The sequence below is a fragment of the Zingiber officinale genome, chromosome 7B, assembly GCF_018446385.1.
Source record: "Zingiber officinale cultivar Zhangliang chromosome 7B, Zo_v1.1, whole genome shotgun sequence".
Lineage (NCBI taxonomy): Eukaryota > Viridiplantae > Streptophyta > Magnoliopsida > Zingiberales > Zingiberaceae > Zingiber > Zingiber officinale.
In genome coordinates this window covers 58,107,746-58,179,834 of record NC_055999.1, presented here as the reverse complement: position 1 = coordinate 58,179,834, position 72,089 = coordinate 58,107,746, and the positions used below count along the sequence as shown (strand labels likewise).

General features: G+C 38.3%; 3 protein-coding genes across 5 annotated transcripts; all 3 read left to right on the top strand.

The window, feature by feature from the left end:
- The first annotated feature begins 58,611 nt into the window (after positions 1–58,611).
- LOC122005786 (magnesium transporter MRS2-3-like) lies at positions 58,612–61,973 on the top strand. Of its 2 annotated transcripts, XM_042560990.1 has the most exons (6): positions 58,612–59,064; positions 59,360–59,608; positions 59,962–60,090; positions 60,862–61,007; positions 61,085–61,322; positions 61,428–61,973. In XM_042560990.1, the coding sequence occupies exons 1-6, from the start codon at positions 58,660–58,662 to the stop codon at positions 61,713–61,715; spliced, it is 1,455 nt and encodes a 484-aa protein (XP_042416924.1). In that variant the 5' UTR covers positions 58,612–58,659; the 3' UTR covers positions 61,716–61,973. The 2 variants fall into 2 exon arrangements, with proteins under 2 accessions (XP_042416924.1, XP_042416925.1); XM_042560991.1 differs by lacking the exon at positions 59,360–59,608.
- A 3,128-nt stretch (positions 61,974–65,101) lies between these two features.
- On the top strand, positions 65,102–69,594 carry LOC122005784 (G-box-binding factor 1-like). 2 transcript variants are annotated; one of them, XM_042560987.1, is made up of 9 exons: positions 65,108–65,477; positions 65,609–65,695; positions 65,821–65,978; positions 66,056–66,110; positions 66,241–66,289; positions 66,370–66,551; positions 66,796–66,873; positions 68,580–68,705; positions 68,904–69,594. In XM_042560987.1, the coding sequence occupies exons 1-9, from the start codon at positions 65,217–65,219 to the stop codon at positions 68,988–68,990; spliced, it is 1,083 nt and encodes a 360-aa protein (XP_042416921.1). In that variant the 5' UTR covers positions 65,108–65,216; the 3' UTR covers positions 68,991–69,594. The 2 variants fall into 2 exon arrangements, with proteins under 2 accessions (XP_042416922.1, XP_042416921.1); XM_042560988.1 differs by lacking the exon at positions 66,796–66,873 and having other exon boundaries at positions 65,102–65,477.
- A 47-nt stretch (positions 69,595–69,641) lies between these two features.
- LOC122005785 lies at positions 69,642–71,857 on the top strand. The gene is made up of 4 exons (XM_042560989.1): positions 69,642–70,037; positions 70,752–70,880; positions 71,069–71,253; positions 71,325–71,857. Exons 1-4 carry the CDS (start codon positions 69,642–69,644, stop codon positions 71,674–71,676), a joined length of 1,062 nt encoding a protein of 353 aa, XP_042416923.1. The 3' UTR covers positions 71,677–71,857.
- Positions 71,858–72,089: the final 232 nt, after the last annotated feature.

Genomic DNA, 72,089 nt, shown 5'->3' with positions numbered 1-72,089 from the left:
CCCAGGCATAGTACCATCTTATGCGCGTTCCCTAATAGGTTGGGGTAGCGAGCCACCAATCCTAAAAGAGCAGACCTCGGTCTACCAGGGCCAAGACCTCGGAATTGGACACCTGGATTTGTTTAACGACAAGCTCTTGGATGTCGGGTACTAGCCTCTTCTTAAAAGTAAAATACTTTTTAGCTTATTTACTTCTTCTTTAAATGCCTTGACATTTTAATAGACACCTTGTGTGCCAAAAATCCCTAAAGTCTCGACTTTGGGATCTACTTAAGGCCTCGGCCTTTTCTTTTCTTTTCTTTATCTTTCTTATACTTTTCTTATAAAAGAATACTTCTTAAAAAGACACTGAGATGTTTAAAACAATTCCTAACATTGAAGTACTAAACTGCACAACCAAGAGATCTAAACTGCACTAAAGTTCTGTATACTACGCTACAAAATTCTACATATTATAAGCTTTAACAGAACCTGCCTTGAAACTTAAATAGAAATCTGCATATATACTAACTAGAAGCAAAGCTGCATGCTCATAATACATGTACAGAAACTATGTAAAGCTTATGTTCATGATCTATGGACTGTTCTTGTAATAACACGCCTCTAACTGCATACTAATAGCTACGGCTGTTCATGCTTATCAATGCCAGGGAACTGAATTTAAATCTGCATATTTAGCTAACAGAAATCTGCATATTGTGCTAACAAAGAAACTTAAATTTGTACTGCTATAATATGCAAAGCTTTGTACTGCTATAATATGCAAAAATCTGCACTTAATAGGTCTACATTTCTAAACTGTTTCCAATCAAAGCAAAGCATGAGGAAACTGATAAATTGCAACTAAAACTTGCTATACTAGACCTAGTGCTTCAAGGATTATACTAAAACATGCATTCAGTAGGTCTACAGGTTCTGAATCGTTTCCAGCAAAGCAAGGCATAAGGTAAAAATGCTATTACTATGACAGAAATTGCTACATAAAGATGATGGAATGCTAGAATCTGCTGGAATTTAAAACTTAGGTAAAGCTTGATACCTATGTAAAGATTATACTTCTATAGGGCTTCAATTCTGTCCAGAACATCTCAACCATAGAAAGGAACAAAACCATATCAAATCAAACTTCAATCCATCCCTACCCTTCTGCTATTCCGGAGGACAGGAAACCACCAATGAAAACACACTATGATCCATAGAATCAGAAAAATAGGATCGAAATCCAAACAAGAAGCTAACTTAAATCCGAAAATAGAGAAAGCAAGGAAACTCATGCAAAGCTTCGGGAACAAGGAGAGAATCAAAGATTAAACCTCGGAGCTATCCTACTGCAGGTGAGTAAGCGACTTACCTCGGTTCCTTGGACTTACAACCGGCGAGAACCATTCTAGGGCTTCGGAGAACTCGAGCTTTCGATCCCTCCTTGTGCTCACAGCTCCTCCTCGACGAGAGGAACGCAAGGAGATGAAGAAGCCTTTGAATGAGCCTTTGGCCGACCACCGGAGACGCCCTAAAGCTCGGCTGCGTTTTTCGCCCGAGAGGAGTCGCCGACGCGAGAGAGGAGAAGAGGAAAAGAGAGAAAAGAAAATAACTTAACCCCTCTCTTACCTATCCTTTTATAACCTAGGGTTATGGCTTAAGACCAAGTCATTGTAAATTTGTTTACAAAACATCCGCAGCACACCTGGTTAGCCACGACTTGGCTCGTGATTGAAGTCACGGGTTCGAATCCTGCCGCAACCTTTTTATTCCCCTTTTATTTTAAAGGTTTCTAACTACTGCTTAAGAATATTTCGCACCATATATTTAACAAAACTTGCTTAGCTCAGTTGGTTGGCTGACTTCGGTTAAGACTCGGTCAAGCCCGAGGTCTTGGGTTCAAAACCCCAGTTTTAACACTTTTATTTCTTTTTTTTTTTAAAACTTCTTCCTCTTGGTAAAAATACCAACCGAACTCCAAAAATTGCATAAAAATACTCTATAAATTCCTAAAAATCTCTAGAATTTTTCCAAAGCATTTCTAGATTTTAATAAGATCTTTTAGGACTCCAAATCATGAAATTTGGGGTGTTACACAGTGGTTTCCTTTTGCTGCAATCAATTAATGGTGAATGCATTGAGAACTTAGAGGTGATAGCTAGAGTTTCTATAGAACAGATGCAGATAAATCAACCAGGTTTGAAACGTTCTTGGCAGTAAGCAATTTGTAAGCTTCAGTAACCCAAGGGCCAGTAAAGTTGTTCCCCAGACCACTGCTCTGAAGCTTCTATTATGTTTTCCCACTTGATTGGTGACAAATAAAGCTCCTTGTCTCCTTGAGCATTCTCTTTGTGCTGTTTTAGTTTGAATTAAAGCATAAGATTCATGAATCGGAACTTGAGAGGTTGGGAACAACTTTACTTTTGATTATTCTTTCCTGCAACTCCAGACAATTAGCTTCAATTATGTGGTGGTCCTCTCTTTATGGGTTTGTGTAGTGAAAATTTATTAAAATTTTGTCATTTTATTAAACTTGTAGTCAATTGCTCAATCAAATATGTGCCTTTTTTAGAACTGTGCAGAAGTAAATATATGATTGAATGCCAAAAAAGGAAAAAATATTTCAAAGTCAACTTCATATTTGTTCAATATGACTTACTAAGCACTTGACTTGAGCTATCACGGGAAGAACCGGCCTGGACATCAATATTTTTTAAACCAATATTGCATATCCTTGGTAATTATCCTTGGTAAAGTACTGATAATTCTTTTTAATGTTGCATTACAGGATGAATATATACAGCAAAAGAGGGAGGGTAAGCTGCAATGCGAAGGAGCAAAAGAGGATATTCTTACCAAGGCACTTGAAACTCAGGAATATTCTAGGCGTGTCCTGGTATCGGAGGTCATATCAACCCAACAATCTATTTCAATGTTGGTAGAACAAGGAAGAAATATGATGTTACCCTAGATATAATCGCTGAGCATAAAAGGGAGTTGAAGGAGGCGAAGATGCAAATTTTAGAACAAGATGTACGCATCCAAAAACTTGAAGCATTAATGCATAAAAGGGGTGCATGGGACAATTCAATTGATGACAAAGGCAGTTGCTCGGTGAAGTTTCATCGGAAGAATATTGAAGAAGATGACGTATAGATTGTGGGTAAAGACGAAGTTTTACAGGTAAAATACAAGTTATAGTGATATTCATTATTATTATAGCATTATAAACTAAATATAATCAACATGTTTTTTTTTTAATATTTTAGGGTCAATCAGTTGCATTGACATTGGAATCTTGCTCAAATATTGTTGCATATGGTACAATTGTTTGTTTCAATGGCATGGAAAAAATGCTTCATGGTATTCCATTTCCCAAGAATTGCATTCGAGTCTCCATTGATCAAGCAGTGGACAAATCCGCTCCTTTGCCATATCCAATTCCAAGTGAATGTGAAGTAATTGGTGATGCCATAGGAACTGTTGTGGCTTGGCCTGAACAGCAGATTGTGAAGCAAGATGAGGTATATGAGATATTATATTTCTAATTATATTGTCACTTTATTATTATATTTCTAATTATATTGCCACTTTATTATTATTCAACCTAGCTATCTAACTTGTTTATATTTGAAATTATTAGAAGCCTAGAAGGAAGAAGTTTGAACGAAAAAAATCAAAACCTACTTTGTCAACAAGTGTCCCAAGAGCATTACATATGTTATATTGTTACAGTAAGCATGCTCTAGATGGAGGAAAATGTATATCAATGTGCTTAGATAATGAAGTGTTTGATGAAGATTGTGAACTTTTTCTTGACCTTGAGGACATCAATTCTTTGTATCATTTGGAGTCAATTTCAGAAAATTTGATCGTTGCCTACATATGGTAAGTAAGTTTATTTAAGCAATTTCAGCAACTTTTTCATCACATGTTTGCTTCCCAATTTTAGCAACTTATTATGGTTTATTGTTACAATTTCACCAACTTATTATGAGTGATCATTATTTTTTAATCCACATGATTGTTTTGTATCTAAATTTTATTATTTAGTATCTAAATATTATTTTCTCGGTTGCAACTGCATTGCTTTACTTATGCTGGGAAATTACTGCATTGCTTTATGTTTGCTGGGAAATTCTAATATCTAGCAAGACAGAAAATCCCTGATTTGAACTGCAAGAAGTTTACTAATATTGTTGTGTGAACAAGTTTACTCTTGAAAAATTCAACTTCTAGTAATTTTCTCATACCATGTTATTCTCATTAAGTTAATAGTTCATCATTTCTATTGAGAGGTTTACTAATATCAATTGATGTGGTACACTTTACATAAATATAGCTCATTCATTTTCAACCCTTAATGTTTGCCTTCCGCCATTTGTTCTTCTAGACAGGAAGTACTTTGCTCATATCTTTTTTCTTGTATATTTTTAAGTATCTTAAATGTGCTTGTCCTCAAGAAATAAAAGAATTTGCATGTATACATTTCTGGTATGTTTAATATGCAAGACTGTTCATAGTAAGTTCTCATGTATGGATGTTACTATCATCAGCCATAACTTAGTGTTATGAGTGATCATTATTTTTTCCAACTTATTATGAGTGTTTTGTATCTAAATTTTATTATTTAGTATCTAAATATTTTTTTTCTTTGCAATGATAGGTGTCTGTATAAAAAGATGGTGAAAGATACCAAGACAAAGAAATTCAGATTTATGAATCCTCACAAACTCCCATATCTGACAAAAACGGCACAAGACAAATCAGTTAAGCTTGAAACCCTGAATCAAAGGGCAACTCTTTTAGCAGATAAGCTGACAAGTGCATCAACAGATCAACTAGTGTTAGTGCCATGTAATGTCGGGTAAGCAAGAAGTAAAACATCACTTTCAATTGCTTCCTTTCGATAATTTATTCAATTTTATGATCTAATCCTATGTATTTGCCTAGTTTCCATTGGAATCTTAGTGTTATTGAACCTTACAAGGATGCTATTTACTTGTTGGATTCCCTAAGTTGCCGCATTCGCGATGATGATTCAAAATACGTAATGGAAATGTGAGTTCAGATTTCTTTTAGTAAATATTTATTATAATAAAAATCTTATTTAACAAATATTCTTAACGTATGAAGGGCCTTAAAATTGTTTAATTCAACCAAGGGAAGGAAAGGTAGGAAAAATGTTAAGTGGGAAGTAGTTAAGGTATGTGTACTTTTGTTTAACATATATTGTAATGTGTATAATTTTCATTAACAATTTGACTCTAATTACTATATATAGGCTCCTCAACAACCGGATGCGAAACAATGTGGTTTTTTTGTGATGCGATTTATGAGAGAAATTATTGAAGAAGTTGAGACTATTGAGAGAGATTCACTGCAATCAATAGTAACATTATTTAGCTTATCTCAAATTATTTGACATAAACTATTTAAAATTGCAAAGTGATCGGTGTTGATTATTTTTCCATTAACATAAATTGTGTATGCTCACAGTTCACAAAAATAGGGTACTCTCGTGAACAAATTGATGAGGTTCGGTCCGAGTTGGTGGAGTGCATACAAGATCATATTTATGAATAGGTATGGAATGATAGTTGCCATAATTCTATTTAGATTTAAGTTCATGGAATGGTGGTTTTTGGTGGAATCATAGTTAATGCCAATTTTTTGATGCAGTGCATAGTTACCAGATCGACCTTGAGCAATTGACCCCAAAGAAAAGTTGTTACTGAAGTTTAAAAACTTGTGAAAATTTTTAGTGAATGATGATGTTTTGTGAATGATGATGTTTTGGAAAAATTGTCACTTAGGTGAAAGGATGTTTTCTGGATTAATATGCAAGTACAAAGCACTGTATTATATGTTATTCTGTAAAGTTCTGTCAGTGTAAATTATCTAGTTTCTTTATCTAGCTTTTGTTCCACTATTGGGTTTGTTTTTCTAATAATTACTCATGCAGCAAAATACTGAGCAAGAAGCTGTAGATCTTATAATCAGGTAAAGTAGAAAAAGTTAACTACTTCATTATGCTTTCATCTTAGTATTTGTATATTTGATTTGTCTTCTTTGAACCAGCTTCAAGTCAAAAAGCCAGATCCTCTAGATAGCTGTTAAAAATAAGATATTATTTGGTTTGTCAGTGATCTTAATATTTGGTAATATTTGGTCTTTGATGCTCACGACAGAGTTCCAACGCTGCATGATTACCTTGTTCAAGCATATTGCTCGCTGCCTCAGTAGCTCGCATTTTCAGGTTTGTTTCATCATTGATATTCCTTCTTTTTAGTGTTCTATATTAAAAGGAAATACTAACTGTCGATGAGATTGTTATCCTCTTGCTTGAACATGAACCAAAGTATATAAATTTGACCTTTTGATCTGAAAGTATAAAAAGTTAATTGGATACTAGTTTTTTTTTTTTTGCAGTTGCATTTGTTGTATTTTCATATGTTTCTCGGTGAACTTCTAAACAATTCTTTTTTCATTAATTTATTAAGGCTTATTATAAGTTTCAGTTTGATGGTGCAAATTGTTTTCTTTTGTAATCCATCTGTTTCTTCTTTGGTTTAGGAAAGTTGAAGTGAATCCCTTGATAGTTGTTTCATAGGTTTGTTCCATTATTTTCCGAGACGTACTGGAATCACTATCAATAGCCCTCAAGGACTGTTTACAACCTTGCAATCAAATTAATTGGACTTATAATCTAATGTATGGTCATCTGGAGCATGAATATTGGAGGATTCATGAATGACTCTTCGGATGATGAATGTATGTCATTTAATATTGGTTCATGTATTTATTTAGATACATCTTGAGTATTCCCTATAAATACCCTATGTATTTAACAATTCAAAGATGAAGAAAATCAGAAGTAGTTGAACACTAACACTTGGACGCCAACATTTTTGAGTTGGCGCCTAGATTTGACCATCTAACAGACACGGCTAAAGGATCAACTTCTATGAACACCCTTAATAACTTATACAGATATTTGTGAACAATTAGGTTGGTGGCTATCATTTATCCTCCCTTTTTGTTGTTTTTTCCATGTACCCAATGCAGCTTTCATTTCAAAGGTTCCAAGCTGATGAACAAGGATGGGTGGACACAATCAAGTCAGTGCGATTTGGAGGAGCTGTCAGGATTAGTACCATGGATTGGCTTGGGCAATCTCAATATTTGCGTCAAACTGTCTTCTGGCCTTCCCTATCATCTGCAGTATCTGAGGTATACTATGCACATTTACCGTGAATTTTCCTTATTGAGCTTGGGCTAGTGACGGTTACGAATGTATTTTATTTCAAGAACCGTATAAGCAAGTGTTCGTGCATCTAGTTTTATAACAATGCACTTCGTATCTTTGATCTAAAAAGCTTCTGAAACAAGTCATCTTCTCCAAGCATGCCCTGGTCAACATGCTAGTCACCTACTGGAGTCATTTCCTCGATGGCACGGATGAATACCTGAAATCCATCCTCTACTCCACCATTCTTTGCCACTCCTCAAGCCGAAACAACTGCAAAGGTAGAGTCAACATCAAGTATTACATTGTGCCTGGCTACAAGAAGACCGGGGCCGTAAAATCCAATAAAGACAGGTCAAACATCAAGTAGCATTTTGTAACTTATTCCTCTTAGGTTATATGCTTGGTTAATATATATGCTTAGAACTTGTAAAGACAGGTCAAACATTAATATGCTTGGTTAATATATCCATCTACAACACTCCCGCTTTTTCCTCTAAATATGATTTTCATTTAGCACAGAACTAATGCCAATTTTTTTATTTTGATGCAGTGTTTAAAGAGCTTGAGTAGAAGTTGGCCCTAAAGAAAACTTGTCAGTTACGATATAAACACACTTACGGTATGAATTACATGTATATATAACATTGACATATTATTTAGTACGAGATTTACATGTATGAAAGTTTTCATACAAAATTTCTTGATTGCCTACAACCCCAGGTGTGTTGATGACAAGTTGAAGAAGATGGCTCTAAGAGTGATAGCTGAAAGCCTTTCGGAAGAAGAGATTGCTGGACTTAAAGAAGCAATTCCATGCGATGGACACCAACAACAAGTTAGTCAATGATGAGGTTTTGTAAAACTTGTGTGTTTGAAAAATTATTGTCATGAAGTTAAGGATAACTTGTATGATACAAATTTAATTTGTGGATCAATATGTATACATTTTGTTTGTATAATATAAAGTTTTATTTATTTGTTAAATAGTCTTATTATAAAAATGATTGTGGTTGTGGATATTCAATTATATGTAAATTTTGAGTATTTTTATAATTTTGACTATTTAAAGAAAACACTATTTTTATAAATTTAAAAGACAACGTTTTTAAGTAATAAAAGACAACGCTTAAAAAACAATGTCTTTGAGACCAACCACAACGCTTTTAAAGCGTTGTCTTTGATATGTGCATTTTTACAACAGCATCTTTAACAACGCTTTTTAAGAACGAATAGACAACGCTTAAAAAGCGTTGCCTTTGTGACCAACCACAACGCTTTTAAAGCGTTGTCTTTGATATGTGCATTTTTACAACAGCATCTATAACAACGCTTTTTCAGAACGAAAAGACAACGCTTAAAAAGCGTTGTCTTTGTGACCAACCACAACGCTTTTAAAGCGTTGTCTTTGATATGACTTTCTACAACACCATCTACAACATCACTTTTTAAGTACATACGACAACGCCAAAAAAGCGTTGTTGTTTAGCTTTTTTCTTGTAGTGAATTGACGTGACTAGATGACTTGCATTTCAAGGATGTTCTTTCAGAGGTCGTGATAAGTCCATAACATCAACCAATCATGGAAATTTTTTAGAACTGTTGAGTTTCATAGCCTCTTACAATGACAAATTAGTAGAAGTTTTGGACAAAGCTCCACGAAATGCATCATAGACATCACCAACAATGCAAAAACAAATTTTACAAGTATTAGCAGCTAAAGTCAAGAATGTCATTCGAGAAGAAATTGGTGATGAAAAATTTTATATCATCGTTGATGAAACTCGAGATGAATCTAAAAAGGAGCAAATGTCAATTGTCTTGAGATTTATTGACAAAGATGGTTATGTACAAGAGCAGTTTTTTGGGCTTGTTTATGTTAAAGACACTATTGCATCGACATTGAAATTGTAAGTACCCCATGGTAGTTTTGATGTGGTCAACCAAGTTAAGTTAGGGTCTATTGTATTTGATCCTTGTGTCTAAGTGTGCAGGAGCTTAGGAACACAAGAAGTTGAGCAGAAGACGCAGCAAGTGAGAAGGATGACACGAGAAAGGAGCCGACTGTTAGGGATCCTTTGTTCGCGGCTAGAGAGGAGGGTGTGAATAGCCGACCCCAATTCGTTCGATTCTTTCTACAATGTCGAGTTAGCGCAGCGGAAATAAAACAATAGAAGCGACAAAGAAAGAAATCAAACCTCAAACTCGATGGATGTAACGAGGTTCGGAGATTAGGGCTCCTACTCCTCGGCGTGTCCGTAAGGTGGACGAGTCCGGTCAATCCGTCGGTGGATGAGTCCCCGGAGAACCGGCTAATATAAACTCCTTATGGGTGGAGAAACCTCGCCACACTCTTTTGCAACAGCAAACAAAGGAGTACAACAATGGAGAAAACAAACAAGAACAATAGAAATTGTAATACACTTGCTTGCCTCTTGTTGTCGACTGGAACCTTGATGAAGCAGCAGCTTCTCGGATCCAGCAGCTAGAACACCAGCAGGAAACTCACGCAGAGCTTCGACGAGTTCAACAGAACTCAGCACAATGAGAGCTCAACCAAAGCTCAGCAGGAAGCAGAAAAGATTCAGCAGAAGAAGAGCAGAAAAAAAACGTTTGGCTCGCAGCCGTAGCCCTCCTTTTATAACCTGCGAAGAAAGCGAAGAAAACACAGAAGAAATCTAGCCGTTGCGACGCAACGGCTAGTGCCTGGATCGGTCAGGGGACCGATCAGGACCTATTCTGATCGGTCCCCAGACCGATCAGCTTTCTTCACAGAAAGCTGCCCACCTTCTGTGCGGGTTCTGATCGGTCTGTGGACCGATCAGGCCACAGCTGGATCGGTCCACAGACCGATCCCAACCTCAGCGACATCGTCTCTGATCGGTCCCCAGACCGATCAGGACATGGCCTGATCGGTCTGTGGACCGATCAGCCTGCCTCTCTTTTGCCTCTGTTCGCTTGCTGATCGGTCACCAGACCGATCGAGATACCCAGTGTATCACCGACCGATCGAGAAAAATATCACCGGATCGGTTTGGTGACCGATCCGAGCTTGGTTTTGCCCAAACCAAGTCCCAAGACTTCAAACCAATATCCGTCAACCTTGACCTATTGGTACTTCATCCCTAACATCTGGTCACTCCCTACCTGCTAGAACTCCTCGCCAAGTGTCCGGTCAATCCTTTGACCTACTTGGACTTTCAACACCGAAGTCCGATCATCCCCGATCCATCTGGATTTTCCTTGCGCCACTCTCCGGACTTTCACCGCTTCACTCACCGTGATTTCCACATTGCCTAACATCCCAGTTAGGACTTTCCCACCGCCTGCTTCACTCACTGGACTTTCCACACTGCTCGGCTTCACTCACTGGACTTTCCACACCGCCTAACATCCAGTTAGGACTTTCTCATTCACCTAGCTTCACTCACTAGGATTTTCACCGCTTCACTCACCAGGATTTTCCACCTGCCTAACATCCCAGTTAGGACTTCCCATTCACCTAGCTTCACTCACTAGATTTTCACCTGCTTCACTCACAGGATTTTCCCGAATGCCCGGCTTCACTCACCAGGACTTTCACCTTCACCTAGCTTCACTCACTAGGATTTTCACCTGAATTCACTCACCAATTGCCCGGCTTCACTCACGGGACTTTCCCCTGCCAAACTCCTGCTTGGACTTTTCCCCGCCAAGTCTCCATACTTGGACTTTTCCGTGCCAAGCTCCTCGCTTGGACTTTTCCAGCCAAGTCTCCATACTTGGACTTTTACCCCTGCTTGGACTTTTCCGTCCCAAGTCTCCATACTTGGACTTTTCCAGCCAAAGCTCCCTTGACTTTTCCGTTGCCAAGTCTCCATACTTGGACTTTTTCCCGAATCAGGTCAACCAGGTCAACCTTGACCTACGGTTGCACCAATAATCTCCCAAACATCTATTCTTGTCCCATATCAAGAATAGAACTCTCTCACGAGTGTCAAACATCAACATGCAACACAACTAGGTCAACCTTGACCTAAGGTTGCACCGACAGTCTTCCCAAGTCAAACATCAAAATACAACTCGAGTCAAGTTAACTCGAGTCGGGTCAACCAGGTCAACCTTGACCTAAGGTTGCACCAACACCGACGAGCTTGGTGCATCCGAACGACAAGGTGATACGGAAGAGTACACCGGCAGATGATAAGGACACGCGCGGTGGTTCGAGGAATGAGAAGCCGGTAAGAAGGCTACTCGAGAAGAATGTTAGAGTTGGGTTCGGGTGAGCTCAAATCATGAATGAGGGTTCCCTTCATTCTCTCTCTTTCCTAAAGGGTAAACTCTCTCTTTACGTAACGAAGACCTAACTTAAACCCTACATTCTCTCCCTTTGTCACACATCAAAAACTCTCCTCCTAAAGAGTTACTCATTCGTTATTTACAACCTCACATGTTGTTCACAATACCACAATAAAGGTCTCATACTTTTCATTGTGTCTAATGCTCAACCTTGAGCAATAACCACTTCGCAATGCTCATCCTAGAGCATCCACAACTCAACAATGAAGATATCCACTCTCCATTGGTTTTCAATGGTTAACCTTGAGCATTTACTCTAACGAAGGTTAACCACCTTGCATGGTGTTTGAAAAATTAATTTTCATGTCCTTAAAGAGTAACTTCTTCTAAAGACATGCTCCAAACTTCTGTCATTGCACCAACAATGACTTGGAATCCCTAAATCTTTAGGAAATCCAAAACTCGAAGTTTTGAGGTTTAAAAGATTCAATATTGAAACCAACCTCATCCTAAACTTCAATCTAGTGGTCTTTAACCAATTCTCCTTGTTTTCATCATGAAAACTACCCTTAAGTGTATATAAATATATTCCAAGAGGTTAGGAGTGGTTAAAAAGACTAAAAATGACTTAAAGTGTTGAAATCAGACTTTTCTAGCCAAAATCAACATTTTCAATCAATTGGGTTGGGACTCAATCGATTGCCACTTGCTCAATAGATCCACTGATCGATTTCATGAGCTTCTGTTCGCGGGAGATGCCTTTGAATCGATTGCCCAATCGATTCAGGTATGAATGAATCGATCGGTTGATTAATTCAGTGAGCTTCTGCTCACGGAAAACGCATCCCAATCGATCAACTAATTTATTAGTGCCCTCCAATCGATGAGCTGATCGATTGAAGCTCTGATTTCCTTAAATTCAATTTCAATGAAATTTAAAAATGCCCTAAGAATTCTACAAAATTCTAAAAATCATGAAAACTCTTGTAGACATTATTTAGGGTATATACTATCACGAACAAATAATTTTCTAAGAAAATACACCTTATTTTCAAAGATTAACACAAATTTGAAAACTCTTGAAAACTTTAATATTTTCTTCTAGTTTGTGGCTAACTTTTCAATAATGATTACTATAAAAAATAGCCTTCACCAAGGTTTTCCAAAGTATATTTAAAATGATTTTCAAAATCAATTTCCAACCATGTTCTTTGGGCTCAATGCATATGACTTGTACATTAGCTTTCCCAACGATTAGAGTTCACATAACTGTGTGTTTTGATGAAATCAAAACTCAAATAGATGCACTAAATCAACATCTTAAGTCTTGTTTATCATCCTGACATCTCACTTATATCTAATGTATTCTAAAACACATACAAGTCAACTTATAGTCTTTGTGAGATGTAGATTTTGGTTTTACCCTAAACTAGGAATCATGCATATCTATCTAGTCATTTTAATTCATGTACATCCACCTAGGATGTCACTTGTTAATAAATGTCATCATCCTTAATTATAAGGAAATTAAAACGATGCATGATGAAATATGGCATACATCAAAAAGAAACAATTTTTCAAAAGAAAATATACTATTGCTACATGATGTATGTATGACATGACATGGTATTTTTTATTTGTTTATCATAATAAGAATTAATATAAAATATGATGTCATGACATATGATGAGCAAACAATCATGGCAATTTGCATAAATAAAATATACCTAAATAATCTATCCAAGTATCTTAAATCCTTAACTAAACTAAAATTGATCCTAGATTGCCCTTATTTTCTCAAGAAAATGTGAAAACTCAACTTAGCATCTCTTTTCCTCTTTCCTATTTATGTCAATTAAAATTAAGTCTACTTCCTCAAGGTTTGGCACATTTTATTCTTCCAAATGTTGGAGTGTATACTAAAAGCATAGCTTTTGTAAATATTTATTTTTGAAATAAAAGAATCACATTGGTCAATATCTATATTTATTTGTTAAATATAATTATTCAATTAATTTATATAGTAGACAACATGGTGTGTGGTGTCACACACAGAAGATCATGTTGACGGTTCTTTATAAATTATAAACAATTGCTCACGACTAAGATGGAAAGGAACAAACCATCGGAATAGTCGTAGTGTAATTAAGTATTAGTTTATCTTGATTAATAAATTACACTGGTATACTCTAAGTGTATTGAGTAGGACCATTTTAGATAAGTTCTTTTTGTACTGACTTAATAAAAGAACTAGACCTTAGTTATTATGGAAGTGTGTACTCTTAATCCTAATATAATAACAAGCACATATATTTAATATTTATTTCTTTGACTTATCAAAGGGTGAGGTTTAGCTCGATAAATCAATATGCCCGATAAGTTGGGAAATTATATTACTTATAGTGTGTGTTGTTGATTATAGAATGAATCTGTGTCCTAGTTATCTAGGTTGAGAATGTCCCCAAGAGGAGCTCATAAGGATTGCCATGTTAAACCCTGCAGATGGACTTAGTCCGACATGACAATAAAGTTGAGTGGTACTACTCTTGGAGCTAGATATTAATTAAGTGAGTTGTCAGTAACTTACTTAATTAGTGGGCATTCGTTATCTTAAACACAGGGAGACTAACACACTCATGATAAGAATGAGCTCATAATGTAATTTGGGATTGGTGCGGTAGTGCGATAATAACTCTCTAGTGGAATGAGTTATTATCGATGAACTTGAGTTGTGTGTTCGGGGCGAACACGGGATACTCAAGCTCATCAGAAGGCCAAAACCAATTTCTCCTCTAGGTCCCTGTCGTAGCCTCATTATAGTCTCAAGTCCATCCAAATATAAGTCCATCTTGGTGTCCAAGAAGGGGGCCGATCCAATGCTTGGTGACCAAGCAAAGGCTGGCCACATTCTCTTCTATAGGGGTCGGCCCTATTGCTTGGTGACCAAGCTAGTAGGGGTCGACCACAATAATTCAAACAAGAAGGGTTGTTTTGAATTTTTAAAATCTTCTCTTTATAGAAAACTATAAGTTTTAAAAGAGAGATTTTAATTTTAAAAAATTTCCTTATTTGAATTAGGTCACATGTTTTAATAGAGAGTTTTAAAAGTTTTAAAACTTTCCTTTTTTAACCATCCTCATGGTTTAAGAAAAAAAAGGAAGATAAGTTTTAAAATTTAAATTTTCTATCACCATATTAAAAAAGGAAATTTTATAAGATAAGTTTTAAATTTTAAAACATGGTTTTAATTTTTAGAACTTTCCTTTTTTAACTCCTACTTTAGGAAAGAGAGCTTGTAAAATTTTATAAGAGTTTTTCTTCTTGTAAAATTTTATAAAAAATAATATTCCTTTCCTCTTATGGGGGTCGGCCACCCTTACTTGGTGCCCAAGCAAGGTGGCCAGCCATATTGAAAAAAATAAAATTATCAATTAATTTTTGGTGATTGATTCAATCAAGAGGAAAGAAAAGGAAAAATTAAAAGGGAAAAGGAAAATTAGAGGAAGATTTTAATTTTTGTAAAAATTCTTCTCTTATTTGCCTTGGGCAACTAATATAAAAGAATGGGTGAGAATGCTTCATGAGACACAACTCTTATTCTCTTGCTTGGAGGATCTCTTGGTGGCCGGCCCTCTCTCTTCTCCCTTTCCCTTTGCTCTCTTCTCCTTGGTGGTAGTGGTGGCCGGATTTTAGAGGAAGAGGAAGAAAGCTTTTGGGTGGTGTTCATCTTGGAGGATCGTCGCCCACACGACGTCCAAGGCGAGGCGAGGAATACGGTAGAAGATCTCGAGGTCATCAGCATACAAAAAGAAGGTATAATTAGCAATTATTTTCCGCATCATGCTAGTTATTTCTTTTTGTAAGAATTCCAAACACAAGAGGCATTAGATCTAGTTTTCAGAATTATTTTTTCGAGTTTGTGCTTTCTTCTTTTTCGAATTTGTGATTCGATTGTTCTTTTTGGTTAACCTAGAGTTATTTAAGGAAATTAAATATTAGCTTTCCTTAAAAGGCTTTGTCTAGGCGGTGGTAGTTGCTCCCATATCAAAGAAGGTCATGTGCCTCGCCATGCAGTCCTAGAAGTTAATTTTGGAAATTAATATTTAACGGAATTAATAACATAGGTGGATTTGAATCAATAGTGTTAAGTTCCGCTTGCGATTCAAATTTAAACCATTAAGAACAGATAAGTTAAATTTGGAATCAATGATGTTAAGTTCCGTCTGTGATTACTAATTTAACTTCTAAATAACACAATAGGTTATTTAAGGAAAGGTTCGACACTTGTACAAAATTTTTGTACAGTGGAACCGATACGTTTTCCTAGGACTAACCAACACCAAAGAGTAATCAATTTATCCTTTTCATTTTCAAGGTTAACAAAACCCTTGAAAATACCTCCAAGTATCAACTTTATCAAGATTGGGTTAACCATCCTACCCATTTAGAGTTGACACGCTCTAAACCCATCTAGGGTGTAGAGAATATGCTCCTCGGAACCTAAAATTTATTGGTGCTCCTTGGATGTTCTAGGTACTCACTAGGGATGACTTCCCTAGATACATTCCTAATAACCTTTCTAGGCTTTTTAAAAGCATTGGTCACTTCTTCCAGGTCAACTCTAGGGATAGCTTCCCTTGTGACCTTCTTGGTGACTTTCTTTGACTTCTTAGAAGTCTTAGTCATGTTGGTCTTGACAAAAATACTTCTAAGGATAACTTTCCTTGTATCTCTGACTTGACCCCTAGGCCTAGGGTTAGTTCCATAGCTATATGGAATCCTATGATAAGAAGGAACATCCTTCTTGGCTTTGTCTTTGTATCCCAACCCTCTATGGCCATAGAATAACTCTTGTTTATTTAAGCCTATTTTGCTCATTTTTACCCTTAATAATATTTTTCATTTTCTTTAGGGTCTTTTATAATTTATCAAGCCTTGACCTCAAGAATTGACTCCATAATTTTTCTTAATTCTATCATGCTTCTTATTTTCATGATAAATAACATTAAAATGATATAAACTATTCCTAGCATGATTTTTATCATTACTTAAAGGAATAATCTCAATAAATGATACCTTGAGTTTGCTCTTGAGAGCACCCCCTTAACTTGAGCTTCCTCCGTTGACTTTAATTGATGTCTTCCCCTTTGGGCATTGACTCCTATAATGTCCTTTTTGATGGCACAAGAAATACACAATGTGTGTTAGGGTGGGTCGAAATGTAGCTAGAGGGGGGTGGTGAATAGCTCGTCACGCGCTTATAGCTTGCTTCTTGATGATGATATGCAGCAGAATGCACAAGAAACAAAAATACAACGCTAACATAATGATTTACTTGGTATCCACCTCAAGAAGAGGTGACTAATCTAAGGATCCACACACACGAGCACTCTCCACTATGAAAACACTCCTTTACGGTAACTACCGAAGGCGGAGAAGCCTTGTACAAACCCACACAACAAATACAACTCATGCAAGAAGAAAATACAAAAGATACAAGTAAAACGCTTCTTTTTCTTGCTTACTTGTTGCTTGTTGTTGCCTCTTAAACCTTGGAAGTGTACCTACACTTATCTCCAAGAGCCTTCAAGATCTAGCTGTGAGAGTAGAGAAATCGCGGTGTCTCGTTGTAGAGAAGAATGGAAGCTCTGCCAAAGGAATCGCACGCCAATGGTTAAAACCTGCGCCAACGGTCGAATCCTAATTGATTGGATTGCTCCCAATCGATTGGGGAGCCTTTGGATCGATCAGCTGATCGATCCAGAGCACCTCTATCTCTATAGAAATCTCCTGGATCGATTGCCCGATCGATCCAGGACTTATCGCGTGAAATCCCAGCTCCCAATTGATCGACCGATCTATTGGAGGCTCCCAATTGATCGACCGGTCTATTGGAGGCTCCCAATCGATCGGTTGATCGATTGGGAGATGCTCTGTGCGACTGCATCGGCTTCCCAATCGATCCACTGATCGATTGGAAAGGAGATTTTCGCGGGGACTCACCCAATCGATCAACCGATTGATTGGGCATGAGCCAATCGATCGGTTGATTGATCCAGCTCATGATTTCTTTCCCAAACAAGTCCAAAGTCCCCTAAAACTAACATCCGATCAACCATGACCTGTTGGTACATCATGCCTAGCGTCTGGTCACCCTTGACCCACTAGGAGTTCCTCACCAAGTGTCTGGTCAATCCCTTTAACCCACTTAGACTTTTCTCCTCGTGCCAAGTATCTGGTCAAACCTTTGACCTACTTGGATTTATCGATACCAGGTGTCCGGTCAGGCTTGACCCACCTGGATTTTCACATGCCTGACTTCACTCACCAAGGCTTCCCTTCTGCCTAGCTTTACTCATTAGGACTTTCACCTACCTTCACTCACTAGGGTTTTCACACTGCCTAGCTTCACTCACTAGGACTTCTCTGCCTAGCTTCACTCACTAGGTCTTTCACCTGACTTCACTCACCAGGGTTTTTATACTGCCTAGCTTCACTCACTAGGTTTTTCACCTGACTTCACTCACCAGGGCTTTCCAACTGTCTGGCTTCACTCACCAGGACTTCTCAGTCAAGTATCCAGTCAGTCTTGACTTACTTGACTCTTCTTCAACATCTAACTGGCCAACCTTGACCCACGGGGAATTGTTCCAACAATCTCCCTAAATGAATGATTGCACCTGCAATCTCCATGTCTTGTCAATGTATTGTCAAACATCGAAACCCAAACATCAAGACTCAAACTTGAGCCTTCTCAAGCTTAGTCAACTAGGTCAACCTTGACCTAGGGAATATTACATCAATAATCTCCCCTTTTTGATGTTTGACAATACCTTTAAGTTAGGCTAATGTTATAGCCTTAGCTTCCTTCATGCCAAGGCATGAATGAGGGTTCCCTTCATTCCCCCCCCCCCCTTTCCTAGAGGGCAAACTCCTTCTTTAGGTAATGAAGAGCTAACTTAAACCCTACATTCTCCCCTTATTGGCACACATAAAAAAGAACTCTCCGCCTGAAGAGTTACTCACCGTTGTTCGCAACTTCACTCGTTGTTCACAACACCATAATGAAAGTCCCATACCCTTCATTTTCTTCAATACTCACCCTTAAGCGTTCACCAATCCAACAATGAAGGTCTCATACCCTTCACTATATTAAATGGTCACCCTGGAGCAGTACTCCACGTTATGATGCTCATCTTAGAGCATCCATAACCCCTCAATGAAGATATCCACTCTCCATTATTTTTTCATGCTCAACCTTGAGCAATTTGTTTTTTTAAACGAAGGTTTAACCACCTTCAATGGTGTAGGAAAATAAATTTCATGTCCTTAAAGAGTAACTCCCCTTAAAGACATGCTTCAAACTTTTGTCATTGCACCAACAATGACTTGGAATCCCTAAATCTTTAGGAACCCCAAAGTTAGAAGTTTTGAGGTTCAAAAATTCAATAATGAAATCAAACCTCAACCTAAACTTCTACTTAGTCTTCCTTAACCAATCCAATCTTGTTTTCATCATGAAAACTCCCCCTAAATGTATATAAATGTGTTTCAAGGGGTTAAGAATGGTTACCTAGACTAAAAATAGATTAAAATGTTGAAAACGAGCTTTTCCAGCCAAATTCAGCACTTCAATCGATCAACGGATCGATTGAAGCAGTGTGATCGATCGGTCGATCGATCCACTGGGCTTCTGTTCGCGAGAAACCTCTTCTCAATCGATCGCCCGATCGATTGAGGCACTTCAATCAATCGGGTGATCAATTGAAGCTCTGATTTCCTGAAATTTGATTTCAGCGAAATTCAGAAACTCCCAAAAAATTCTACAAACTTCTAAAAATCATGAAAATTTGTGTAGACATTACTTAGGTTATACACTATCAAGGAAAAATAGTTTTCTATGAAAATACTATTAGAGTGTATACTAAAATCCTAGCTTTTTATAAACATTTATTTTGAAATAAAGAATCACATTGGTCAAATGTCTACATTTATGCTAAGTGTAGTTGTTCAATTAATTTATATTGTAGATAACATGGTGTGTGGTGTCACACACAGAAGATAATGTTATCAATTCTTTATAAATTATAAACAGTTGCTCACGACTAAGATGGATAGAAACAAACCATTAGAATAGTCGTAATGTAATTTGGTATTAGTTTATCTTGACTATAAAATTACACTAGTACACTCAGAGTGTATTTAGTTGGACCATTTAAGGTAAGTTCTTTTTTTACTGACTGAATTAAAAGAACAAGACATTTGTTATTATGGAAGTGTGTGCTCTTAATCTTGATATAATAACAAGCACATATATCTAGTATTTATTTCTTTGACTTATCAATGGGTGAGATTTAGTTCGATAAATCAAGAGTTCCGATAAGTTGGGAAATGATATTATTTATAGTGTATGTTGTTGATTATAGAAGGAAACTGTGTCCTAGTAATCTAGGTTGATAATGTCCCTAAGAGGAGCTCATAAGGATTGTCATGTAAACTCTACAAGTGGACTTAGTCTGACATGACGATAAGGTTGAGTGATACTACTCTTAGACTAAGATATTAATTAAAGTGAGTTGTCAGTAACTCATTTAATTAGTGGACATTCGACATCTTAAACACGGGGAGATTAACACACTCATGATAAGAAGGAGCCCAAAATGTAATTTGGAATTAGTGTTGTAGTTCGATAATAATTCTTTAGTGGTATAAATTATTATTGATGAAATTAAGTTGGGTGTTCGGGGCGAACACGGGAAGCTTAATTTCATCGGGAGACCAAAACTAATTCCTCCTCTCGGTCCCTATCGTAGCCTCTTATTTATATAGAATTATATCCACCAAATACCCACTTCCTACCCACCCTTAGTGTTGGGTTTTTCGGGCCGCGAAAACCGTTTTTCGCGTCGCGGAAACCCCGAATTACCCAAAGCCGTAGATCCGTGCAAGGAAAACCAAACAAAAAATTACGAGTACGAGTTTCAAAAAACTTTAGATCTACTCCTAGATCTATGTGTTGAGAGCTTTTACCTTTGAAGCGTGCCCTCGCAAAATTCCCGCTCGTCCAAGGTACGTGTCGGATCTCCAAAGTATCAAGGTAGATACTTCTCTAGTGATATCCACACGAACAAGGAGTGCTCTCTAGCACTCAAGGATGGAGAAGAGAGCCCCAAGTGTGCTAGCACTTTCTAGAGCTCTCGGATGGGATTGAAAAAGGGAGAAAAGAGAGAAAACAAGAAGACTCTCACATACTCAACTAGTAGTATCCTCTTCTTGTGTCCTTCACACTCTCTTATCTTTTCTTGGATGAAACTCAACACCTTCTCACCACCATGGAAGTCACGGCAACCACCAAGAGAAGCAAGCATCCAAGGAAGAAGAAGCAAGAATGAATGCAATTCAATTGCATTCACACACCATCAAATGTGTGGCCGACCACACAAATGTAACCCCCTCATTTAATGTGGCCGGCCACATTAAAAGGAATGGGTGTGTAACCTCCATGAGGTGGCACACCATTATGAGGTGGTGATGATGTGGCAAGGATGTGTCATGCCATGTAGGATGAGTCAACCTACATGATGTGGCAATGCATCAAGTCAAACTTGATGTTTCAACTTTCATTTGGTCAAGTCAAAATTGACCAATTTCTCCCTTGTTGAGTTAAATCCAACATTTGATTCAAGTCAATTTCAATTTAATGAATCTCAATTCATTAATATAAATTGACTCAATGAATCAAATTTAAATTAGACTCATTCAACAATTGAATCTAATTGCGTCTAACTCAATAAGTCTAATTTGAATCCAATCTTTGGTGCATCATATGAACCTAATCCAATTGGTTCATCATATGAACCTAATCTCCATCCACATGTTCTTTGTGTGTGACCCAATAGGTTCTTGTAACGTTGGCAATGCCCCTAAACTCATTTAGAAGCATAAGTAATGAGCGGTATCTAGCAATACATCATTACTACCCAAGTTACAAGAATGCTGAGATCCAACATCACCTTATGACTACTAATTGTGACCCCTCACAATATATGGCAAGTGTCCTTCTATCCTTGACATCTAGATTGATCAATGTCAGGCATATACCGTGTCATCCTCTAATCAATCTAAATCTTGAATCCCAAGTAGACTCACTCAATCAAATGAGCTCAACATCTCATATTGACTCATTTGGGCATGACCATGCACTTAGTGGTCTCACTCTATCAAGAATAATGATATCACTCCCGTCATATATGAGGGATAGATCCCATCTACATCACTCACATCCCTCTACATAATTCGTTATATACCCAGTAATCGCCTTTATAGTCCACCCAGTTACGGGTGACGTTTGACGAAACCAAAGTACATAACTCCTTATGTAGGGATCCATGGTGACTTCAGGTCTAAGGACTAATAGTCATACTAATAGCCACATGAGAAAGTATATGACACTCATATAATGATCCATGATACTTTCTCATGGCGGGTCATTCAGTATACATTCTCCAATGCATACCCATGTGTCAACTTGATATCTCAATATCCATGACTTGTGAGATCAAGTCATCGAGTTGACCTACATGCTAGTCTTATTGCATTAACATTGTCCCTGAATGTTAATACTTGACTAGGAATGATTTAGAGTAGTGTTCCCTATATCATCTCACTATCGGTTCAACCAACCGATTGATATAGGTGAGAACCTTCTACTCAAGGACGCTATTATACTTAGTTTATTTGGCACCAATATAAGTAAGTATAATAACCAAACTAAATTTCTTTATTAATAAACAAGAATATGATACAATGAATCCATACAATCATCAAATGATTGGCTCTAGGGCTCTAACTAACAATCTCCCACTAGCACTAGTGCCAATCAGTATAGGCTCTAAGGCCTAATGACCTAGTGTGACCATCATGCTTTCTCTGTGCCAAAGCCTTGGTCAAGGGATCTGCGATGTTAGCCTCTGTAGGTACTCTGCAAATCTTCACATCTCCTCTATCGATAATCTCTCGAATGAGATGGAAGCGCCGTAGTATGTACTTGGTGGTCTGGTGTGAGCGAGGTTCCTTCGCCTGTGCTATAGCTCCATTGTTGTCACAATAGAGCTCAACTGGGTCAGCAATGCTAGGAACCACCCCAAGTTCAGTGATGAACTTGCGGATCCAAACTGCCTCCTTTGCTGCCTTTGATGCAGCAATGTACTCGGCTTCTGTTGCAGAATTAGCTACTGTATCCTGCTTCGAACTCTTCCAGCTGACAACACCACCATTAATGCAAAATACGAACCCCGACTGCGATCTATAGTCATCCTGGTCGGTCTGGAAGCTAGCATCACTGTAACCCTTTACAGCTAGCTCATCATTGCCTCCATATATCAAGAAATATTCTTTAGTCCTTCTTAAGTACTTAAGAATATTCTTGACCGCTATCCAATTACTTGGATCTGACTGGTATCTGCTCGTCATGCTCAAAGCATACGAGACATCAGGTCGAGTACATAGCATGGCGTACATGATCGATCCTATGGCTGAAGCATAAGGGATCTGATCCATGCGGTCTCTCTCCTCTCTAGAAGAGGGACCTTGAGTCTTCGAAAGACTCACGCCATGTGACATCGGCAGAAATCCCTTCTTGGAGTTCTACATGGCAAACCGAAGGAGTACCTTGTCAATGTATGTACTCTGACTTAGGCCAAGCAATCTCTTAGATCTATCTCTATAGATCTGTATCCCTAGAATGCGGGATGCCTCACCTAAGTCCTTCATTGAGAAGCAACTCCCTAGCCAGGTCTTGACAGACTGAAGCATAGGGATGTCCTTCCCAATGAGTAGTATGTCATCCACATACAATATGAGGAAGACAACTATATCCCCTACAACCTTCTTGTAGACACAAGGCTCATCTTCGTTCTTGATGAAACCAAACTGTTTGATTGCATCATCGAATCGAAGATTCCAGCTCCGAGAAGCTTGCTTTAGTCCATAAATGGACCTATGCAGCTTGCATACTCTGCTAGTATGCTGTGGATCTACAAAACCCTCAGGTTGTGTCATGTACACATCCTCGAGCAGGTTTCCATTCAGAAACGCGGTTTTGACATCCATTTGCCATATCTCATAGTCATGGTAGGCTGCAATAGCAAGCATGATCCGAATGGACTTAAACATCGCTACTGGAGAAAAGGTTTCATCATAGTCAATACCATGAATCTGCTTGAAACCTTTAGCTACCAAGCGACCCTTATAGATAAGTCCATCCATGTCAGTCTTTCTCTTAAAGACCCACTTACACCCAATGGGTTTTACCCCTTCAGGTGGATCAACCAAAGTCCATACTTGGTTGGTGTACATGGATTCCATTTCGGATCTCATGGCCTCTAGCCATTTCTCGGAATCTGGTCTCATCACAGCTTCCTGATAGGTGGTAGGCTCATCCTCTATGAGCATAACGTCATCATGGTCAGACAAGAGAAATGAGTATCTCTTAGGCTGACGACGTACCCTATCAGACCTGCGAAGAGGTATGTCTACTTGAACTGGTTGTTGTTCCTCAACTCTTTGTGGAACAACATCATCCACAACACTTTGTGGTTCCAGTTCAATTTCCATCGAGGCATCAGTGCTATTGTTCGCATCTTGAACTTCTTCAAGATCGAACGCGCTCCCACTGGTCTTTCTAGAAACAAAGTCCCTTTCTAGAAAGACCCCAGTCTTTGCCACAACTACCTTGTGCTAACTGGGAATGTAAAAGTAATATCCTTTAGTTTCCTTGGGATATCCAATGAAATAGCACTTGTCGGATTTGGGTCCTAATTTGTCTGAGACTTGACGTCGTACGTAAGCCTCACAACCCCAAATCCTCATGAAAGACACCTGGGCATCTCTCCCAGTCCATATCCTATATGGTGTCTTTATCACGGCCTTTGATGGAACTCGGTTGAGTATAAAAACTGCCGTGTCTAGAGCATAGCCCCAAAGGTATGCCGGAAGATATGTGTGACTCATCATAGATCGTACCATATCTAATAGGGTATGATTCCTCCTTTCGGATACACCATTCCACTGTGGTGTTCCAGGAGGAGTGAGTTGGGATAGAATCCCACACTCTGCTAGGTAGTCACGAAACTCATGGCTAAGGTATTCTCCACCTCGATCTGATCGAAGTATCTTAATACTTTTGCCAAGCTGGTTCTGTACTTCATTCTTAAATTCTTTGAAATTTTCAAAGGACTCTGACTTATGTGTCATCAAGTACACATAACCATATCTACTGAACTCATCAGTAAACGTGATGAAGTACCTATAACCGCCTCTAGCAGCGACATTGAAAGGGTCACATACATCACTATGTATGAGTCCTAACAAATCAGTCGCTCTTTCGCTGTGCCCACTAAAGGGAGTCTTGGTCATCTTACCTCGTAGGCATGACTCGCATATCTCATATGATTCAAAATCAAATGAGTCCAGCAAACCATCCTTATGGAGCTGGGATAAGCGCTTATAGTGCCAGAGATAGGTGTGGTTCATATCGTTCGATTTGAACCTCTTGGTACTAACGTTATAGATAGAGCTCTCAAGGTCTAGAATATAGAGTCCGTTCATCGAGGTGCTATAATAGAACATATCGTTTAAATAGCGAACAACATTTGTTCTTTATTATAACGAGAATCCTTTCTTGTCCAAACAAGAAACCGATATAATGTTCTTAGTCAATGCACATAACAACAATCGCCTAACTCTAGTATAAGCCCGGAGGGGAGATAGAAAATAAGTCCCTCACAACAATAAGAAATCCGTGCTCCATTACCTACTCGTAGGTCTATCTCGCCTTTGTCAATGCTCTGCTATTTCTCAGTGCTTGTACATTAGTACAAATGTGCGAAGCACATCCGGTATCTAATACCCACGACGAAGAAATAGAGAGGTTGACTTCTATAACATTTATACCTGAAGTAGAAATCTTATTTCTCTTCTTGTTAAAATCTTCTAGGTATCCTGTGAAGTTCCTCTTCCAGTGCCCTGCTTGTCCTTGATATAGTTGACGAAGATGTTCAACCATATCGTAAGCACACATCAACTCATGTTGCTTCTGAAGCTCAGAGTTCATGGTTGCGAGCATTAGACATGACACATCTAATGCGTCATCTTGATGCTTCTTGTAAGCATCCCGGTCAACTTGCGTGGCAGTGGCAGGAGGAGCCTCCGGAATGGGTTGCTCCAGAACGTACAGTTTACGTTCCTGAGTGAGAACTATTCTCAGGTTCTTGTACCAGTCCAAGAAATTTGCTCCGTTGAGCTTGTCCTTCTTAAGGACAGAACGCAGGGAGAAAGAGTTCGTATTCGACGTCATGGTTATCTACAACAGAAAATTTGCAGAAATAAATATCATATTCTTTTAAAATCATTTAATTAGGCCTTTAATTAAATGATGCTCCCACTGAATACTATAATTCTTGTGGGACAAGATCCACATCATACTAACCCTTGAGTTAGCTTTGGCTAATACGCCCAAGACTTAGTATGATCGGTAGGTAACGATTACCAATTACATCTCTATGCAACTCTTGTTTATAAAATCAATATCCGCATTTATATTAAAACTCGAGTTAGCTTTGGCTAATACGCCCGAGAGTTAATATAGATGTGATTTTGACCTATCTTTTTCCAACCGTTGGAAGAATGCCTATAGTTGACTCGATCTAACCGAGCAACTAGGAATACTCAATCTAATTGAGTTTGTATTCACCCATGCGTTGATAGACGGGACCAAGATTGTCCCTCCGTACCCTACCAAGATAATATGTATTGCTCTGCTTTGGCAGATTCAACAATACATGTGATCGAGGTAGTGATAGGTATCACGGCACGGTTAGGCATTTAGAGTTGGTTCGATCGAGATCTAATCTAATCGAAAAGGATGCATCTTGTGCACGACTTAGATCTAATCTAATCGCAAGAGTGCATCATGTGCACGACTTAGATCTAATCTAATCGTAAGGCACTAATTAATTAATTACTTATTAAACATGCATCATATACATAAGCAATTAACTAATTAATCTATTTGTGATTTAGTCATGGCCCCACTATGATCTTCTCAAGCCAATGAGAAGATCGAATGGTCAACCTAGGGTCAACAGCTTTTCCAAGCTCCTCCCTTTGACCACCTTGTGTTACTCGTGCCCGCCTCGGAACTCGGTCTCGTGTGGACCCTCCACCGCTCCAATTTGTACATTACAATTTGAAACTCGAGTTACATTCGAATCTAAATCTAATTTACAACCAGAATATATGAGAAAGGCACGACGCGCAGGTCGCGGAAAATAAAAACACATAACGGCACGCAGGCCGTATTATGAATTACAACACAATCCAATCATATTGGGTTTTTGGGCCATGACTATCACAAAATTAATATATAATTCAAAATTATATTTTCATAATTTTCTATAATTTTAAAATTAATTTTTACAATTTTTACGAGTAAAATTTTCCGGCGGTCCCGTTTAGCGGTTTCGGGCGCAATCGCGGAACGGATCCCCTTGCGGGGCCAGGGGCAGCGCCCCTACCCGCGATCTAACCATCGCGAGGGTTCCTTTGCGATCCAACAGCGCCTAAACTCGCTGTCCCAAAACGATTTGAGACGAAACCTTTGAGAAGAATTTTCCCGGCGGTCCCGATTTGCGATTTCGGGCGCAATCGCGAAGTAAATCCCCTTGCGGGGTTAGGGGGAGTGCCCCTACCCACGATCTAACCATCATGAGTTGCTCCTAAGCGATCCTACAGCGTCTTCGCTCGCTGTCCCAAACGTATTTGGGTCGAAACATCACCGTTTTGGAAAAAACTTCCCGGTAGTCGAAGCCTACAAGCGTCTAAACACTTGTGCTTCGATTACTCGAGAAAAATAATCATAAAAACCCAAAAATCATATTTTTACAGAAAATTACAGAAACTTTAGTTTTCATAAAACCAAAAAATTAAACTCGTACAAGCCTTGCACGTGGCTCTGATACCAATGTTGGGTTTTTCGGGCCGCGAAAACCGTTTTTTGCGTCGCGGAAACCCCGAATTACCCAAAGCCGTAGATCCGTGCAAGGAAAACCAAACGAAAAATTACGAGTACGAGTTTCAAAAAACTTTAGATCTACTCCTAGATCTATGTGTTGAGAGCTTTTACCTTTGAAGCGTGCCCTCGCAAAATTCCCGCTCGTCCAAGGTACGTGTCGGATCTCCAAAGTATCAAGGTAGATACTTCTCTAGTGATATCCACACGAACAAGGAGTGCTCTCTATCACTCAAGAATGGAGAAGAGAGCCCCAAGTGTGCTAGCACTTTCTAGAGCTCTCAGATGGGATTGAAAAAGGGAGAAAAGAGAGAAAACAAGAAGACTCTCACATACTCAACTAGTAGTATCCTCTTCTTGTGTCCTTCACACTCTCTTATCTTTTCTTGGATGAAACTCAACACCTTCTCACCACCATGGAAGTCACGGCAACCACCAAGAGAAGCAAGCATCCAAGGAAGAAGAAGCAAGAATGAATGCAATTCAATTGCATTCACACACCATCAAATGTGTGGCCGGCCACACAAATGTAACCCCCTCATTTAATGTGGCCGACCACATTAAAAGGAATGGGTGTGTAACCTCCATGAGGTGGCACACCATTATGAGGTGGTGATGATGTGGCAAGGATGTGTCATGCCATGTAGGATGAGTCAACCTACATGATGTGGCAATGCATCAAGTCAAACTTGATGTTTCAACTTTCATTTGGTCAAGTCAAAATTGACCAATTTCTCCCTTGTTGAGTTAAATCCAACATTTGATTCAAGTCAATTTCAATTTAATGAATCTCAATTCATTAATATAAATTGACTCAATGAATCAAATTTAAATTAGACTCATTCAACAATTGAATCTAATTGAGTCTAACTCAATAAGTCTAATTTGAATCCAATCTTTGGTGCATCATATGAACCTAATCCAATTGGTTCATCATATGAACCTAATCTCCATCCACATGTTCTTTGTGTGTGACCCAATAGGTTCTTGTAACGTTGGCAATGCCCCTAAACTCATTTAGAAGCATAAGTAATGAGCGGTATCTAGCAATACATCATTACTACCCAAGTTACAAGAATGCTGAGATCCAACATCACCTTATGACTACTAATTGTGACCCCTCACAATATATGACAAGTGCCCTTCTATCCTTGACATCTAGATTGATCAATGTCAGGCATATACCGTGTCATCCTCTAATCAATCTAAATCTTGAATCCTAAGTAGACTCACTCAATCAAATGAGCTCAACATCTCATATTGACTCATTTGGGTATGACCATGCACTTAGTGGTCTCACTCTATCAAGAATAATGATATCACTCCCGTCATATAGGAGGGATAGATCCCATCTACATCACTTACATCCCTCTACATAATTCGTTATATACCCAGTAATCGCCTTTATAGTCCACCCAGTTACGGGTGACGTTTGACGAAACCAAAGTACATAACTCCTTATGTAGGGATCCATGGTGACTTCAGGTCTAAGGACTAATAGTCATACTAATAGCCACATGAGAAAGTATATGACACTTATATAACGATCCATGATACTTTCTCATGGCGGGTCATTCAGTATACATTCTCCAATGCATACCCATGTGTCAACTTGATATCTCCATATCCATGACTTGTGAGATCAAGTCATCGAGTTGACCTACATGCTAGTCTTATTGCATTAACATTGTCCCTGATGTTAGAGTGTATACTAAAGCTTAGCTTTTGGTATAAATATTTATCTAGAAATAAGAATCACATTGGTCAAATGTCTACATTTATGATAAATGTAGTTGCTCAATTAATTTATATTGTAGATAACATGGTGTGTGGTGTCACACACAGAAGATCATGTTATTGGTTCCTTATAAATTATAAACAGTAGCTCACGACCAAGATGGAAAGCAACAAACCATTGGAAGGTCGTAGTGTAATTAGGTATTAGTTTATCTTAACTATATAATTACACTAGTACACTTAGAGTGTATTGAGTAGGACCATTTGAGGTCGTTCCTTTTATACTGACTTTATGAAGAAACAATGACCTCAGTTATTATGGAAGTGTGTGCTCTTAATCCTAATATAATAACAAGCACATATATTTGATATTTATTTCTTTAATTTATCAATGGGTGAGATTTAGTGCGATGAATCAATAAGCCTGATAAGTTGAGAAATGATATCACTTATAGTGTGTGTTGTTGATTATAGAAGGAAACTGTGTCCTAGTAATCGAGGTTGAGAATGTCCCCAAGAGGAGCTCATAAGGATTGTCATGTTAAACCCTGCAGGTGGACTTAGTCCGACATGATGATGAAGTTGAGTGGTACTACTCTTGGAGCTAGATATTAATTAAGTGAGTTGTCAGTAACTTACTTAATTAGTGGACATTTGTTATCTTAAACACAGTGAGACTAACACACTCATAATAAGAAGGAGCCCAAAATGTAATTTGGGATTGGTGCGGTAGTTCAATAATAGTTCTTTAGTGGAATGAATTATTATTGATAAAATTAAGTTGTGTGTTCGAGGGGATGCTTAATTTCATCGGAGACCAAAACCAATTCCTCCTCTCGGTCCCTATCGTAGCCTCTTGTATATAGAGATTTATATCCACCATATACCCACCTTCTTACCCATTCAATGGGGCCAAGCTAGCTTGGAACCCAAGCTAGGGCCGGCCAAGACCAAGTGGATGAGAGAGTGGTCGGCCAAAGCTTGGGTCCTAAGCTTAGGTGGCGGCCACTAGAATATTAAAAGGTTTTTATTAAAATTATTTCTTATGTGGATATCATGATTTTAAAGAAAGTTTAAAAATTAAAATTTCCTTTTATAGATTTCTACAAAAGATTAAGAGAAGAGATTAATCTCTTTCCTTATTTGTAGATTAAAAGGATGGTTTTAATTTTTGGTAAAAACTTTCCTTATTTGTAAATCATCTACATGTTTAAAAGAGAGTTTAAAATTTGAAATCTTTCCTTATTTGTTGATTAAAAGGTGGATTTTAAATTTTAAGAAAACTTTCCTTTTTAACCATGTTCATGATTTAAAAGAGAGTTTAAAAATTAAATATTCTCTTTTATAAGTTTCTACAAGAGATTAAGAAAAGATTTGATATCTTTCCTTATTTGTAGATTAAAAGAGATTTTAATTTTTAGAGATAACTTTCTTTTTATCCACATGTTTAAAAGAAAGATTTTAATTTATAAAATTTCCTTTTTATTAACCAATCATGAAGGGATGAAAATTATTAGAGAAATTTTTTATAAAGACAAATTAGGAAGTTTTAATTAATTAAAACTCTCCTTGTTTGTAGCTTTAATATGGTCGGCCATATGAATTGATGAGAAGAAAATTATTTTTAATTAAATAAATTTTCTTTTTCAATGGCAAAAGAATTAAGGAAGTTTTTATTAAAATTTTCTTATTTGCCAAGATCAAGGATTATAAAAGAGGGGGTAGAGGAGACTTCATGGTGAATAACTCTATTCTATTTTTCCTCTCTTTTCTCCTTGGGTGTGGCCGGCCCTTTCTTTCCTCTCCTCTCCTTTGTGTGGCCGAAACCTTCTCATGGTGGAGATAGCTTTGGTGGCCGGATCTAAGAAGGAGAAGAATGAGAGAAAAGAAGCCTCTTTTCTAGCATCCCTTGGAGCATGGTGGTGGTGGTCGAACCTCTTCATCCTAGGATAAGTTTTGATGGCCGAAACTTGTAAGGAAGAAGAAGGTGCTTGGTGGTTCTCATCTCGGAAGATCGTTGCCCACACAACGTCCGAGGTTAGAAGAGGAATACGGTAGAAGATCAAGAGGTTTTTCTAAAAGGTATAACTAGTAATTTTTCTTTCCGCATCATACTAGTTATTCTTGGAAATAATACTAAATACAAGAGGCATACGATTCTAGAGTTTCGAGTTTGTTTTCGATATTGTGTTCTTTTGTTTTTCTTTTTCTTGTGATTTGATTGTTCTTTTCGGTTAACCTAAAGTTATTTTAGGAAATTAAATATTAGCTTTCCATAAAAGGTTTTGTCTAGTCGGTGGTGGTTGCTCCCATATCCAAGAAGGCCATGTGCCTCGCCACGTCAGTACTGGGAACCAATTATGGAAATTAATATTTAATGGAATTAATAACTTAAGGTGACTTAGGTCGAACGTGTTAAGTTCCGCAGGAGATCCAAGTCAAAACCTAAAAGAACAAATAGATTAAGTTTTGGATCAAACGTGTTAAGTTCCGTAGGAGATCCAAAATTTAATTTAAAAGAACACATGGTAGCTAGGAAAAGGTTCAGATCTTTGTACAAATTTTGTTACAGTGGAACCTCTAGGTTTTCCAAGTAGCAACCAACAATTGGTATCAGAGCTAGGGTTTTGCCTCTGTGTATTTGGTATTAGTTTAATTATGCACATGTCATACATAATTTAGGCAGGATAATAGTAGGATGTGCTAACTTTGTGGATGCAGGATCCAACTATTATGGCTTATAGTTATTATGTGTGTGATTGGACCCTTGGACATGTCAAGGGCATTTTATTGTTTGTGCATGATTGTATTATAAAATACAGCAGGAACTGTATTTAGTTTTATTAGGATTTTATTTTTGATCTAGTTACATGTACATTCCTTTTATGGAATATAGGATCGATGGATGTAAATTTTATTTTATGTTCGATCTAGTTTACATGTACATTCCTTCGAGGAATATAGGATCAAAATGTAAAATTCTATTTATGTCGCGGATCGAATCTTGCAAAGCGTGGAACCTTCTAAGGACCAGAGGTGCAGCGAAACTAGGAGCAAGATGGATGCGACAGCTAGACCCGGTGGCAGTGGCCAAATATGGCAGCAGCTTGGGATGACAACACACGGAGGACAACAAGAGATAAAAGCCATAATAGTTGAAAATTAGATTTTCTATTTATTGCTTTTATATTGTGCTATGTGTGCATGTTAGTTTACATATTTAGTAGGCTAGCATAGTTAAAATTCCTCATTTATAAATAACTAAGTGGGAGAGGGATTTTTAAGTAAATCCCATGGTCTCCATTACTGGTTTGTAAGTGATGCAAACAAGCTTGCGCGTTGGCTCTGAGTGCCTTCTTCCATAACGGATGAGCTTGTTTGTGGATCACTGGAACAGACTTCCATTTTTGGATGACTATAGGAAGTTAATTAAGAGCGTGTGATCTTCCCCAACGGAAGGGGCATAATCTTATTAATGGACTTAGTGTCAAGTAATGGTATACACTTAGACACATCTAATAGTATCCTCCCCATCGAAGTTACTGCTATTATTTGTGTGACCAAATGATACCAACTATTAATTTTATTTATCAAAAAGTTAGGTTGACAAGATAATAAAATTAATGGGTTAAAACCCTCCTTTTACAAATGTTGAATTTGTATACATCCACACTAACATGGCATGCAAAATTCACGGTGTTTGAGGTGTTGGTGAAGTTAAATAATATTGTTTGAGGAATCAATATTTTTTTAAATTCAAAAGTTTTTGACCAAATATTTGATCAAAGACATATCAACTATTAATTTTATTCGTCAAAAAGTAAAGTTGACGAGATAATAAAATTAATGAATAAAATCTCCTCTTCGATTTTGTATACGTCCACACTATCGTGGCATACAAAATTCATGGGGATTTTTAAGGAGTTGATCTTGACCAAATATTTTTGTGATTCTTAGGATTTAAATATTTGTCAATCCCCTAGTAGTCATACTATAGAAAAGGCTTAGTAGTCCCAATTGTAATGATTGGAAATAGGACTTGGACATTAAGGTAGACTGTCTTCTTAGAACTAAGAACAACATAGGTGTATTTAATTCATTAGTTGAAACATGTTTAGTGGTGTTATCTACCAGAACCTGGAGTGTAGATACAGATGCCATTAATCATGCCCGTAATTCATTGCAGGGTTCCAGGAAACCCGGCAACTAAATGAAAATTAAAACACCGTCCACATGGGCACTACTGTAAAAATGGTAGCTGTTGCAGTGGGAGATGTTTATCTTTTGATAAGAATAAAATATGGATTTTTGAGTAATTGTCTTTACGCACCAAGTTTAGAAAGAACTAGTTTTCAGTTTCTAAAATATTCAAAGAACTTGATATTCTGCCTCTTTTAATAACAAAGTTGTTATTAAGAAAAAGAGGGAAGTTATCTGTTCTGGTACGTTGGTTGGCAATTTATAAATCCAATAACTCTCACGATGCAACAAATGGAAATTAGTAACACATCTTCTAACTTTAAGAGAAAGTAACCTTCGGAAATGAACCAATTATATATTTGGCATCTAAGGCTAGGTTATTAACTTGAGTATGAGTCATTGGTAACTGATGAACTTTTGGGTTCATTAGTAGTGGAAATCTTTCCAACCTACGAGTCTTACTTGGAAGGAAAAATAACCAAGAAGCTTTTAAGTCTAAGGGGTATAGAGTCAAAGATATATTGGAATTGGTTCATTCTGATTTGTGTGATCCTATGAGCATCCAGGCAAGAGGTTGTTTCAAATATTTCATCTATTTTATAGACAACTATTTGAGATACGGATATATTTACTTGATGTGCCGCAAGTCTAAGTGCTTTGATTAGTTCAAAGAGAACGAGGCTGATGTGGAGAAACGACAAAGTAAAAGTATCAAGACACTACGGTAAGATCGTAGTGGCAAGTACCTCTTGGGAGAATTTAGGAGTCATTTATCAGAAGTAGGGATTCAATCCCAACTAACTGCACCTGGTACACCCCAACAGAATGGTGTAGGAAAAGGAAGGTATAGGACTCTTATGGAAATAAGTAGATTAATGAGTTATTAAGAATATTATCAAAATCATTTTAAGGATATACTCTGGAAACGAGAGTGAATATAGTACCTTCTAAAGTCAGAACTCTCTACTCATATAGAATTGCTGAATAGGCGTAAGCCTATTTAGAAGCATATTCGGATTCAGGTAGTCCAACACATATGCAGAAGAGAGATAATGATAAGTTGGACATGAATTCACTTGTTTGTAGGTTATCCTAGTGCAATGAAAGTAGGTTTATAGTCTTAAAAATCAGAAGGTCATTGTTAGCATCAATGACCGATTTTTAGAAAAGGACTATGTAATAAACCATGTGCCCATAAGAAAATTTATTCTTAAGGAAATAATAAAAGGCATGTCTAATCTAGTACCAACTGTACAAGATGAGATACCACAAGGAAACTGCAACATGTATCACAAATGATACACAATTGCAGAAAGTGTCTTGTCGTAGTGGGAGGGTTGTTAGGCAACCTAAAAAGATTCATGTTTTGGGAGAGTTTTTGGACTCGATCCCTGGAGGACATGAACCTGATCTCCGGACATATGACGAAACACTCCAAGATAAAGATGCAACATCTTGGCAAAGAGTAATGAATAACAGAATTAGAATATATGTATTCTAATAAAATCTAGAAGCTTGTAGAACCACCAAATGGTGTAAAAGCCTTTGGGTGTAAAAAGGTCTATAATAGGAAAAGAGGGATAGAAAGGAAGGTAGTAACTTTCAAAGCAAGGCTTGATGAAAAAGGAAACTTTTTCACTGGTAGTCATGCTTAAATCTATCCGGATTCTTTTATCTATTTGGCAAGTGGATGTCAAGACAGCATTCCTTAATGGAAGTCTTGATGAAAGCATCCATATAAAGCAACCAGAAGGGTTCATTGCAAAGGGCTAAGAGCATCTTGTGTGCAAGCTCAATCAGTCTATGGACTGAGGCAAAGCTTCAAGGTCTTGAAACATCCGGTTTATCAAAGTAATCCAGACCTATGGATTTATTGAGTAAACGGATAAGTCTTGTGTATACAAAAGGTGTGATGGAAACGTGGTGGTATTTCTTGTACTATACGTAGATAGCATTTTTGGTAGTTGGAAACAATATCAAAATGTTGTCAGAAGTAAGGGTATGGTTGTCCAAATAATTCGATATAAAGGACTTGGGAGAGTGTATATATTTTTAAGATCAAAGTAATAAGGGATCGAAAGAAAAAAAAAAATATTTTACTTATCCCAAGCTTGATACATCGGAAAATCCTTGCTCGTTTTAAGCATGCAAAACTCCTCGAAAGGTTTCTTACCTTTTAAGCAGGGAGTGTCTTTATCTAAAGAGATGTCTCCGATGACATCAAAGGAGATTGAGGACATGTAGGTAGTTCTTTATGCTTCGGCAGTTAGACAACCTAATGTATGCTATGCACGAAATCAGAAATCTGTTTTGCCAAGGGCATAGTTAGCAGATATCAAAGTAACCCTAGACAAGGACATTGGACTGCAGTAAAGCATATATTAAAGTACCTTAGAGGGGCTAGAGATTATATGCTAGCTTACAAGGCAGTTAATTTGGTCCCTGTGGATTACACGGATTTTGACTTCGAATCGGATAGGGGCAATAATAAGTCAACCTCGGGGTTTTGTGTTTACTTTAGGAGGAAAAGTCATAACTATGGAAGAGTGATAAGCATAGGTGTTTTTCTGAACTCCACCATAGAAGCTGAGTATATGGCAATCCTCTAAGGTAGCCATAAAAGCTGAATGACTTAATTACCTCAAGATAGACTTAGATATGATTTCTAGTTTGTCCAAAGATTATTAATATTTATTGTAATAATAATGGTGCAATAACAAACTCGAAGAAACCATGAGTCTATAAGGCAAGTAAACACAATAGAGCGCAAGTACTACCCAATACGAGAAATTGTATAATGAGGAGAAGTTGTTGCCGCCTAGATTGCATCAGATGATAACCTATGGTCCTTAAGGCAAGAGCTTTTTGAAAGGCATGAGAATCAGATGTATGGCAGCAGATATGGCAGCTTAGTCTTTTAGTATAAGTGGAAGATTGTTAGAGTGTATACTAAAAGCTTAGCTTTTGGTATAAATATTTATCTAGAAATAAGAATCACATTGGTCAAATGTCTACATTTATGATAAATGTAGTTGCTCAATTAATTTATATTGTAGATAACATGGTGTGTGGTGTCACACAAAGAAGATGATGTTATTGGTTCCTTATAAATTATAAACAGTAGCTCACGACCAAGATGGAAAGGAACAAACCATTGGAAGGTCGTAGTGTAATTAGGTATTAGTTTATCTTAACTATATAATTACACTAGTACACTTAGAGTGTATTGAGTAGGACCATTTGAGGTCGTTCCTTTTATACTGACTTTAAGAATGAACAAAGACCTCAGTTATTATGGAAGTGTGTGCTCTTAATCCTAATATAATAACAAGTACATATATTTGATATTTATTTCTTTAATTTATCAATGGGTGAGATTTAGTGCGATGAATCAATAAGCCAGATAAGTTGAGAAATGATATCACTTATAGTGTGTGTTGTTGATTATAGAAGGAAACTGTGTCCTAGTAATCTAGGTTGAGAATGTCCCCAAGAGGAGTTCATAAGGATTGTCATGTTAAACCCTGCAGGTGGACTTAGTCCGACATGATGATGAAGTTGAGTGGTACTACTCTTGGAGCTAGATATTAATTAAGTGAGTTGTCAGTAACTTACTTAATTAGTGGACATTTGTTATCTTAAACACAGTGAGACTAACACACTCATAATAAGAAGGAGCCCAAAATGTAATTTGGGATTGGTGCGGTAGTTCAATAATAGTTCTTTAGTGGAATGAATTATTATTGATGAAATTAAGTTGTGTGTTCGGGGCGAACACGGGATAATTTCATCGGGAGACAAAACCAATTCCTCCTCTCGTCCCTATCGTAGCCTCTTGTATATAGAGATATACCCACCATATACCCACCTTCTTACCCATCAATGGGGCGGCCAAGCTAGCTTGGAACCCAAGCTAGGGCCGCCAAGACCAAGTGGATGAGTTAAGTTGGTCGCCAAAGCTTGGGTCCCAAGCTTAGGTGGCCAGCCAATATTAAAAAGGTTTTTATTAAAATTATTTCTTATGTGGATATCATGATTTTAAAGAAAGTTTAAAAATTAAAATTTCCTTTTATAGATTTCTACAAAAGATTAAAAGAAGAGATTAATCTCTTTCCTTATTTGTAGATTAAAAGGATGGTTTTAATTTTTGGTAAAAACTTTCCTTATTTGTAAATCATCTACATGTTTAAAAGAGAGTTTAAAATTTGAAATCTTTCCTTATTTGTTGATTAAAAGGTGGATTTTAAATTTTAAGAAAACTTTCCTTTTTAACCATGTTCATGATTTAAAAGAGAGTTTAAAAATTAAATATTCTCTTTTATAAGTTTCTACAAGAGATTAAGAAAAGATTTGATATCTTTCCTTATTTGTAGATTAAAAGAGATTTTAATTTTTAGAGATAACTTTCTTTTTATCCACATGTTTAAAAGAAAGATTTTAATTTATAAAATTTCCTTTTTATTAACCAATCATGAAGGGATGAAAATTATTGGAGAAATTTTTTATAAAGACAAATTAGGAAGTTTTAATTAATTAAAACTCTCCTTGTTTGTAGCTTTAATATGGCCGGCCATATGAATTGATGAGAAGAAAATTATTTTTAATTAAATAAATTTTCTTTTTCAATGGCAAAAGAATTAAGGAAGTTTTTATTAAATTTTCCTTATTTGCCAAGACCAAGGATTATAAAAGAGGGGGTAGAGGAGACTTCATGGTGAATAACTCTATTCTATTTTTCCTCTCTTTTCTCCTTGGGTGTGGCCGGCCCTTTCTTTCCTCTCCTCTCCTTTGTGTGGCCGAAACCTTCTCATGGTGGAGATAGCTTTGGTGGCCGGATCTAAGAAGGAGAAGAATGAGAGAAAAGAAGCCTCTTTTCTAGCATCCCTTGGAGCATGGTGGTGGTGGTCGAACCTCTTCATCCTAGGATAAGTTTTGATGGCCGAAACTTGTAAGGAAGAAGAAGGTGCTTGGTGGTTCTCATCTCGGAAGATCGTTGCCCACACAACGTCCGAGGTTAGAAGAGGAATACGGTAGAAGATCAAGAGGTTTTTCTAAAAGGTATAACTAGTAATTTTTCTTTCCGCATCATACTAGTTATTCTTGGAAATAATACTAAATACAAGAGGCATACGATTCTAGAGTTTCGAGTTTGTTTTCGATATAGTGTTCTTTTGTTTTTTTTTTCCTTGTGATTTGATTGTTCTTTTCGGTTAACCTAAAGTTATTTTAGGAAATTAAATATTAGCTTTCCATAAAAGGTTTTGTCTAGTCGGTGGTGGTTGCTCCCATATCCAAGAAGGTCATGTGCCTCGCCACGTCAGTACTGGGAACCAATTATGGAAATTAATATTTAATGAAATTAATAACTTAAGGTGACTTGGGTCGAACGTGTTAAGTTCCGCAGGAGATCCAAGTCAAAACCTAAAAGAACAAATAGATTAAGTTTTGGATCAAACGTGTTAAGTTCCGCAGGCGATCCAAAATTTAATTTAAAAGAACATATGGTAGCTAGGAAAAGGTTCAGATCTTTGTACAAATTTTTGTACAGTGGAACCTCTAGGTTTTCCGAGTAGCAACCAACACCTGAATGTTAATACTCGACTAGGAATGATTTAGAGTAGTGTTCCCTATATCATCTCACTATCGGTTCAACTAACCGATTGATATAGGTGAGAACCTTCTACTCAAGAACGTTATTATACTTAGTTTATTTGGCACAAATATAAGTAAGTATAATAACCAAACTAAATGCCTTTATTAATATACAAGAATATGATACAATGAGTCCATACAATCATCAAATGATTTGCTCTAGGGCTCTAACTAACACTTAGGTGGTCGGCCAAGCAAGCTTGGAGCTTAAGCTTGGGCCGGCCAAGCGAAAGGCTTGAGCCAAGTAGGGTGGCTGGCCATAGCTTGGAGCCCAAGCTTGATGTGGCTGGCCATATAAAATAAAAGGATTTTATTTTTTAAAATATTTTCTTATGTGGAAGCCATGGTTTTAAAAGAGAGTTTAAAATTTAAATCTTTCCTTTTATAGTTTTCTACAAAAGATTAAAAGAAAGGTTTGATATCTTTCCTTATTTGTAGTTAAAAGGAATATTTTAATTTTTTATAAAACTTTCCTTTTATGTAACCATCCTCATGATTTTAAAAGGGAGTTTTAAAATTAAATCTTTCCTTTTATAGTTTCTATAAAAGATTAAGAGAAAAGATTTGATATCTTTCCTTATTTGTAGATTGAAAGGAAGATTTTAATTTTGAGAAAACTTTCCGTTTTGTAATCATCCACATGTTTTAATAGAGAGATTTTAATTTATAAAAGTTTCTTTTTATAACCAACCATGAAGGGAATTTTTAAAGAGAAATTTTATTTTTAAAATTTCTGGAAATAAATAAGGAAGTTTTAATTTTGTGTTTAAAACTTGCCTTATTTGGAGCACTTGTAGGGGTCGACCATGAGAAGGGTTAAAAGGAATTTTTAATTAAATTTTCCTTATTAACCAATGACAAGGAAAATAAGGGAATTTTAATAATAATTAAATTTCTTTATTTGCCAAGACCAAGGAATATAAAAGAGAGGGTAGAAGTGCCTCACCTCACAACATCTCTTCTATTGTTTCTCTCTTCTCTTCTTTGGTGTGGTCGACCCTATACTCTTCCTTTTCTCTTCTTATTTAGTGGCGGTGCATCCCTCTCTTGGAGTTCTTGTGGTGGTCGATTCTTGCTAGGAGAAGAAGAAGAGAAAGAAGACTTTGTTCTAGCATCCCTTGGAACTTGAAGGTTAGTGGCCGAAACTTGGAAGAAGGAAGGTGTCTTGGTGGTTCTCATCTCGGTAGATCGTTGCCCACACAACGTCCGAGATAAGAAGAGAAATATGATAGAAGATATCAAGAGGTTATTGCTTACCAAGAAAGGTATAACTAGCAATTCTATTCTGCATCATACTAGTTTTCTTTGTATGGATTTTGAAATACCAAACACAAGAGGCTAGTGATTCTAGATTTTCGGATTTGTGATTCGAAGTTGTGTTTTTTTTTTTTTATTTTGTGGTTCGATTGTTCTTTTTGGTTAAACCTAGGGTTGCCATAAGGAAATTAAATATTGAATTTCGTTGAGAGACTTTGTTGAGACAGTGGTGGATGTTCCCATACCCAAGAAGGCCAAGTGTCTCACCATGTATGACCTAGGAGCTGATATCTGAAATAAATATTAAATTAAATTTGTAACATAGGTGGATTTGGATCTATAATGTTAAGTATCGTTTGCGATCCAAGTCTAAACCTCTAAGAACAGATAAGTTAAATTTGAAATCAATAATGTTAAGTTCTGTTTGCGATTCTGAATTTAATTTCTAGGTTGTTAGAAAAGGTTCAGGACTTGTACAAAATTTTTGTACAGGGGAACCGGTACGATATTCCTAGTAGAAACCAACATATACTTCCTATTTTTAAATATTGACACAAACTTGAAAACTTAAAAAAAATTTAGTGTTTTCTTCAAGTTTGTGTCTAACTTTTCAATGATGATTACTATCAAAAGATAGTCTTCACCAAGGTTTTCCAAAGTGTATTTGAAATTATTTTCAAAAGCAATATCCAACCATGTTCTTTGGGCTCAATGTACATGACTTGTACATTAGCTTTCCTAATGATTGGAAAATACATAACTATGTGTTTTGATGAACCTAAAACTCAACTAGATGCACTAAATCAACATCTTGAGTTTTGTTCATTATCCTATCATCTCACTTATATCTAATGTGCACTAAAACACATACAAGTCACCTTATAAGTCTTTGTGAGATGTAAAGTTTGGTTTTGCCCTAAATTAGGGATCATGCATTTCTATCTAGGCATTTTAAGAATTTTGAACATCCACCAAGGATGTTACTTGTTAGCGAATGTCATTTGTCCTTAATTGTAAGGAATTAAAGATAATGCATGATGTGCTATGGCATACATCAAGAATAAATAATTTTTTTAAAAAAATCCTATAACTACATGATGTATGTATGATATGACATGGTATTTTTGTGGTTTTCATAATAAAGCATGAATGCAAAAATGATGTCATGGCATGTGATGGGCAAACAAAGCATGGTAATTTAGCTTAAATAAAGTACCTAGATTATCTATCCAAGTGTCCTTAAATCCTTAGCTAAACCTAAAATTAACCTAGATTGCCCCTTATCTAATCATGAAAATGTCAAAATCCAAATTGGCATTTCTCTAACCCATGATTAAATTGTGCCAATTAAAATTAAATATATTGCTCAATGTTTGACACACTTTACTCTTTCAAAGAGTAATAGCTTAAAATTAAGGCTTAGATTTGCCTTTAAAATCTCTAAGAAAATATCAAAACCCCAACTTGGTATTTCTTATGTTTTCCCAATTTGTGTCAATTTAAGATAAAATAAAAAAATTCAAATTATGGCACATTTTACTCTTTTAAAGAGTAAATGAAAATCCACTTCATTTTCAAAGGTTAATAAAGACCTTGAAAATGCTCTTTGAGTGTCAACTTCATCAAAGTTGGGTTAACTACCCTTCTAATTAGAGTTGACACTCTAACTCATCTAAGGGGTAGAGAAAATGCTCCTAGGAACCCAAAACCTATTGGTGCTCCTTGGATGTTCTAGGTACTCACTAGGGATAACTTCCCTAGATACCTTCCTAGTGACCTTATTAGGCTTCTTAGAAGCCTTGATCACCTTTTTCAGGTCAACTCTAAGGATTGCTTCCCTTGTGACCTTCTTAGTGACTTTCTTATACTTCTTTGAAGTCTTAGTCACATTTGTCACAAAAATACTTTTAGGGATAACTTCCCTAGTATTTTTGACTTGACCGCTAGACCTAGGGTTGGTTCCATAGCTATATGGAACCCTATGATAAGAAGGCACATCCTTCTTGATTTTAGGTTTGTATCCCAAATCTCTATGACCCTTGGATGGCTTTTGTACTCCTAGACCTAGGTTTTGATTCTTGGACCCTTGTATTTCATTTGTAATTTTTCTAAGGGTCCTCTCCAATTTATCAAGTCTTGACCTCAAGACATGATTTTCTTTCCATAACACCTCAACATTAGATTTTTCACTAACACCTTGATTTTTTTTTTCTTAGGCAAATACCTAGAATCCTTAGAGTTATTACCTAAATTATTTTCTACCCTTCTAACCTTAGGTTGAGTGGTTTTAGCATGATAAGCTACATAATTCTCCTTAATTCTATCATGCTTCCTATTTTTATGGTAAATAGCATTAAAATGAAATAAATTAGAGCTAGCATGCTTTTTACCATTATTCAAGGGGATAGGCTCAATAAATAAAACCTTGAGTTTTACCATGATAGGCTACATAATTCTCCTTAATTCTATCATGTTTCCTATTTTTATGGTAAATAGCATTAAAATGAAATAAATTAGAGCTAGCATGCTTTTTACCATTATTCAAGGGGATAGACTCAATAAATGATACCTTGAGTTTTAGCTTGGAAGCTCCCCCTTGACTTGTGCTTCCTCCTTTAGCTTTGACCGCTTTCTTCCCCTTAGGACATTGACTTCAGTAATGCCCTTTTTGATTGCACGAAAAGCACACAATGTGCTCCTTGCTCTTTTTTTTTATTGTGGGAACAGTCTCCTTGGGCTTCTCGTTGCCCTTTGGTGCCACTTGGCCCTTCTTCTTAGCCAATTTAGGGCACTTACTTTTGTAGTGCCCATGTTCCCTACACTCAAAACATATAATATGATTTTTATTTTTAATTGAAACATTTATACCTTTGCATGTAGGGATGACACTTGATCCTCCATTTGATGTCTCTTGATTTTTTGAGAATGCATCATCTTCTTCTCCACTTGACCTGGATGTAGAAGCTTCTCCTTCTTCTTGATCCAGTATCAATGAAGGTCTCTCCCCCTCAATCGTAGAGGTGGAGGCTTCTTCATCTTCATCTTGTACATGGAACAAGGAATATGCTCCTTCCTTGCTCTTTTGGTTGCATTCCCTTGAAGATGAGGCTTCTTGGACTTCCTCTTCAGAAGTTGACCATCTCTCAACTTCGGAGTCCTCTTGCTCTTGACCATGATCCATTGAGTCGCCCTCTTTGGATTCTTCTTGATTTAGTACAGTGGAGGGGATCTCATGAATCTTTGCCAATTTGCTCCAAGGCTCCTTGACATCCTAGAATTCTCCAATTTGAGCCAAAATATTGCTTGGCAATAAATTGACCAATAGCTTGGTCGCTTTATCATTTGTCTCGCTCCTTTGAATTTGCTCTTGGCTCCATTTGCTCTTCTTGAGGATCTTGCCTTTTGAATTTCTTGGAGCTTCGAAGCCTTCCATTAGAGCAAACCATTGCTCAATCTCCATCATCAAGAAATTCTCGATTCTTGATTTCCAAGAATCAAAGCTCGTCATAGTGAATGGTGGAGGCACCCTCATGTCGAATCCGAGTCTATCTCGGAATTCCATCTTGAAGTTGAGCTCTTGATAAAATCTTTGACTTGATGAATTTTGCTCCAACTTCTTCACCCTCTAGCCTTGTTGCCCCTTCCGGCGATGATTCCGGTGAAGAGTGACCTCGCTCTGATACCACTTGTTAGGGTCAAAATGTAGCTAGAGGGAGGGTGAATAGCTCGTCGCGTGCTTGTAGCTTGCTTCTTGGTGATGATATGCAGCGGAATGTACAAGAAACAAAAATACAACGCTAACACAAGTGGAACCGCCACATCAGCGGCCCCCCTAGAGCCGGTCCCACGGATATGGAGAGAGGTAAATGCAGGTACACAAGTGGAAAGTGCATAGCAGAGACGTTAACCCCATGCAGTGACACCCCGGGGATCAACCCCTGGACCTTTCAGCCACAGAACCATACACTCCCCATCTGTGCTACGCCCTGGGGACATTACAACGCTAACACAAGGATTTACTTGGTATCCACCTCAAGAAGAGGTGACTAATCTAAGGATCCACATACACGAGCACTCTCCACTATGAAAACACTCCTTTATGATAACTACCGAAGGCAAAGAAGCCTTGTACAAACCCACACAACAAATACAACTCACGCAAGAAGAAAATACAAAAGATACAAGTAAAGCGCTTCTTTTTCTTGCTTACTTGCTGTTTGTTGTTGCCTCTTGAACCTTGGAAGTGTACCTATACTTGTCTCTAAGAGGCTTCAAGATCTGGCTATGAGAGTAGAGAAATCGTTGTGTCTCGTTGTAGAGAAGAATGGAAGCTCTGCCGAAGGAATCGCATGCCAACGGCTAAAACCTGCTCCAACAGTCGAATCCCAATCGATTGGATTGCTCCCAATCGATTGGGGAGGCTTTGGATCGATCGACTGATCGATCCAGAGTGCCTCTGTGCTCTATAGAAATTACCTGGATCAATTGTCCGATCAATCCAGGACTTATCGCACGAAATCCCAGCTCCCAATCGATCGACTGATCTATTGGAGGCTCTCAATCGATCGGTTGATCGATTGGGAGATGATCTGTGCGATTGCGTCGGCTTCCCAATCAATCCACTGATCGATTGGGAAGGAGATTGTCGTGGGGACTCACCCAATCGATCAATCGATCGATTGGGCATGAGCCAATCGATCGGTTGATCGATCTAGCTCATGATTTCTTGCCCAAACAAGTCCAAAGTCCCCTAAAACCAACATCAGGTCAACCATGACCTGTTGGTACATCATACCTAGCGTCTGGTCACCCTTGACCCACTAGGACTTCCTCACCAAGTGTCCGGTCAATCCCTTTGACCCACTTGGACTTTTCTCCTCGTGCCAAGTATTCGATCAAACCTTTGACCTACTTGGATTTACCGATACCAGGTGTCCGGTCAGCCTTGACCCACCTGGATTTCCACGTGCCTGGCTTCACTCACCAAGACTTCCCTTCTGCCTAGGTTCACTCACTAGGACTTTCACCTAGCTTCACTCACTAGGGTTTTCATACTGCCTAGCTTCACTCCCTAGGACTTCTCCTCTGCCTAGCTTCACTCACTAGGTCTTTCACCTGGCTTCACTCACCAGGACTTTCTAACTATCTGGCTTCACTCACCAGGACTTCTCAGTCAATTATCCAGTCAGTCTTGACCTACTTGACTCTTCTTCAACATCTAACTGGCTAACCTTGACCAACGGAGAATTGTTCCAACAATCTCCCTAAATGAATGATTGCACCTGCAATCTCCACGTCTTGTCAATATATTATCAAACATCGAAATCCAAACATCAAGACTCAAACTTGAGCCTTCTCAAGCTTAGTCAACCTTGACCTAGGGAATATTGCACCAACAATGTGTTCCTTACTCTTCTTTGTCACGGGGTCGATCTCCTTAGGCTTCTCTTTTCCCTTCGATGTCACTTGACCTTTCTTCTTGGCCAATTTAGAACACTTACTCTTGTAGTGCCCTCTTTCCCTACACTCAAAATAAATGATATGATTTTTATTATTAACAATTGAAATTGTTATATCTTTGCTTGTAGGGATGACACATGATCCTCCACTTGAATTTTCTTGACTTGTGGAGATGGCATTATCTTCCTCTCCATTTGACCCAGAAGTAGAAACTTCTTCTTTCTCCGATGTTAATGGATGACTCTCCCCCTAAATCTTAGAGGTGGAGGCCTCTTCATCTTCATCCTCTTTCACATGAAACAAAGAGTATGCCCCCTCTTTGTTCTTTTGATTACACTCCTTTGAAGATGAAACTCCTTGGACTTCTTCTTCGGAAGTTGAGCATCTCTCAACTTCGGAGTCCTCTTCCTTCTCTTGATTCAATGAATTGCTCTCTTTGGATTCTTCTTGGTTTGGTACAGTGGAGGGGACCTCATGGAGTTTAGCCAATTTGTTCCATAGCTCCTTGGTATCTTCAAATTTTCCTTTTTGCTTCAAAGTGTTGCTCGACAATATGTTGATCAATACTTTGGTCACTTTATCATTGGCATCACTTCTTTGAATTTGCTCTTGGCTCCATTTACTTTTCTTGAGAATTTTGCCTTTTGAATCTCTTGGAGCTTCAAAATATTCCATTAGAGCAAACTATTGCTCTATTTCCATCATGACAAAATTTTTAATTCTTGATTTCCAAGAATCGAAGCTTGTCATTAATGTGAATGGTGGAGGCACCCTTGTATCGAATCTGAGTCCATCTCAGAATTTCATCTTGAAGTTAAGTCTTTAATGAAGTCTTTGACTTGTTGAAATTTACTTCAACTTCTTCTCCCTCTAGCTTGTTGCCCTTTCTGGCGATGATTCCGGTGAAGAGCAACCTTACTCTGATACCACTTATTAGAGTCGATTTGTAGCTAGAAGGGGGGTGAATAGCTCGTCGTGCTCCATGATGATTTGCAGCGGAATAAAACTCGAAACAAGACTCATAGCGTTAACACAAAGGATTTACTTGGTATCCATCTCAATAAGAGGTGGCTAATCTAAGGATCCACACACGACACACTCTCCATTATGAGAAAGACTCCTTCTCGGTAACTATCGAAGGTGAAAAAACCTTGTACAACCTCTCAATACAAGAAGAAAGAAATACAAGCTAATGTTGGATCAAGAAGAGCTAGAGGGGGGGTGAATAGCACTCGTGGCTAATTCGTTACGATTTAAAACTTTATCAAAGAAACGCAACGGAATAAACTAAAAGACAAACACAAAAAGACACAGGCTATTTACTTGGTTCGGAGCCTGTGGCGACTCCTACTCCAAGGCCTACGCTTGTTGAGCGTTTACGTTGGGAAACAACTATAAATTCGTTAAGTGTTTACAAAATGAAGTACAGTAATCAACAGAACAACAAAATATACCAACGACAATAGAAAATTATAGATTCAGAGCTCCGGGTCGTCGGCGTCAAGTTGCAACTTTGTCGGAACGTCTCGTTAGCAGCTCGTTGCACAGGGATTGCTTAGAAGGTGATATCTTTAGCTACTGGTCGAGACTCTCTTATATAGGGTGTTCAAGGCGCCTTCATCAAGCTCCAAGGTGCCTCCAACCCGAAAATTTGATCCCGATTCAGTCATTGTCGATGAGGCCTGGTCACTGCTCGTTATCCATCTGAAGGCGCCTTCAACACCGCTCCAAGGCGCCTTCAAGCAGTGGTCAAAGGCGCCTTCACTGCCCATGAAGGCGCCTCCAGCTCCCGCATGCAGCCAACTTCAGCCTTGCACCCGAGGCGCCTCCAAGCTCCATGGAGGCGCCTCAGACACTATTCATCCGAGGTGTGAGTTGCTTCTTTGTTCCTGCGAAATGTATTAGTCCCAAACACATACCCTGCAAAACAAAGCTACCACAGAATAGGTATACTAAATGAAATATCGACAGTCAATGGACTGTCCGGGTCTGACTTTGGATCTCCAACCGGAATCCTTAGGTCGACCCGACGCCTACTGTTCCCTCTACGGGGAACGCGTCCTCACCTACTCCACTCAGGAGATTTACCTTTTACCAGTTCGGTCCTCCAGACCGACTGGACTTTTGCTCTGTGTCCGATACTTCCGGTGTTCATGCTGGATGTCCGGTCCTCGACCCACCCAGACTTCTACCTGGTTCCTATGGCTTAGGGTTACCACCCCCTAGGGTTTTCCATTTGCCTAACCGCAGCTAGGACTTTCCTGAAACACTTAAACATACACATTAGATAACAATACCAACAGCTAATATAATAACAAATCTTACAGGATTTACAATGAGGAAACCCTAGCTTACTTCTGGACCTTGGAAGTGCAGTAACACTTGGCTCCAAGATGCTTCAAGAAATGGTGATAACATGTGATAATCGTGAGAAGAAACAACGGAGAGTCATGGAATCGTTGCGAGGAAGAGGGGACTTCTTCACCAAGTGTTCAGTCAATCCTTTGATCCACTTGAACTTTTCTCCTCATGACAAGTGCCCGGTCACTCCTATGACCTACTTGGACTTCCCAAGTCCCAACACCAGATGTCCAGTTAACCTTGGCCCACCTAGATTTTCAGGTGCCTAGCTTCACTCACTAGAACTTCCACTTGCCTAACCTCCAATTAGGACTTTCCCAGTCAAGTATCTGATTCGCACACAAGTCAACTTAGTTTAGTGCATGTAAGTCGTGCTCGCACACAAGTCAACTTAGTTTAGTGCAATCCAGGCCCTGGATTTGCACCCCCCCTGCGCACCCACGTGTGAGAGAGAGCATCTTCCATGCATTTGTTTACATCATCAAAGCACGTGAATCAATAAAAACCAACTAAAATACCTTAAAACTCCCAATGCGAGACTAAAGTCTCATTCACAATGGAGCTTCTTCCCTCTTCCAACTCTTCTACATTCACATATATCCAACAAAAAGTAAATTCTTCCAAAAAGCTTCCATATTTGTGATTTAGCTAGGTTCCACTTGAGTCTTAATCCAAGCTCAAAGCTATCAAGATTAAAAAATAAAAAAATAGATTCGCTATTTTAAGGGTCCTCTAGTGTCAATCCCACATATATGAAAGGAGGTAAATACAGGTATACATGTGTTAGACGCATGATATGGTAAACCATAGATCATTAGTTCCTGAGAATCAACTTTTGACCATTGCGCCAAAGATGTCATTTGCCCATTGTCTATGCTATGCCCTAGGGGCAAGTTACCAAGATTAAAGAGATTACGTTAAGTGAACAAATAAATATTGGAGAATCTTCAATGAATATGATGTTGAATCTCTATCCATAATTTAATGGAGTAATGGTATTGACTTATTTATCAAAATTATTTGAGCTAATAATTTCAAGTTGTCAACTTGACTAAGTAGGTCGATCGCTAATATCGTCTAGGGCTACCTAAGTCTAAGCCGGAGAGGGAATTTGTTGAGACGTCGGTTTGCCAAGTTGTCGAGTTGACAAGTGCTCTGAGTGATGAATGAAACTGATGTTGAAGGCTCGAGATGGACCCTGAACAAACCTGGAGCCTTAATTCAAGTTGTGTGAAGAGTGTCACCTGAGGAACAAAGACGCTGAGTACTGTAGTGAAATAATCTCCTTAAAATAGATTCATCCCCTCTGGGCTCCTTTGGGCTCAACAAATGGTATCAGAGCCATGGTACAAACCAGATACCATGTGGGGTGGCCTTGAACGAAGTTGAGGGTGGGCCCGAAGTAGGTCAGGGTGACCGGATGTTCGTAGGAGGTCTGGAGCAGGTCAGGGTGATCAGATACTTGTGCGGAAGCAAGTAGGTCAGGGTGACCAGATGCTCGCAGGGAGGCCCGAAGCAGGTCAGGGTGACCGGATACTCGCGGGGAGGCTTGGAGTAGGTCAGGATGACTGGATGCTTGCGTGAGGTCTGGAGCAGGTCAAGGTGACCAGATATTCGCGGGGAGGCGAGTAGGTCAGGGTGACCGAATGCTCGCAGTGAGGCCCAAAGTAGGTCAAGGTGGTCGAATGCTCGCGGGGAGACCCGGAGTAGGTCAAGGTGACCGGGCGGATGCTTGCGGGGAGGCCCAGAGCAGGTCAGAGTAACCAGATGCTCGCGGGGAGGCCCGAACTATGAGAGTAATTGTGGTCCTTCGTTTGAGGGGAGAATTGTTGGGGTTCAATCAAAGTCTCACATTGAAAAGATTTGGTAAAAAAACATGGGGTTAAAAGGATGCAAGATATCTCCATTGGCATGAGACCTTTTGGATAGAGCCCAAAAGCAAAGTCATGAGGACCTAGGCCCAAAGTGGACAATATCATGTCATTGTGGAGATATGTGAACATCATTTGGCCGCAACAAGTGGTATCAGAGCTACAGGTTTTTTGGCGGATTTCTTCAACATGTCGGGGATGACTTCTGCGAAGTTTGATATGGTGAAGTTTGATGGAACCGAAAACTTTGGATTATGGCAAAGAAGGGTCAAGGACTTGTTGGTGCAACAAGACATGGTGAAAGCGCTAGGAGACAGAAAACCGGAAAGCATGGAGAGATCAGATTGGGAAGAACTTCAGGCGAAGGCAGTAGCAACAATCAGGCTTTGCCTTACGGATGACGTGATGTACCATGTCATGGACGAGGAGGCACCGGTGACAGTTTGACAAAAGCTGGAAAGCCGGTACATGTCAAAATCATTGACAAACAAACTGTATCTCAGACAGAAATTATTTGGGCTGAAGATGACAGAAGGAACCGATCTGAGCCAGCACATCAATGTATTCAACCAGATTGTAAGTGATCTGAAGTGGGTTGATGTGAAGATCGAAGACGAAGACAAGGCGCTGATGTTGTTGAATTCTCTACCTTCATCTCCTACGTACGAGAATTTGGTTACTACTTTGATATGGGGTAAGGAAACTCTCAAATTGGAGGAGATCACAAGTGTGTTGCTAGGTTTTCACCAAAGAAAGAAAACAAGCGATGAAATTTCTCAAGGAGAAGGACTTGTGGTAGATAGCAACCAAGAGCGTGGTAGGAGCAAATCTCGACATGGATTAGGTAACAACAACAAGGCTCGTTCTAAATCGAGAAGGAAGAAGGTGATCACGTGCTACAAATATGGAGGCAAAGGTCATATCAAAAGAGATTGTCCAGAGATAAAGAAATATGTTGCAGAGAACAAAAGTAGTTCGGCAAAGTCTGCAAACATAGTTGAAGAAGAAAATTCAGAGAGCAGTGATGGAGATATGCTATCAGTTATGTCAAGTTCGGAGCAACTGACGGATGCATGGATTTTAGACTCTGCATGTTCATATCACATGACTCCAAACAAGGATTGGTTTGACACCTATAGGGCAGTGGATTCTGGTTCAGTGTTGATGGGAAACGACGCGTCATGCAAAGTTATCGACATAGGGAATGTTAGAATCAAGATATTTGATGTTGTGATCAGAACTTTATGTGATGTCAGATATATACCAGAGCTAAGGAGGAACTTGATCTCACTAGGCACACTGGATGGTATTGGTTGTAATTACAAATCAGTGAGCGGGATGATGAAAGTCAGCAAGGGAGCTTTGACGGTAATGAAAGGACAAAAGGTAGCAAGAAACATTTACAAGTTGATAGGGATTACAGTTGTAGGTGGAGTCGCCTCAGTGGAGTCTGAATCAGATAGTACTGTCTTGTGGCATATGCGGCTAGGGAATATGGGTGAACGTGGGATGCTAGAACTTCACAAGAGAGATTTGTTGAAGGGTGTCAAGACGTGCAAGCTTGAATTCTGCAAATTCTGTGTTCTTGGGAAACAGAGCAAAGTGCAATTCAAGATGGCAGCAAACAAGACAGAGGGGATTCTGGACTACGTACATACGGATCTCTGGGGACCATCCAGTATAGCATCACATGGAGGGCACTTGTATTTTGTGAGTTTTACTGATGATTTCTCACGAAAGGTTTGGGTATACTTTATGCGTCACAAGTCAGACACTTTTGCAAAGTTTAAATTATGAAAAATTGAAGTGGAGAACCAGACCGGAAGGAAGATCAAATGCCTTAGGTCAGACAATGGGACTGAGTACACGGATTCAAAGTTTCAAGAATTTTGTGAGCAACATGGGATAATGAGGCATTTCTCGGTTCGTAGAACACCTCAGCAGAATGGGGTAGCGGAAAGGTTGAACAGGACAATCATTGAGAAGGCAAGATGTCTCAGGCTGAATGCAGGGCTTGTAAAGAATTTCTGGGCGGAAGCGGTTAACATGGCATGTTATCTCATTAATAGATCACCGAGGGCAGCATTAAAAGGCAAAGTATCAGAGGAAGTATGGACAGGAAATCAAGTAGATTAGTCTCATCTTCGAGTTTTTGGATGTCCAGCCTATATGCACATATCTAGTGAGGAAAGATCAAAGCTGGATGCGAAGTCAAAGCAGTGCATATTTCTAGGGTATTAAAAAGGAGTTAAAGGCTTCAAGCTTTGGGATCCAAAGGCAAACAAGGTGGTGATCAGCATGTTAGGATGTATACTAAAAGCCTAGCTTTTGGTATAAACATTTATCTAGAAATAAGAATCACATTGGTCAAATGTCTACATTTATGATAAATGTAGTTGTTCAATTAATTTATATTGTAGATAACATGGTGTGTGGTGTCACATACAGAGGATCATGTTATCAGTACCTTATAAATTATAAACAGTAGCTCACGATCAAAATGGAAAGGAACAAACCATTGGAAGATCGTAGTGTAATTAGGTATTAGTTTGTCTTAACTATATAATTACAATAGTACACTTAGAATGTATTGAGTAGGACCATTAGAGGTCGTCTCTTTTATACTGACTTTATAAAGGGACAAAGACATCAGTTATTATGGAAGTGTGTGCTCTTAATCCTAATATAATAACAAGCACATATATTTGATATTTATTTCTTTAATTTATCAATGGGTGAGATTTAGTTCGATAAATCAATAAGCCCGATAAGTTGGGAAATGATATCACTTATAGTGTGTGTTGTTGATTATAGAAGGAAACTGTGTCCTAGTAATCTAGGTTGATAATGTCCCCAAGAGGAGCTCATAAGGATTGTTATGTTAAACCCTGCAGGTGGACTTAGTCCGACATGACGATGAGGTTGAGTAGTACTACTCTTGGACTAAGATATTAATTAAGTGAGTTGTCAGTAACTCATTTAATTAGTGGACATTCGACATCTTAAACACAGGGAGACTGACACACTCATAATAAGAAGGAGCCCAAAATGTAATTTGGAATTGGTGTGGTAGTTCAATAATAATTCTTTAGTGGAATGAATTATTATTGATGAAATTAAGTTGTGTGTTCGGGGCGAACACGGGAAGCTTAATTTCATCGGGAGACCAAAATCAATTCCTCCTCTCAGTCCCTATCGTAGCCTCTTGTATATAGAGATTTATACCCATCACATACCCACCTTCTTACCCATCCAATGGGGCCAGCCAAGCTAGCTTGGAACCCAAGCTAGGGCCAGCCAAGACCAAGTGGATGAGCCAAGTTGGTGGCCGGCCAAAGCTTGGGTCCCAAGCTTAGGTGGCCGGCCACTAAAATATTAAAAAGGATTTTTATTAAAATTGTTTCTTATGTGGATATCATGGTTTTAAAAGAGAGTTTAAAAATTAAAAATTTCCTTTTATAGCTTTCTACAAAAGATTAAGAGAAGAGATTAATCTCTTTCCTTATTTGAAGATTAAAAGGATGGTTTTAATTTTTTGTTAAAACTTTCCTTATTTGTAAATCATCTACATGTTTAAAAAAGAGTTTAAAATTTGAAATCTTTCCTTATTTGTTGATTAAAAGGTGGATTTTAAATTTTAAGAAAACTTTCCTTTTTAACCATGTTCATGTTTTAAAAGAGAGTTTAAAAATTAAATATTCTCTTTTATAAGTTTCTACAAGAGATTAAGAAAAGATTTGATATCTTTCCTTATTTGTAGATTAAAAGAGATTTTAATTTTTAGAGATAACTTTCTTTTTATCCACATGTTTAAAAGAAAGATTTTAATTTATAAAATTTCCTTTTTTATTAACCAATCATGAAGGGATTAAAATTATTGGAGAAATTTTTATAAATTTCCGGAAACAAATTAGAAAGTTTTAATTCTTGTTTTAATTAAAACTTTCCTTGATTTGAGGCTTGAGGTGACCGACCATTGTTATTAAGAAAAGAAAATTATTTTTAATTAAATAATTTTTCTTTTTCATGGCAAAAGAATTAAGGAAGTTTTTTATTAAATTTCCTTATTTGCCAAGACCAAGGATTATAAAAGAGGGGGTAGAGGTGCCTTCATAGCGAACATCTCTATTCTATTTTTCCTCTCTTTTCTCCTTGGGTGTAGCCGACCCTTCTTTTTCCTCTCCTCTCCTTTGTGTGGCCGAAACCTTCTCTTGGTGGAGATAACTTTGGTGGCCGGATCTAAGAAGGAGAAGAAGGAGAGAAAAGAAGTCTCTTTTATAGCATCCCTTGGAGCATTGGTGCTGGTTGAATCTCTTCATCCTTGGAGGTGCTCTTTTTATGGCCGAACCTTGCAAGGAGGAGAAGAAGGTGCTTTGGTGGTTTCTCATCTCGAAAGATCGTTGCCCACACAACGTCCGAGGTTAGAAGAGGAATACGATAGAAGACCTAGAGGTTTTTTGGTTGCAAAAGAGAAGGTACACTAGTATTTAATTTCCGCATCATAGTAGTTTTATTTCTTTGTAAAAATACCAAATACAAGAGGCATGTGATTCTAGATTTCGAATTAGTTTTCGATGTTGTGTTCTTTTGTTTTCTTTTCGAACTTGTGTTTCGATTATTCTTTTTGGTTAACCTAGAGTTATTTAAGGAAATTAAATATTAACTTTCCTTAAAAGGCTTTGTCTAGGCGGTGGTGGTTGTTCCCATATCCAAGAAGGCCATGTGCCTCGCCATGCAGTCCTGGAAGCCAAATTTGAAAATTAATATTTAATTAACTTTGTGACCTAGGTGATTTGGATCGAACGTGTTAAGTTCCGCAGGAGATCCAAGTCTAAACCTAAAAGAATATATAAATTAAACTTGGGATCAAACGTGTTAAGTTCCGCTGATGATCCAAGTTTAATTTAAAAGAACACATAGTAGCTAGGAAAGGTTCAGACCTTTTGTACAAAATTTTTGTACAGTGGAACCATTAGGCTTTCCGAGTAGCAACCAACATAGCAGAGATGTGGTGTTTGACGAGAAAGCAATGTTACAGCGTACTCAGGAAGAAGGAAAGGAAACACCACAAAGTAATATGAAGAAAGATATTATGCAGGTGGAGCTAGAGACTCATGACTCTGATGATTCTAGCTCAGAGCACACGGAGTATCACACTATAGCTAGTGGTAGAACGAGACGAGTCGTAAAACCACCCACTAGATACGGATTCGAAGACTTGGTATCTTATGCACTTATCACTAGTAGCGGAGACCCTACATCTTTTCAGGAGGCGATACATAGCTCTGAGAAGGATAGGTGGACGGGTGCTATGACAGAGGAGATGGAGTCGTTGCATAAGAACCAAACGTGGGATCTAGTGGAACTTCCTGAAGGAGAGAAAGATATAGGGTGCAAGTGGGTATTCAAGAAGAAAGAAGCAATGTCAGAGGGAGAAGAAGTGAAGTTTAAGGCTCGGTTAGTAGCAAAGGGGTATTCACAGAGAAAGGGGATTGACTATGAAGAAATTTTCTCTTCGGTGGTAAGACATACGTCAATTAGAGCGGTGTTAGCTTTAGTGGACATCACGATTTGCATCTTGAGCAAATGGATGTGAAGACGACATTTCTTCATGGATATTTAGAGGAGCAGATTTTTATGTCACACCCCGAGGGATTTAGTCAGCCCGAACAAGAGCGGTTGACTTGCAAGTTGAAGAAATCGCTCTATGGATTGAAACAATCTCTTAGGCAATAGTACAAACATTTTGATTCATATATGATTCAAAACGGATATAGGAGATGTGAGTATAACTGCTGCATATATGTGAAGAGCCTTGAAGATGAATCACTGATTTTCTTACTACTATACGTAGATGACATGCTCATTGTTGCGAAGAAGATGAAAGAGGTTGACAAATTGAAAAGACTACTGAGCAAGGAATTTGACATGAAAGATTTGGGAGAGGCAAAGAAGATTCTTGGGATGGAGATTCACAGGGATAGAACTGCAGGGAGATTATGATTGTCTTAACGTAGCTATGTGGAGAAGGTACTAGATAGGTTCAACATGAAGAATGCAAAGTCGGTAAGCACACCCCTGGCGCATCACTTCAAGTTATCCAGTACACAGTGTCCAAGGATGTATGACGAGATCCAAGAGATGTCAAAGGTTCCTTATGCCAGTGCAATTGGTTATCTGATGTATGCCATGGTTTGCATAAGACCAGATTTGGCACAAGCAGTTAGTATGGTGAGCAAGTTTCTCTCAAATCCTGGTCGACCGCATTGGGATACAATGAAATGGATTTTCAGATACTTGAGAAATACAACTGATTATGACATCATGTTCAGTAGACAACCGAAAGATCCTTCAGTTGCTGGATATATAGATGCAGACTATGCATGAGATTTAGATAACAAAAGGTCTACTACAGGATACGTGTTCACTATGACAGGAGGACCTATTTGTTGGAAATCTATGATACAATCTATTGTTGCATTGTCTACTACGGAGTCTGAGTACATGGCAGCAGCTGAAGCAGCGAAGGAAGCTTTATGGCTTACAGAGTTGGTCAGAGAACTGAGTGTTCAGAAAGGTGGAGTCAAGTTATTATGCGATAGTCAGAGTGCTATCTATTTAGCGAAAAATCAAGTGTATCATGCGAAAACCAAACACATTGATGTAAGGTTTCACAAGATCAGAGAGTTGATTTCTTCTAGGGAAATTCAACTTGAGAAAGTTCACATTGCTGCAGATATGCTGACAAAGCCAGTGACCACAGAAAATTTTAAACATTGCTTGAACTTGATCCATATCTCTAGATGCTAGAGGAAGGAAGCCCAGACCAGAGATCCAGATGGTGTTTTGTTCAGGTACTCGTGTTCTTCGAAGGGGTGAATATTCGCCAAGGTGGAGATTGTTGAGGGGTGACTCATATTTGGATAAAAGTTAATATGAGGGATGTTATGAAAGAAAAAAATCTGTTAAGATTTTTCTTAATAAAATTCTGTTAAGATTTTATATAACAGAATTTTGTTGTGATTTTTCATAACAAAATTTTATTACGATTTTATCGGGTCTGGGGTTTAGCATTATTTATAGGGACTATTGTAAGTCTATTGTACAACAACAAAACATAAGAATCATTAGATGTGATTCTCTTGTGTAGAGAGAATTCTAATAAAGGTTCGACCGTTTTGTGGAGTAGGCAAGTCGCCGAACCACGGTAACTCTTTTTTTTTTTTCTTCTCTTCTTCTTCTCCTTCCTCGTGTTTGCTCTCCTTTGTCTTGTTGTTCCGCGTAATTTTTTTTTTCTCTTCCTCTTCTTTCACGATTTAAAGATTGAGAGGTGTTGCCCTCTCTTTACACAACAGATATAATTCAGATCCTAAATTCACACTCTCTCTGTACAATCTATCAAAAGTAATACCACTCAATCAATGTGAAACTAATAACCCACCAATCATATGTTTCACTCACATTTTCCCAACATATGTTCTGTTTTTTTGTTTACTTCAAGAATTCTGGAATGGAGAATCTTCTTCAATGCCAGTTGGAGGATAAATGGACGTTGATTCAATTGAATGTGATAACGTCAGCATCTCAAATATTTATGGCCTGTATCTATCGTCCTCATTCAAATATTTCACTTCATAAATATTATAAATCTTACTATTAAATATTTTACTAATCAAACATTTATTATCACCTATCAAATATCTACTACTAAATATTTTAAATTTCATAATAAATATTTCATCAATTAAATATTCATGAGTGATGATCATTTTATTAATTTTATATTTAAATAAAATAAATTAAAAAAGAAAAACTAACCGTTCATTAAATAAAAAAAAATTGCCATGGGTCACTAACCCCAACACCTACCGCTTTTCATTTTTTTAAACAAAAAATTAAATTAAAAAATTAAAAATACGGGCATAACTTTATACCGTTGATTTCTAAATATCTCCATCCTCTCATTTTTCATATTTGATTAGGGGATATATCCACCATTGGATAACTTAATATAAAGTATCTTCTGAATTTATTTTAAAATAATTTTACTCAAAAAAATTATTGGTGGCCAATTTAAGTAGTTGCTCATAAAAATGTTGACAGGTGCATCCATCCTATAAATTCAAACACGTTATGACCTTTGGGGCCCTCTCATATCATGATGCTTCCTCCGCAACTAAAAATATAATAATTCAATAATTTATCACGATGGGCACACCAAAATTTTGAACTCGATTTTTCGGATTCGGATCCTAAATTTACCCGACCCGACTACCAAATCCAATAAAAGTAACCGGCCGTTCGCGTTATGATGGGCGCCATGTTACCACGCACATAATGTTTGGATCATCTACAAGTTTCGTGTATATTTCGTACGCCTATCTTAATGATCGGGTGGGTCATATTGCTCCGATCCGGACCTGTATAGTGTGATACTTGGACGGGATTCCCACCTCGTCCGGGTCGCGAGACTCCGACGTCAATAACTTGACCGCTTCGCCCTCGCCCTCGCTCTCGCTCTCGCTTCACACTACGGCAGTGGGAAGATGAGGAAAGCCCCGCGGTCGTCGCCTGCGGCCGGCGAACCGGATCCCGCAACCATCGGCGGAGCTCGAGTCCTATCTACGTCGGCGAGGAAGAAGGGGGTGGGGCCGCGGACGTGGCTGGTCGTCGATGCGGCTGGGGAGGCGCGGGTGGTGGAGGCCGGGAAGCACGCCATTATGCGACGGACGGGGCTTCCGGGGCGCGATCTTCGCATCCTCGACCCGCAACTCGCGTACCCCTCCACCTTGCTGGGCCGCGAGAGCGCCGTCGTAGTCAACCTCGAGCACATCAAGGCTATCGTCACCGCCACCGAGGTGCTCCTCCTCAGCTACAGTGACCCCGACGTGGCGCCCTTCGTCCACGAGCTCCAACGGCGACTCGCCGGTCGCCATCACGGGCGCGACCAGGTCTCCCCCGTATTTGTCGTCTTGCTCGTTTTTTAAAGTTAAATGTGTAGTAGAGCTGCTCTGCTAAAGATTTTGTCTGATATTTTGCTAATTGAAAAAAAGATTATGGTCGTAGAAAAGCACCTATTAAAATTTGTTTGGCAACGTAAGTGTTCGACATTTTCTCGGGAAAAAAGACAAGTAAATTATTAATCAAAAGTATAGATAGCACCAAGTTCCTGTTAATGCTTGCATGTTCTGCAGTGTTTGTTAATGATGATATCTTGAACTATTAGTAACTCTGAAGATGTTATAGGATGGTGGAAACGGATGCAGTGCGGATTTAGCTAATATGTACAGTATGGAGAGGCCAAACTCGAGGAACGGAAACCAGCATCAAGTTCCTAATGATCCCAAATTTCCTGGAGATCTCCCTTCTAATCAAGATGCTGGGAAGAAGGCAAAGGGAGAGATGGTTTTGAGTCCTGGTCAAAGGCATCTCCCCTTTGAGTTTGTTGCACTAGAAGCATGTTTAGAGGCAGCTTGCAGCAGCCTTGAGAATGAGGTCAAAATTGGGCCTTTCTTCATGAAATGCTTTTGATCCCACTTGAGTTGCTTATTCAGTTATTATTTAGATTGCTGGATATTTCTTTTGTAAGTAATTGCTGGTGTTCTATCTTGCAAGATATCCAAATTCTTATGTTTTTTTTCCTTCTTTTTTGAAAGGTGTCATGAAAAGTATTGTTGTATTACACAAAATGCTATCGTTTGCGATAGATAAAATGCTTAAAATATTAGTGCATGCTCCAACTTAAACAATGTTCTACAGGATATAGTTCTCATTAATAATCAAGTCCATGAAACTTTGCATACCTTGCTACTTTGTAGGATTCAAACATTTTGATACTTTGTTTTCAGTCGTCAAAATTGGAGAAAGAAGCACATCCAGCCTTGGATAAGCTGACATCAAAGATTAGTTCACTTAATTTGGAACATGTTCGTCAAATCAAAAGCCGATTGGTTGCCATAAGTGGACGTGTTCAGAAGGTTTGTTTCTGTTTACCTCATGTTCAGTAAACGAAAGAATATGAAATGTTTGGGTGCAGTGAATTTCTATGTTAATTCATAATGCCTACATATAAATTACTTTGCTTTTTGTGGGATTTTGGAGTTATAAACTCTTACTCATCATCTAGATGGAGGATAAGAGAATGAGAACAAACTGTCTCATTGTGCTAAATTCAACTTCTGCAGTTCTGCTTGCGTATCTACGGCGAGTAAATTGTTGCTAGGTGAAGTTTTGTCCTTTAGGAATCATAAAATAGGTAATCTGCGAAATATGTCATACAATGTAGTGCGCTTATTGCATAGAATTCTTGCCTCTATCACGACCTTGGAGTTTGTAGGTTTATAACAATTTCCCTCAAGGATTCTGCTAAACACAAGATCCGATATGCAGTTCAATCTGTTAATTTCCTTTTATTTAAGTTGGTAGTTTCAGTTCCATACACACTTTAGAGAGTTCAGTTATTACCAATGTTCTGAGGTGTTTACTGATGAACATTAATTAAGGTGCAACCACTCTGCTTACTTAAGTTGATTCACCAAGAGCTCATTATGGTCTTTCCTAGGATTATACATTTGTACAATGGAATTGTTCCGTTGAAATTTCATTCATTTATCACCACCAGTCATGCAATAATTTCTGACAAATATACTTGTTATTTATGGATTGGTTGGCATTGACTGTTTGTCGTTTAAGAATCAGAGCTCCGAGTTTGTGGTCAAGGCACATATTGACACATTTTAGGATGATAGGTAAGAGATGAACTAGAACACCTACTGGATGATGACGAAGATATGGCCGAGATGTATTTGACAGAAAAGATGATGCGGCAAGATGCCTCTGATGGATCTTCTCATTCTTCTTTATACGGCCACGGCAATGGCATAGATGATGACAGGTATGTGAGTAGCATCGCTACACTATTTCTCAACTGGTATTCCTTGAACAATTTTCTGAAATTTCTTGAATTTGTAGAGCATGTGCTGAAATTTTATCCGAGGACAATGATATTGAAACCAGTCGTCAAGGCTACTCTAAGAACATTAGTCGTCATTATCGCGTGCCCGAAGCCATAGCTATCAACCGTGATAACCAAGCAACTCGTACATACAGTACGAGAAGCAGCAGCAAACATCTCGATGTGCAAGAACTTGAAATGCTGTTAGAAGCATACTTTATTCAGATTGATAGCACACTGAACAACTTATCCACGGTATGAAAAACCAATTGTAAATCCATGAAAGCGTTTTTGTTTGTTTTTTTTGTTTTTTTGTTTGTGGATTCTGATTTACTTATTTCCCTTCTGGCATCATTGAAGTTGCGGGAATACGTCGATGACACAGAGGATTACATCAACATAATGTTAGACGACAAGCAGAACCAGCTCTTACAAATAGGCGTGGTGCTGACCACCGCAACCTTGATTGTGAGTGTATTTGTGGCTATTGTCGGTGTGTTTGGCATGAACATTCAGGTCAGTCTGTTCGACGAGAAGAAGTCTGGCACGACTGAGTTTTTGTGGACCATTGGAGGCGGAACCATTGGTAGTGTCTTGCTCTATGTGATCTCCATTGCTTGGTGCAAACGCAGACGATTGCTGGAGTAGATTGCACTGCCTGTCTCTCAGTTAAACTGTGTCTGTGTCTATGAGGACTATGCAACGTGCAGTAGTTGTTAGTAGTTAGTAGCTACGAAAGTTGTATTACTTGGTGGTGTCAAATGGGCCGAACCGCCTGTGATCCAGTCCAGCCCTGCACGATTTGGGCTGTGCCCGACACAGCCTGGCAAGAGCTGTGATGTGTAAATGAATTAATTATGGAAAACTTGTTATTAGGCATCATTTTTAACCACTTTATCATGTGCATTAGGATTGTAAATTAAATTAAGAATATATTTATTTCTCTGGAAAAAATTCTTTCCAGAGGAAGAATTTCTTATTTATAAAATTTAAATAATTTATAATAATAGGTTAAAAGAAATGAAACAGTGACACGTCATCAAGTAAAATTGGCAGGTAAGGTTCGCGTAGACCCGACCCCGGGCCGGGTCTGGCCCGGACACGGCCCGGGCCCGTAACCGGGTCAACGGGCCGGTTGCCCGTTGACCCGGTTCGTCGGGTCGAACCGGAACCGGCCCGGCAAGTTGCCGGGCCGGTTCCGGTTCATTGGATGTAAAACCGGCGAACCGCCGGTTAACCGGCGGGTTGAACCGGCGGTTCAGCCGCAGAATTTTTTTTTTTTTTTTTTTTTAAATGGCTTGAACCGCCGGTTAACCGGCGGTTCATAGCCGTTGGAACCGCCGGTTAACCGGCGGTTCGTAGCCGTTGGGAGGGTTTTTTAGGTATTTTTTTTCAACGGTTAGGATCATTTGACCGTTTTTTTGATCAATGGCTATGATTTAGTTTCCGTTACTATCAAAACTCTATAAATAGAGAGCTTATTTCATCATTTTTCACACACATCTTCTCTACTCTTAATCTCATTTTCGTATTCTCTACACACTTTCGTTTTCAATTACAATGGAAGGAGGCCGCGGAGGTGCATCATCTCGAGCTCGGAAGGGAAAGCAAATAATGAATCCGCGGGAGGAGGACCCCAACATTCAATCCACCGATGATGAGATCGAGCATCTTCCGAATCCGACACCCGACACACAAGGAAGTACCGATGCAATTACTTCTAAGGTTCGGGAACTTCCTCCTCTAAAATCTTCTATTTTTACTAAACATTTTGAGAAGGTCACTCTTCCGTCGGGAGAAATGCGTGCAAAATGTAAGCACTGCAATGCTTCCTACAAATTCCAAGCCGCCGGCGGCTATGGGTCGTTGAAACGACATGTAGAAACGAAGCACCCGACGGAATATGGACTCGACCGTTCTCAAACACAATTATCAAGATTTTCTTCAACTAGCGGTAGTACCGATTCCGGTTTATTTTTATATTCGGATAATAAATTAAGAGAATCATTAGCTAAATTTGTTTCCGTAGAACATCTTTCTTTTAGTTTTGGATCTAAATGCACATTTGAAGATTTTTGTAAAGAATCTCTTAATCCATGTGCTAAACGTGTTCCTAGGACTACACTTACTCGTACAATTAAAAAATTAGTAAAACAAGGAAAAAAGAATTTAATTGATGAATTTAGTAAATTAGATAATAAAGTTTCTTTATGTTATGATATTTGGAGTGATCATTGGCAAACACATTCGTATATGGGTGTGACTTGCCATTGGATCGATAACTCTTGGAATCTCCAAAAAAGATTATTAGCTTATAGAGTTTTTGATGAATCACATAATGCTCATAATATCGCACAATTATTATGTTTAATTTTAGAAGAATATGATTTAACTCATAAAATATTTTCAATATCATTAGATAATGCTAGTTCTAATACCGCTTGTATAGATGATCTAAAATTTGTTTGTCAACCTATTATTGGAGGTTTATTTTTTCATATTCGTTGTGTATGCCATGTTTTAAATTTATGTGTTCAAGATGGTTTAAAAATTTTAGAAAGTTATATTAAACCAATTAGAATTACAATTTCTTATTTATGGTCTCATCCATCTATAATGAAACAATGGGGTAGGTTTTGTAAAATTAATGGAATGAGACCTAAAAAATTTCCACGTGATGTACCAACACGTTGGAATTCAACATACCAATTATTACAAGATTCATTTCAATATAAAGAATTATTATGTTCATTTTTTGCACAAAACACTAATACTAATATATATTTATTTTCACAACAATGGAATATTTGTAGTAGTATTTGTGAAATTTTAAAAGTATTTAATGATGCAACCGAACAACTTTCTGGTGTTTATTATTCCACTGCTCAATTAGTTTTAGAAAATTTTTCTAATATAATATTAGTTTTAAATGAACATATTAATAATGAATCTTTATCTCCTTGCATCTTAGCTATGAAAACTAAATGGGAAAAATATTTTTATTTAATTCCTGAAATTTATTTAATTGCATTTGCTTTAGATCCTAGATTTAAATTAGAAGTTTTACAAGAAATGTTAACTTTATATTATGATGCTTTAATTCCAATTAAAGATTCTTCTTCCCCTGATCCAGCTAATATTATATATAATGTTAGAATTTATTTATATGATATTTATAATCAATATTATGCAAAATATGGAACACAAATTAATATTTCAAATTCAACAAACTACTAGTAGTAATTTAAAACTTATAAAAGCACAACTCTTATTAAAAGAACGGACAAAACGTTCACGAGGATCCTCAAGTTCCACACAGGAACCTGAGAATTATTTTACGACTTCTTTTGATTTTAATGAAGCAGATAGCGAAAACTTCGATATCTTAAAGTGGTGGTCACAGAAGGCTCAATGCTTTCCCGTAATCGCAAAAGAAATTTTAGCTTGTCCAGTGTCAACTGTTGCTGTGGAGCAGACATTCAGTGCCGGCGGCAACATATTAGATGAACGACGATCAACTTTGTCTCCTGACTCATTGGAAGCCCAAGCATTACTGGACGATTGGACCAGAGCGGAGAAAAGAATCCAAGGAATGCAACTTTCAGATGACGAAGTTGAAGATTTTGATACTGAAGGAACAAATACGACAGGAACAGGAAATGGAAGTGAATGAAAATGTAAAAGGATAAAAATGTAAAAGAACTACGTGGGCTTTGATTCCCCTAAAGGGATACGTAGGCAACTTAAATAAGTGCAAGCCCTTTTTTTAATAAATTTTAATTTTTAATTTTTAATGTTTAATGTTTAATTTTTAATTTTTAATTTTTAATTTTTATTAACATATTAATCTTGAACCGTGACGAACCGTGACGAACCGTGAACCGAACCGTGAACCGGCGGTTCTGAACCGTGAACCGTAACCGTCTTGGGCGGTTAAGGTTAAGGGTCGACCTGCCTGGAACCGTCGAACCGACGATTTCGAACCGTCGAACCGTCGGTTCCGAACCGTCGAACCGTCTAGGTTCGCGTGCTCACCTCCAATGGCCGCGTCGAACTCTCTGTGAGTACGAAACCCTAACGCGCTCCGATCTATCGGTCCAAGTCAAGCAAGCTCTTTCACTCGTCGTCTTCTCCACCTACTCTTCAGCCATGGACTTGCCCAAGGAGAAGATGAAGACGACGACGACGACGACGGGGACGGCCTCGACCTCACCTGCCACCCCCACTACTTCCGCAGCTGTCAAGTCGCTCCAGGAACCACCGACACCATTGCTGGCGTCCCCCGCTCCCTTCTCTCCCGAATGGTCCGCCTCGCTTCATGCCTTTTACGGCCGAGGAGCCGTGATGCCCCAGGCCTTCTACCCGCCTCCTCCTGTTGCTGCAGGGCAGCCGATCGTTTGGGGAGCCCAGGTTCGTTGCTCTCTCTTCTCGGTCGGTGCGTCGGTGGGGTTCCAAGCGAAAAAGTTTGCATCTTGCAACTCAGAAAACTAAATTTTCTTACCGCTTGTTGTTGTTTTGTTTTGGGGCAATTGAATCCACAGCACGTGATGCCGCCATACAGTAGTCCGATTCCTTATACTTCCTTCTACCCTCCTGGAGGGTTCTATGCTCAGCCCTTACTGAATGCGGTAATATATTTTGGGATTCATCTGCGCTCCTCCCCTTTCTTTTTTGTCTCCCTTACTCTTGTGGTTAAATTAAAATTCTGCTTTTGATCGAGAATAATTAGTCTAAGCGAACTGCGATTGCCCAGGGAATGTCTTATCCAATACCAGAAACGGAAGAGAGGTCTCCAGAGGCAAAGGATAAACACTTAATAAGCAAGGAGGCTCCAAAAACAGAAGGCTCGCCAGGGAAATCACTGAACGCTACCAAAGGCTCCTTCAGCGAAAGGGAGGATGTTTCACAGAGGTTTGATTTGTTAGCTAAATTCATGATAATCGTTGCTTTTGTTGAAAATGGTCCAAAGTATTTCGTCTAATTGGCAGTGATGATAGTGCGACAGAGGGTACATCAGATACTGAAGACGATGGTCCAATTAAGGTAAGCAAAATGACTCTCCTGTTGTGCTGCCTTCTTTTCTTGAATTTTAATCTCTAACCTTATTCTTATGTATTTGAATACCATAATTATGGTCAATTCAACTTAACTCTAAGCTTCCTTAACTCTTCAGGAGCACGGCACAGCTAGAAAGAGAAGTTATGGCAATTTGGTTTCAGAAGGTAAATTCTGGAGCAGATGTATTTATTGTCTTCATCAATTTGCAATTTTTGATGATGCTAACCGCATTGGTTATGTCCAGGTGAATCTCACCCTTCCAACAGTAGTGATGCTAAAGCTAAATCTTCATACAGTGGAAGGGTACGGACTGCCAAGAAGCTTCCAGTATCTGCCCCAGGAAGAGCTGCATTGCCTAGTCCTCAATCTAATTTGAATATTGGCATGGATTTTTGGAGCAACTCCCTTGCTGGATCTTCTTTGAAGGTGGGTAATGGGTTTATTGTGATGAACAGTAATGGTTGGGATGGGCATATCATGCATAGATAAAAATTGACCCCATTTATTAGTTTGTTTGATCCACACAATCATGGAATGAGGGATAATTTTGCATCCAGTGTTTTGTTTCATATATGATCTATCTTATGGTTGTCATAACACCTATTTAAAGGATAATTTGTTTGTTTTGTTTCCTGAAGTCATTCTTTACTTATAAGTAGTATCTGGCTAGGATGAACGTGAACTGAAGAGGGAGAGAAGAAAACAATCTAACAGGGAATCTGCTAGGAGATCCAGGTTAAGGAGGCAGGTAGGCTTCACTCACAAGTAGTATCTTATGAAAATTGCACAAAACATTATTTTAATTTCCTTTTATCATTAGGAATCCTACAAATCATATGGGTGATTGTCAAGTAATTCTTAATTTTCCTCAAGCTTCTGCATTTCGAAATACTCTATGTTGGTTGAGGTCTTAGATCTCCCCCTTGGTTTATTATCTATATGTAAATTGAATTGTTGAAGTGTTGTCTCAAAGCATTTTCAAAAAGCTTTATATACTAAAGAAATGAAAATTAAAGCATTAGACTTCATTGGCATTGCCATTCTGTTCATATTCCTGAGCTGCTGGTCATATTCCCAAACCGAAGCTTTTGAATCTAGTCATGTCTGAAAGTCTAGAATTTGTATTTCACACTCTTGAGCTTTTCTCCTGTTAAAACCCATTGAACATTTTCCTAGTTTTCCTCCACAGCTTATTGTGAATGTCTAGAAGTATGTTACGAGTCTGATTTTCTTTTCAAGGCCTTTCTATGTTTCCACTTACTGTAATTTATGTATTCAAGTATATATTGTAGTTTATGTTAGATAATTGAGAAATTCTTTTTACTATTATTAACTCTTTCTTGTCTAAATTATGTTGCTCTAATCAAGCAAAAGTGATGCTATTTTGTATTATCATGATGTTATGTACTCTTTGGTTTATTCTTAATACTCTTTTATACTTCTCATGGCTTACGTTCCGTATGAAAGTGGTATTCTTTCAGTTCTCATGTGTAGGCTTATGTTGACTTCAGAATCACAAACAATATTAAACCAACCGTTCTTTTTCAGTTCTCTTGTATAAGCTTATGTTGGCTTTACAACCACCAACAACATCAATCCAACCATGAGCCCTAATAATTTAGTTCAGTTACATGGATATGATCCTACTATTATTGAACTCTACTTATTTTTTTAATGCAAAATGAAGATTCTTTAGTACCCCCTCATAGTTTTAATTATTAATTGATTCAATTTGTCTAAGTTTGTATTTTATTCCTCATTATTGAGTATTGCCTTGATCTTTTTATTTTTCACTTAATTTACTTATTGGGGCTATACCTAATTGTTGCTCCCAGATCGTAATATTTTTTTCCTTTATCATTCCTTGTAACTTTACTCATCTATTAGCATTCTAATCTCTGAAAAACAAAACACACAATTATTTTTTATGTCGACTCTTGGTATTTAATTACACATGGATATCAATAGATCTAACTTTAGTTTAAGTGCCAACATCTTATTAGTTACCTACTATCGTTTATTTGAGTGGATACAAGAGCATAGTTAAATTTATCACCTCATATGGTGGTATTTATGTTTCTCACACTGGAGTCTTCCTCTATTACCAAATTTGCCATGTAACTTGTAAGTTCAATGTTATCGAAGTTCTCATTGGCTGTTTTGCTTTTCTCATTGTATGGATATTATCCTGTGATGCATAAGCTAAATTGTTGGTATTGTTTGTTTCAATGTGCCAGAATTCCTTTTCACTGTTGGGGTTTTTGTTTCTATAGTTAAGTGCTTTCATAATTTAGAGTTGACATCTGAACTAGCTTTGCAGTTTGAGTTGCATGCACTGATTTCAATGCAACTGTTTTTTTTTTAGATTATTTTTGTTTTAAATTTTTAGCTCTACAATGTCGATAGCAGCAGAAAATCATCATCAGTAGTTCATTTGATTATCCTTTTTATCAGCAAGAATGCGAGGAGTTGGCAAAGAAAGTTGTTGATTTAAACAGTGAGAATGATGCACTCAGAGTGGAACTTGAACGTCTCAAGAAAACTTGCAGGGAACTGGAAGCTGAAAATAAAGCAATCACGGTTAGTTCCTTTCTTATATCTACTAACAATTACCTGTTGAGACACATTGATACATGCTATCATCATGCCGGTGCTCTACACAAATCTCTTCTATAATCTATGTCAAGTGTTTTTTTTCTTCTTCTTAGGCAAAGTTGCTTATTTTGTCAATGCACGGGTTATCAACTGCTTTAAGCTTGAAATTATTCTCTGGAACAGGGAGAACTGAAACAACCATACAGCTCGGAGTTGTTTTCTGGAGATGTTGCATCGAAACCGCAACCAGATAGCGCCGCCGACGACTGACCTTTACATGCCAGATCCTATTAATTCTGATTGTTACAATAAGGCTTAGTTCCTGATAATTTTAACCTCACTGCAGCATTGTTCCTATGGATCCTCCATGTTTTTAAGTTCTCGTAGAGGGTCTCTACTGTATAGTTAGTTTTATCTGTACACCCACGAAATAAGACTACGGTCGTCATTTTTATTTTTCCCATGATGATGATTCGGGAGAGCAAGAGCTAGTTGTTCATGTAGCCATGCTTATCTAATTCCTGAATCGGCTGGTGTGTTTACTAACTTGTAATTAAAGAGTGCAGAGAGAGCGAGAGAGAGAGAGAGAGCAGAGGCAGCGTTATTTAGTTGCTGTCTTCTCTTGTTGCAAAAGGCGGGTCCCGCCGCCCAGCGGCCCCCTCACCCCTGCCCCACGAGTATGAGAGGGAGTAAATCACGGTGAATACGGGCCCGGCGATGACATGGCGGTTGCTGTCTTCTCTTGTGTGTCTTCTCTTGTGTGTGTACTGGGAGTTGTTTTTTCTTCCTCATGAGAAGTGTGTGATGCCTGTTTCTAGTTCATTGTAAATCAGATGATGATGTTTCAGGGAACGAGTTTTTATTTTTATTTCTATTTTTTGGTAATTGAGGTATTTAATTTTTTCGAACCGATTACTGGAGATGATTTACCGGCCGTCAAGCGTTCGCGGAGAGAGATTCGATCATCTATATTACCCTAACTTGAAAGGGAAAGTTTGGCAAGAGGCGAGGATTTTGAGAGAGGGAGAGAGCAAAGAGCATTTAATTCGATTGCCTTTTCTGCACCACCATTTGTTGGATGCTTCGCCACTCAAAAGATCGCCTTTTGATCGAATCTCGGGCGCCATGGTGGTCTCGTCGGCGTCGCTACCTCGCGCTCGAGGATTCCCCCGATCTGAACCCTCGATCTTAGGGCTCACGCAGGGCTCCTGCTGCAGGCCTTGCTGGTTGACGATGCCCCGGCGACGCGGCAAGGTCGTCGCCCTCGCGCTGCAGTCCGATCACTTCTTGCTGTCGGAGAGAAGCAGCCCCGGCGAGGTATTCTACTATTCTTCTGATGTTTTGCGATCAACTTGTTTGTTAAAATGCTAACGACCGATAGATCGAGCAGAGAACTTGTTCCTTGTTGTCTCTTTGTTCATGCTTACTGATTAACTGATGTTTTCAAGGTAAGAGTTTCAGTCATGTGAATGATAACCGAGAGAGAGAGAGGGTGAGAGATGCATGAAAATGATCGATATTTCTCTTAGTTACATACTCTGAATCAATTAGGTCAAATATGTGAGTGGGTGGAAGAAGAAAGAAGACTTAGCATACAACAGAAGATTGATGCAGCGTACAAACTAGTTGTCTACCAAAGGAAGGTTGATATTCGGTAAACAAGGTTAGGGTTTTGTTCATAGCTTTATATTGTCGTACAAAAGAAAAGAAGAATTGTTTTGAAAATCAAAGAATTGGCATTGTTATATGGGAATATGAACCTATAGTCTCTTCTTTAAGCAAGTGGGATCCTAATGGAGATAAGAAGAAGAACTTATCGCCCTTGTAACAAAATTTTTGATTTACTATGTATTTTGGTTTAGGGGTTGGTTCCGTCATAGAGTTTTTAGTGAGAGATGTTTCAAGTGAGTTGCTCATAGGATTGCTAAAATACAATTGTATTTATTTGTTTGCACTAATGGTACAATCCACTAATGATATGATTATCTATAGAAACTGATTTAGGAGTCCTTTCTTTGGTAATGGATGTAGGTGAAGAAGGAAATGAATAGTTGCTATGAACTTGTAAACAAGCTTGGCAGGGGTGTAGTGTATCTCGGTTCATCACGATTGAAAGAAGGTCACCCACATTATGAGCAAGCAGCAAAATTGGCTAGCGAGGCAAGTTATTTTGTTTTGCCAAGTAGTTTTTCATTGGGACTAAGTAATTAGAACATTTTGTTTGTTTCTATGGAATTTGTTTGCTGACTCAGTAAAGGACGCTGCAGTTGTAATTTAGGAAGAAGTACACGTTGAAACATTTTCGTATTATGCTTGTAATATTTTGGTTCATACCTGACTTTTAACAGATAGCTCTCCTTCTAGACTGCACCACATGGTCAGGAGCTGGCCCAGGTCTGATGGATGCGGCCGTCAAGGGTGCTCTTCAAGTAAACAAGCCGGTTGGAGGGTTCAAGATAGCAAGGGAATCAGGAGAGTGGACATCGTCAAAAATCCATCCTTACCTCCCTCCTGAATCGTATTTTACGTGCAGGTAATCACCCTATATATCTCGAAGAGAAATTATACTTGCGCAAGGAACTTCTCATTCACCTACAAGAACAGGTTTTTCTCAGCAAGAAAACATGGATTGGTGGAAGCTGCAGTGAGGAACAACCCTTCCGACATGACTGCTATTGTTGCCTTCCCGGGCGGAATTGGAACCTTAGACGAATTGTTTGAGATGCTTGCCTTGATTCAACTCGAAAGAATTGGCTCCAAATTTCAAGTGCCCTTCTTGCTGATGAACTATGATTCATTCTACTCGAAGCTACTTGAGTTCCTAGATGACTGCCGAAAATGGGGAACAGTTTCAAGCGGAGAGGTCGAATCCTTGTGGAAGGTATGCAGCGGGAATCATGAGGCTTTGGATTACTTGGCTGCGTTCTATGGACACCCTCGACACATTGAACAATGAGATTTTGGGCCGGAAAAGATAATCTCTGAGAGGTGTCCTTGTAGTCGTGCGATAAATGTTGTTCTGCGCGAATTGGAATATTAAAAATAGTTAATCTTCAAAGATTGAGCAAACATTGTTTTAGTGAATTCTCAGACAAGGGACTGGACAATAAAATTAGTAAACCACTATTTCATTCTTATGTGTTAATCACAATATTGAAAACTATCATCTTCTCATATGTTTGTGGAATGAACGATCTCTGATGTGTTGAGTTGGTAAAGAATGAGGACAACATGAACAACATGTTGGAAATGGGGATAGTGGGGAACGTGATCCATGTTTCCCACTACTCATAATGGAAAAGTTCATTATGCCCTTAGTGTATTTCTCTATATAAAAGGGGTCCGTCCAAGGCTCAGGGTGTGTGAAAT

Excerpts from the sequence above, each read along its gene's own strand:
- LOC122005784 (XM_042560987.1), top strand. The coding sequence starts at position 65,217 with ATGGACTTGCCCAAGGAGAAGATGAAGACGACGACGACGACGACGGGG. Across the intron at positions 65,979-66,055 it reads AGGGAGGATGTTTCACAGAG|TGATGATAGTGCGACAGAGG; the intron begins GTTTGATTTGTT and ends TCTAATTGGCAG. Across the intron at positions 66,552-66,795 it reads TTGCTGGATCTTCTTTGAAG|GATGAACGTGAACTGAAGAG; the intron begins GTGGGTAATGGG and ends GTATCTGGCTAG.
- LOC122005785 (XM_042560989.1), top strand. The coding sequence starts at position 69,642 with ATGATTTACCGGCCGTCAAGCGTTCGCGGAGAGAGATTCGATCATCTA. Across the intron at positions 70,038-70,751 it reads AGAGAAGCAGCCCCGGCGAG|GTGAAGAAGGAAATGAATAG; the intron begins GTATTCTACTAT and ends TAATGGATGTAG. Across the intron at positions 70,881-71,068 it reads CAGCAAAATTGGCTAGCGAG|ATAGCTCTCCTTCTAGACTG; the intron begins GCAAGTTATTTT and ends GACTTTTAACAG.
- LOC122005786 (XM_042560990.1), top strand. The coding sequence starts at position 58,660 with ATGAGGAAAGCCCCGCGGTCGTCGCCTGCGGCCGGCGAACCGGATCCC. Across the intron at positions 59,609-59,961 it reads GCAGCAGCCTTGAGAATGAG|TCGTCAAAATTGGAGAAAGA; the intron begins GTCAAAATTGGG and ends CTTTGTTTTCAG. Across the intron at positions 61,323-61,427 it reads CACTGAACAACTTATCCACG|TTGCGGGAATACGTCGATGA; the intron begins GTATGAAAAACC and ends GCATCATTGAAG.